Below are 72089 nucleotides of genomic sequence, written 5' to 3'. Positions count from 1 at the left end.
TGTAATAATTGTCTGACATGCTCATGAACATACAAAGGATCGCACCACGTTATTAAGGGAAATATGACCCGGATACAACGAGATGGTTGCGTCATGTTTCCTCATGCCTTTATCTATACCTATATCCAAAACCCATGAGTCTCCTACCCTCAGACCCAGGGTTAGAATACAGCCCTTAGAGAAGGGGGTAACTGGGTGGATTATGGACAATTCTTCGGAATGTCCATCTTCCTAGAGGTAGGTAGGGCAACACGTTCCTTAGCGCTTAGGCCAAGTTCAAGGGATGAGGATCAAGATCATACTACCTGTGGGACAATGGGACACGAGGAAATAGTCCCAAAAGGGGGAGTTTGTGAGAGAAACCTTAGTGTTTGAATACCATCTTGCTCTCCACTCCATTTTCTAACTTACTTGACACGTATTCAGATATTATGTTTAGAGATGAGCAAGCATCAAAATGCTCGGGTGCTTGTTACTCGAATTGAACTTTTCGTAATGCTCGAGCTCGGTTCGAGTAACGAATCCCATTAAAGTCAATGGGAGACTCGAGCATTTTTCAAGGTGACCCATGCTCCGCATTGGGGAGGTTGTGTAAATCACCTGAAAACATCAGAACATGATGGAAACACCACAAAAACGGATAAGGAACAGCAGGGGCAGCATGCATGGATGCATCTGAGGCTCCAATGTCGCACTATTAGGCCAAATTGTGGGCAAGAGCCTGATGGTCACCCCCTAACAATTTAGTTGAGACAGACTATAATCAGCAAAGCACACGTACTGGCACATCTTAGCTAAGCACCACAATAGATGCAACGAAGGCCAATCACCACCTGTGGGTGACACCACTGCCTCTTTTCCTGTGTTACCTGATGGCATTGCAGTGAAATCCCCCAGACGACCCTGCGTCCACAGTGTACTGAAAATTTTTCCCAGCGCAGCGTTCAGCGGTCCCCATCCCAGACGGGGTAAGGTGCACCCCTTCGCCTACTTCGCCAAGAGGAGCTCTGCGATACCATAGGCTGGTACTTCCAGCTCCTGGCGTCCAATAGACATATGATGCCCCCGCGTGGAGCGGCACATGAAAGAGGGAGTACTGGCAGAGAGCTGGCGGTCTTTGTCCTATTTTCTCAAAGCGCTGATAAGGAGTGGGGACGCGCACACTAAAGTCAACGCACCGCAGAGACCCCTCTGCGGCCTCCCTTTGGGGCAGAGCCATGGAGTCCCCACAGTAGCTGGCGGGCGGCCGTATGACCCGGGCACCCCCTCTGAGCCGCCGGGCACAAAACGACACCTCTTCCAGTTGTGGAAGCGTGCAAATAGAAAAAAATAAATAAAAATCTCTCCCCAAAGGGCTTGTTAACCAGTGCCCCAGGGAAAGACAGCATGAACTGTAAAGAAATTAGTGGCCAAAGATGGACACTGCGCTGGGATACGTTTCCGTACGCCGTGTGACCCTTTTAAAATTGTGCTTCATAGCTGACAAATTGCAGACAAATTAATGTATGATTTTAGGTGCCATCCCATGCCACCCCCGTCGCAGCATTTCATTAGCCACACACGCCAGCATAGGGGGGACTCAGAGGCCAGTACTTCTACATTTTTTATGAAGAAAACAACCTATTTTAAAAAGAATTTTTTTTTTTACCAAGATTGAAGGTGAGAACCTGAAAGATTTGTTGAGCGAGAGTGCAGGGAATTTGTTTACCAGGAGTATAGGTGAACTCTGGAAAGATTAGTTTACCAAGAGTATAGGCGAACCCCTGAAACATTTGTGTACCAAGAGTATAGGCGAACCCCTGAAACATTTGTGTACCAAGAGTATAGGCAAACCCCTGAAACATTTATTTACCAAAAGTATAGGCGAACCCCTGAAACATTTGTGTACCAAGAGTACAGGTGAACCCCTGAAAAATTTGTTTGCCAAGACTATAGGCGAACCCCAGAAACAATTGCTTTACAAAAAGTATGGGCGAACCCCTGAAACATTTGTGTACCAAGAGTATAGGCAAACCCCTGAAACAATAACATTACCAAGAGTATAGGCGAACACCTGAAACATTTTTGTACCAAGAGTATAGGCGAACCCCAGAAACATTTGTGTACCAAGAGTATAGGTGAACGACTGAAACATTTGTGTATCAAGAATATAGGCGAACCCCTGAAACATTTGTGTACCAAGAGTGTAGGCGAACCCCCTGAAACAATAGCTTTAGCAAGGGTATAGGTGAACCCTAGAAACATTTTTGTACCAAGAGTATAGGCGAACCCCTGAAATAATAGCTTTACCAAGAGTATAGGCGAACCCCTGAAACATTTGTGTACCAAGACTATAGGTGAACCCCAGAAACATTTGTGTACCAAGAGTATAGACAAACCCCAGAAACATTTGTGTACCAAGAGTATAGGCGAACCCCTGAAACATTTGCGTACCTAGAGTTTAGACCAACCCCTGAAACATTTGTGTAGCGAGAGTATACGTGAACCTGTGAAACATTTGTGTACTAAGAGTATAGGCGAACCCCTGAAACATTTGTGTACCAAGAGTATAGGCGAACCCCTGAAACATTTGTGTACCAAGAGTGTAGGCAAACCCCTGAAACAATAGCTTTAGCAAGGGTATAGATGAACCCCTGAAACATTTGTGTACCAAGAGTATAGGTAAACCACTGATAGATTTGTGTACCAAGAGCATAGGCGAACCCCTGAAACATTTGTGTACGAAGAGTATAGGCGAACCCCTGAAACAATTGCTTTACCAAGAGTACAGGCGACCCCCTGCAACATTTGTGTACCAAGAGTATAGGTGTACCCCAGAAAGGTTTGTTTGCTGAGAATGCAGGTGAACCCCAGAAAAATTGTTTAAATATAGAGCTCGTACTTGCTTAATTTGCTAACAGAGCCTGGAGGCAGCCCTCCAAAAAAAAATTAGTTTTTACAGAGGCTCTTGGCCCTCTGAAGAATTGGCTGTTCAGCGTGCTGGCATGCTGGTTTTGGAGGAGGAAGATCAGAGAAGGTTAGACCAAGCTACTTCTAACCTTTTTTGGAGTGATATAGGGTGCATGGTTCTCCAGTTCCAGCTTAAAGATACTTTATGTTACGCTGCTTTCCACCGGTGGAGAAGAGATGTCAGGGGAAATCCAGACTTTGTTCATCTTAATGAGTGTAAGCCTGCCGGTGCTGTTGGTTGACAGGCGAGTACGCTTATCCGTGATAATCCACCCAGCGGCACTAAACACCCTCTGTGATAAAACACTAGCCGCAGGACAGGCCAGCACCTCCAAAGTGCACAGCGCAAGTTCATGCCACATGTCCAGCTTTGACACCCAATAGTTGAATGGAGCAGAGGGATCACGGAGAACGTTGGTACAGTCGGCTATGTACTCCCTTACCATCTTTTTACTGTGTTCCCTCCTACTCAGCCTAGACTGGGGAGTGGTGACACAGTCTGGCTGGGGTGCCATAAAACTGGCAAAGGCTTTGGAGAGTGTTCCCCTGCCTGCTCTGGATATGCTGCCTGTTCCCAGTGTCTCCCCTGCTAGTTGGCCCACTGAACTATGTCCTCTACCACTAGCATTGTCAGATGGGAAGTATAGTATCAGCTTTTCCACCACGGCCTTGTGGTATTGCATCACTCTCGTACTCCTTTCCTCTTCAGGAATGAGAGTGGAAAGGTTCTCCTTATACTGTGGGTCGAGAAGGGTGAATACCCAGTAATCCGTGTTGGCCAGAATGCGTCTAATGCGAGGGTCACGGGAAAGGCAGCTTAACATGAAATCAGCCATGTGTGCCAGAGTCCCAGTATGCAACACAGCTTTCCTCACTAGAAGGATGACTGTCAGTCTCTTCCTCCTCCTCTTCAGCCCATACACTCTGAACAGATGTGAAGTAAGTAGCATGAGTACCCTTTGCAGTGTGGGCAGCAGTCTCTTCCCCCTGCTCCTCCAATACGTGCTGAGAAACAGATGTTAGGGTGGTCTGGCTATAAAGCGACGTATTGTCACCCCCCCATCTCCTGTTCTATCCGCAAAGCGTTGGCCTTAATGCTTAGCTGTGAACCTCTCACTAGGCAAAGCAGCAGAATGGATACGCTGATAATGGCTGCATCGCCACCCACCATTTGTGTTGACTCCTCAAAGTTTCCTAAGACCTGACAGATGTCAGACATCCATGCCCACTCCTCTGTGAAGAACTGCGAAAGCTGGTTACCACTACGATGGGCATGTTGCAGCTGGTATTCTACAATGGCTCTATGCTGCTCGTAAGCCCTGGCCAACATGTGCAACGTTGAATTCCAGTGCATGAGCACATCGCACAACAGTCGGTGCACTGGTAGCTGGAAGCGATATTGCAGTGTCCTGAGGGTGGCAGCATCTGTGGTGGACTTTCTGAAATGTGCACACATGCGATGCACCTTGCTGAGCAGGTCAGACAAATTGGAGTAGTGTTTAACAAAGCACTAAACTACCACCAGATTGAACATGTGGGCCAGGCATGGCACGTGTGTTAGTCTGCCATGCTGCAGAGCCACCACCAGGTTACGCCCATTGTCACACACGACCATGCCTGGTTGGAGGTTGATTGGTGAAAGCCACAGATCAGTCTGCTTCGTCAAACCCTGTAACAGCTCTTGAGCGGTGTGTGTCTTGACACATAAGCTCAGGAGTTTCAGCACTGCCTGCTGACGCTTCCCAACTGAAGCCGACCTGCTAACATATGGTAATTGAGAGGTAGTGGAGATGGCATAATAAGTCATAGAAACCATGACTGAGGTGGGACCCACAATCCTTGTTGTAGGTAGTACGTAAGCAGATCCAGGGTTAGACTTGGTTCCAGCCTCCACCGAGTTCACCCAATGTGCCGTCAGGGAGAAGTAGTGTCCCTGCCCGCCAGGAATTGTTCAAGTGTTGGTGGTTAACAGGACCTTCCCAGCAACAGCGTTGGTGAGGGCACGGTTGACATTCTGTGACACGGGCTGGTGTAAAGCAAACATAGTAACATAGTTTGTAAGGCCGAATGAAGACAATGTCCATCTAGTCCAGCTTGTTTATCCTCCTGTGTTGTTGATCCAGAGGAAGGCAAAAAATCCCCAAGAGCAGAAGCCAATTAGCCCTTTTGGGGGAAAATTCCTTTCTGACTCCCTAATGGCAATCATACTAATCCCTGGATCAACCCCTAATATTTCCCACCTGCTGTGTACCCAGATTAGCAATTAACCTAAGACTTACAGTATATCCTGTAATATCCTTCTGCTCCAGAAAGACATCAAGTCCCCTTTTAAACTCCGCTATGGATTTTGCCATCACCACATCCTCAGACGGAGAGTTCCACAGTCTAACTGCTCTTACAGTAAAGAACCCCTTTCTGTGTTGGTGAGGAAACCTGCTTTCCTCTAGACGTAGCGGATGCCCTCTCGTTACCGTCGCTGTCCTGGGTATAAGCAGATCATGGGAGAGATCCTTGTATTATCCCCCCATCTATTTATACAGTTATTTGATCACCCCTTAGCCGTCTTTTTTTTTCTAGAGTAAATAGTCCCAATTTGGATAGCCTCTCTGGGTATTCTAGTGCCGTCATTCCATGTACTAGCTTTGTCGCTCTTCTTTGAACCCCCTCCAGCACTGTAACATCTTTCCTGAGCACCGGTGACCAGAACTGTGCACAGTATTCCATGTGAGGCCTAACAAGTGCCTTATATAGTGGGAGGATAATGTTCTCGTCCCTCACCCCTATACCTCTTTTAATACACCCCAAGACTTTATTAGCCTTTGCAGCAGCTGATTGGCATTGGTTACTCCAGTTTAGTCTACAATCCACTAGTACCCTGAGGTCTTTTTCCATATCACTTTTCCCTAGTGGTACCCCATTTAGTGTATATTGGTGACATCCGTTTCTCCTGCCCATGTGCATAACCTTACATTTTTCAACATTGTACTTCATTTGCCATTTTTCTGCCCAAGCCCCCAGCTTATCTAGGTCCGTTTGAAGCCATACATTGTACTCTGTTGCATTGATTATATTGTATAATTTTGTGTCATCTGCAAATATTGATATCTTGCTGTGCAGCCCCTCTATCAGGTCGTTGATAAATATATTGAACAGAATGGGGCCTAATACTGAACCCTGTGGCACCCCGCTAGTGACTGTGGTCCAATCAGAGTACGAACCATTTATTACCACCCTCTGCTTTCTATCATTGAGCCAATTCTTTACCCAGATACACACGTTTTCGCCCAGTCCGAGCTGTCTCATTTTGTATATTAGCCTATTATGTGGCACGGTGTCAAAGGCTTTAGAGAAGTCCAGATATACGAGATCAATAGACTCTCCCAGCTCCAGCCTAGAGCTTACTTCATCATATAAGCTGATCAGATTGGTCTGACATGATCGACCCTTCATGAACCCTTGCTGGTGAGGAGTTATCCTGTTGTTCTCCTTGACGTACTCTTCGATGGCGTCTCTCAGAAACCCCTCGATTATTTTTCCCGTTACTGAAGTGAGACTTACCAGCCTGTAGTTACCAGCAGGGACAGCGGAGCGCAAAAAAAGTGACGACTATGCACCGAGTAGCGAGGGACAACCACCACCATGAGGTTGCGGAAAGCCTCAGTTTCTACCAGCCTATTTGGCAGCATTTCCAGTCTCAGCAGTTCAGAGATATGCACATCTAGCGATTGTGCATGCGGGTAGGTGGCTGCATATTGCCACTTGCATCCTGATGGTTGTGTTATGGACAGCTGAACGCTGCACTGGCACAAGAGGCAGTTGAATGGCCTTCGTTCCACCTCATTGTTTGCTTAGTCATCATATGCCTGTGCAGGCTAGTAGTGGTGGCTCCCCTGCTGATCTTGGTAAGACACAGGTTGCACACCACTGTTCATCGGTTGTCCACGCTCTCATTAAAAAACCTCTAGACCTTCGAACACCTAGCCCTCTGCACGCAGGCTTGCCACGAGGAGGTGCTGTGGGGAACAGGGGGGATTATTTGCTCTGGCCCTGCTCCCTCTGGCCATCCCATTGCCTCTTCCAACCTGTTCTGGTGCTGCACTTGCCTCCCCAACTGAAGCTCTGTCTTCCGTAGGCTTCACAACCCAGGTTCGGTCAGTCACCTCATCATCGACAAATAGCTCTTGAGACACTACTTGGAAGTCCCCACCCATAGTCTGTGAAAGGTCCAAATTTTGGGCATCGGTCACGACAAACTTCTCAGGTGGCTGATGTCCCTGCCCTGAGTCAGAAAAAACGGTTCCTGAGTACAGTTCCTGGGAGTATGCCTGTTCTGAATCTCTCCTTTTCCTGGAATGACCAGGCTCGGAGGAAGGAGGAGCAGCCTGAGGATTCAGAGGTGCAGTCCCCTGGCTAGCATGATTGGACTGCATGGAAGACTGGGTGTTGGATCAATTACTGGACGTGTTATCCGGTATCCACGTCATCACCTGATCGCACTGTTGTGCTTTTAATAATGGTCTACCACACGGACCTGCAAAATGTGAGATGAAGCTAGGGAGCATAGATACGTGGCGCTCTACTAAACCCTCAGCAGCAGGCACTGTTTCACACCTGCCCACAACCACGACCTCTGCCCACATCCTCATTCGGACGCAAACGTCCTGGACCCTTACCCTAGTCTTCCTCATGTTGTAGAATGCACTTGGTCAAAATGCTAAGCAAACTATGAGGTATTTTGTGTAAGCTTATAACCCAAAATAGACACTAAACGGCATATAGCGTTTTTAGATAGTGTGGATTGACAGGACCCACACATGGGTATATAGCCTATGCTTTGAGCTCCAAAATATACACAGTAAACAGTGTATACTGTTGTTAGCGTGGATTGACAGGACACACACACACGGGTATATAGCGTATGCTTTGAGCCCCCCCAAAAATAAAAAAAAAATGATAGGAGTTTTGTTACTTCCTATCTACTCTCTGTATACCACTAGCAGCATACTGCATAAAACCAGTAACAGTATACAGCCGGGATGCTTGAGAATACTTTGTGCGCACTAGTGCTCCCAGCCAGCCAAACGGCTGATGCACACAATGAGAGGAGTTGTAGTTCTAGAAAGGACTGTTGAGTTCTTGGAACAAGGATCTCTGCCTAAACGCAACCTCTACCCTACACTATCACTTTCCCTGAATAGCAGCAGCTCTATTCCTCAGCTCATGCAGCATGCGTGTGACGTGAGCCTCAGGTGACCTGAGTTTTAATGCTCGTAGGTCACCTGATCAAGCCAGCCAATCACTGCTATAGACATGCATAGGGTTGGTACGTCACAGCAGGAGGTGCCAAAGCCTTCCCTGCATGTTTATTGGCAAAAAAATGGCGCTAAGGGTGAAGTCACACGAACGTATATCGGCTCGGCGTAAAAACCGAGCCGATATACGTTGTCCTCGTGTGCAAGGGGGGGGGGGGGGGATGGAAGAGCCAGGAGCAGGAACTGAGCTCCCGCCCCCCTCTCCGCCCCTCTGCACTATTTGCAATGGGGAGAGGTGGGACGGGGGCGGGGCTAATTCTCGGAACTTAGCCACGCCTCTTCCCATTGCAAATAGTGCAGAGGGGCGGAGAGGGGGATGGGATCTCAGTTCCTTCTCCTGCCTCTTCCATCCTCCCTCCCTCCCCCCCCCCCCCCCCCCCCTGCACACGAGGACAACGTATATCGGCTCGGCGTAAAAACCGAGCCGATATACGTTCGTGTGACTTCACCCTAAACATGTGGGGAGGAGAAGATGACATTTTCTTGAGCACAGCGTGGTGCTCGCTAGAGTAACGAGCACCTTCAAGTATGTTACTGCTCGAACGAGCATGCTCGCTTATCTCTAATTATGTTCTAAGATTATGTTCTAAGATTAAAAGGCCTAAAGAAGAAAGCTGTGACTGACCTTCGCTCACACAAGTGTATATTTGGGGGAAGACAGCTGACTAAAGATGGACTGTGTTTTAGAAATGTACTCTGCTTAGCAAATAGTCACACAGATGATACGAGTTCTTCATTTGATCTTCTATACATATATTTAACTATGTAAGCCTTAAAGGGGTTGTCCCGCGGCAACAAGTGGATCTATACACTTCTGTATGGCCATATTAATGCACTTTGTAATGTACATTGTGCATTAATTATGAGCCATACAGAAGTTATAAGAAGTTTTTCACTTACCTGCTCCGTTGCTAGCGTCCTCGTTTCCATGGAGCCGACTAATTTTCGGCGTCTAATGGCCAAATTAGCCGCGCTTGCGCAGTCCGGGTCTTCTTCTTTTCTCAATGGGGCCGCTCGTGCAGGATGCCGGCTCCGTGTAGCTCTGCCCCGTCACGTGCCGATTCCAGCCAATCAGGAGGCTGGAATCGGCAATGGACCGCACAGAAGCCCTGCGGTCCACCGAGGGAGAAGAACCCGGCGGCCATCTTCAACCGGTAAGTAAGAAGTCACCGGAGCGCGGGGATTCAGGTAAGCGCTGTGCGGTTTTTTTTTTTAGTCCCTGCATCGGGGTTGTCTCGCGCCGAACGGGGGGGGGGTTGGGGTTGAAAAAAAAAAAAACGTTTCGGCACGGGACAACCCCTTTAAGTAAACTCAGGAATGCTTATAGATTACCGATCGCAAAAACAGTTAGTCAACAGCGAGTGACTATAAAAGATTTCTGCCCAGAGACCGCCACCACTGTACATGGTAAGTATTAGTAACCAATAATAGAGAATGGTAACAGGTTCTGCATATGTACAAGTCAGGTGTTCTTTAGCCTCATTTTCAATGTATTGCTCTAAAAGATCTATAAATACTTTAGCTTGTTAACAAATGAAGAAAATCATTCGCGATTTAAACAAATGTTGTGCGACCTTGGAGTTTTCAAGCAGCTTGTACTTAACCCTGATCTTGAATACAAGAATATACCTGTAGCGCCCCATTGCAATCACGTAAACTTGATTCTGATAAGATATCCATGTAATAATCTTGGTTCTAGTACTGTATCTAATCTTAGTTATGTTATGCATGTTCCCGCTGGAGCCAAGCCTCAGCCAGAAGCATCCAGCTTAATTCCTTCTTTCAATGCAAACCCTCAGTGATTTAACCCCTTAACGACCGGGCCATAGTGTTTTTACGCCGCTATCTCCCCCCATACAGCGCGGGCGTCAGCTGTTTATTACAGCTGACACCCGCGGGCAATAGCCGCGCTCGGCCGTTCGCGGTTATTAACCCTTTAAATGCCGCTGTCAATTCTGACAGCGGCATTTAAATCCCCCAAACGCTGTTTGGGGGTCCCACACGGCCCCCCCGCGGTGAGATCGGGGGATCCGTGCAAGTGTCATGGCAGCCGGGGGCCTAATGAATGGCCCCAGGGCTGCCTTAGCAGACTGCCTATCAAGCCATCCACACAGGGTGGCTTCATAGACTGCCTGTAAAAAAGCAGTATGACGTAATGCTATAGCATTACGTCATACTGCAGGAGCGCTCAAAGCATCGCATGTTAAAGTCCCCCAGGGGGACTTCAAAGTAAAGTAAAAAAAAAAAGATCAATAAAGTTTTTTAAATTGTAAAAAAAAAAAAAAAATAAAGTTATACAAGTTTAAATCACCCCCCTTTTGCCATATCTATTATTAAAAAATCTAAATCATAGAATAAAAATATGTATTTTATATCTCCGCGTCCGTAAAAGTCCGATCTATCAAAGTTGTTCATTATTTTTTCTGCACGGTGAACGTCATCCGAAAAAAAAAATAAAGAACGCCAGAAATGCATTTTTTTAGTTACCCTGTCTCCCAGAAAAAACGCTATAAAAAGCGATCAAAAAGTCTTATGCATTCCAAATTGATACTATCGGAAACTACAGGACATCCCGCAAAAAATGAGCCCTTGCTCAACTACGTCGACGGAAAAATAAAAAAGTTATCGCGCGCACAAAATGACCGGAGAAAATAATTGAAAATAATTTAATATCTTAAAAAAAAAATACAAGTACTACAGCAAAAACAATACTATATAAGTTTGGTATCGTAGTAATCGTACTGACCCATAGAATAAAAATATCAGGTCGTGTTTGTTGCAGTTTGTGCGTCGTAGAAACAGGACGCACCGAAAGATGGTGGAATGTCGTTTTTTTTCCCATTTCTCTCCGCTAAGAATTTTTAAAAAGTTTTTCAGTACATTATATGGTACAATAAATAGTGCCATTGAAAAATACAACTCGTCCCGCAAAAAACAAGCCCTCATACAGCGACGTCGATGGATAAATAAAGGAGCTACGATTTTTTAAAAGGGAGTAGGAAAAAACAAAAATGGAAAAAAGCAAAAAAGCCTGGTCACTAAGGGGTTAAGATAATGAAAGATTCTTGAGTGAAGTCCTGTTATCAACCCCCATCCATAGTTTTTGGTGGAAAAGCCAGTAATCCTACAGACAAGGCTGCCATGTAGAACACCGCCTCCTGCTATCAGACCTCTCCATACTGAGGGGGTCTCTGGGCCTGGCAGAAGGCTGGTACTTGTAGTGCACACGGTCTCATGTGATATATCCAATCATTTCAGACAGACAGAAGGAGACATCTGGTGGCGGATACGGTGTTTATTCACTATATATAACACTTCCAGAACAATGCAATCTATTCGACCCCAGCACTGCGGCCCCGAAGCCCTTTCGATTTAGGGTGGGCTGTTCTTACATAGAGATCAATATATGTGATGCTCTGCAGAGGGAGGATTTACTATGATAAGCATTTTCCTGGCATGTGAGGCTCTGAGGAAGGTCTGGCGGCTGAAGAAGATGCTGTCATATAGATGTGGCGGTATATTGATAATAGTCAGGCAGCAGGCGCATCAGTCATGTGACATCAGTTGTGTCTTGCGTTCCTCTCCAGATTTCTCCTTTTCGTTTTAATGAGATTATTCTGGCAAAAGAAAAAAGGTAAATCTGATTATAGATGGAAACTGCAAAGATGGAGGAAGAAGTGAAAGAGGAAGAGATTGAAGAGGAAGAGAGAAGAAAGATGAGAGTAGGCGAAGGGGAGAGAGAAGTTAGGAAGGGAAGATGTGAAAAAGAGGAAGAGTGGAAAGCGAGAGGGAAAGAGGAGTTGGAAAGTGAAGACAGGAATCGGAGGAGTGAAAAAGGAGTAGGAAGAGTGTGTTGGGATGATGGGGGAAAAGGGAAGAAAGTGTAAGAGGCGGAAAGGGAAAGAAAAGAAATGAGAGGAGGAAGATTAATGGAAGAAGAGGAAGGGAAAGAATAAAAGCAAAAGAGGAGAGGGGGGCAGAATAAGAGAAAAGGGGTGGGGAGGGGTGGAGGAAGGAAAGGAAAAGAAAGAGGGTGAAAAACAGCCCTGGGAAAAAAGGGGAAATAACATGAAGAGAAGGCAAAGCAGAAAGAAGATGAGGAGGAGGAGGGAAAGGTGAAAAAGGAATAGGAGGGAGAAGAGAAAGGAGAGAGGCACATATAGAACTATCCCTGGCCCCCAGTATATCATCATATTGTATATCCCTCAGCCCCCTATATCTCTGAACGGTCTGCAGTGGGCGTGGAGGCTGGGCCAGGTTACAGCCCCACTATGATGCAGTCATGGGATGAGGCTGGCAGACCCTGATCTGTCCCAGGAGGCATATATCTATATTACTCCCCAAATCCAAACCATTCGCAACCTGATTGGTTGTTTGGATTTACTCATTCCCGGTGATTGGTTATTTTGGCTGGCTGATTCACGGTGATTGGTTGTTTAGGTTGGCTCGTGTAGAAGTGGGGAGGAAAAGGCTAATATGCTCCCAGGAGACTTCACTCACCAGATACAGGGAGGCACCCAGCAACATGGCTTTCACCGTCACCTCCAGGTCCAATGGGAAGGTGACCAGAAGCTGATCGTTCTCCGTCTTGATCATTCCCACAACATGCTGCTCATCCCGAGACTTCACCTGAGGCAGAAAGGTAGAGATGAGATGTCTCACCTGAACCAGGTTACCTGAAAAGGGGAGGGCAGGCTCATAGCTCTCTTCTGCATCACTCTGTGGGGAGGGGCGAGGTATAGAGAGCTCATAGCTCTCTGAAGAAAGAGGGTCAGGCTTGTAAGAGGCTCCCTATGGAGTTAAACAGCTTGCCATGGCAATGGACCAGAATTGAGGTGAATCAAGCATGCCCAGAGAGATTGGATATAATTGGCTACTCCCGAGACTAAGAGGGAGCATTATTGCTGCAACACAGGAAGTGGTGGGGCATTACAGCCGTGGACAGAGATCATACGGAGTAAGAGCCACCGATATACATACATCAAAAGGTTAGTCATCCATTGTAAGATCCATTGGACGTGTAGAGCTTTGTAAGTGAGGTCGCTCCTCAGTGAAAAACGTATGTGTGCACACTAGAGTTGAGCGAACGTACTCTTCCGAGCTTGATGCTCGCTCCGAGTATTAGCATACTCGATAGTACTCGCTACTCGAACGAGCATCACGCCGTGTTCGAAGTCACCCCAGTTTTTTGCCCCTCCCCGCTGTGATGTGCCAGTTTTGGCTCCTCCTCGCCGCATATAGATATGAGACGTTGTTAGTGGAACGGAACCGTTAAAATTACGCGACTTTCAAATGGTTACTAACTGTATATAATCACATTTCTTCATCAATAACTGTTGTAAACATTTATTTTTCTTTCAGTCTGGCATCCGCCTCGTATCTCCCACAACAGCATCATAACTCCCTTCTATTTCACCCTTCAGGGGGCGCGGAAAACAGCGGATGGCCTTAGACTTACCTCAAAGGTTGAGTTCCCAAAAACACTGGTCTGGAAGCTGGGCCCCAGGATGAGCAGAGTCAGCTCCCTGGAGGAATCCATGACTGACAGGTGGGTGACGAGATTGTTCCAGTGCAACCTGACAAATCCAATGGGAGAGCCCGGGGGACAGAGCACCGCTGTCTGAAAGAGGAAGACCATCGCATCAGGGTTACATATACCTGGAATATGCATCTCAGTAAATAATATATTACCACACAGGTTACTCAGGGAAAATCCTGCCGGAATCGTCAAAGGTGAATGAAAGCGGAAGAATTGGGCAGTGGGGCAAATCCAAAGATTGGAAAAAAGCCTGGACTTTGGGCGTCAGCTCAGGGTAAAGGAGAAAAAATAAAACAACTAGTTGTGTTAGTGAGACAAGGGAGAAGACTCAAGTTTTGCTGCCTTGGCATAAACATCCTCCCATGTACTGCTCCCGTGTACCCTTCTTGTGCACTGCTCGGTGTTCACCTCCAGTGCGGCGCTCCCGTGTTCCCCTCCCGTGTGGCGCTCTCTTGTACGCCTCCCGTGCGGCGCTCCCATGTACCCCTCCTGGTAAGTCTCTGGACATTGTTACTTTCTGTACATGTTAAAGTTTCTGCTTCCCAGGACTTGGATGTTATATTTCTGTTCTTCCATGTTACAGGGGTCCGGAAAGTCCTCCTACCCCCTCACTGTCTTACATGTTGTGTCCTTGCGCCCCCCTCATTCTGCACTCAGCACCCCATAATGCCAAACTGACAACAGAACCCGAGAAATCTTTGCACATGCTTTAAAAATGAAAACCTCCCGTTCTGCAGTTTCATAAGTATTCACACCCCTGTACTCCGTATAAGTCGGAGCCCCTTTGGCAGTGATTCTGGCTTCCAGTGTTCTTGGGGATGATGCCACAAGGTTTGCACCCCTGGATTTGGGGATGTTATGCCCTCTGTCAGGTTGGATGGATGCCAGCTATGGATAGCCATTGTCAGATCTTCACAGATATGTGCCATTAGGTTCAGGGCTCTGGTCGGGCCACTCAAGGACATTCACAAAGTAGTCCCCAATCCTGGGTTGTCATTGTCTTGCTTCTCTCAGTCTGAGGGTCTAGGAAGAGTCCTGGTTCTTCCATGTAAGTAGTATGGGGGCAGCTGGGTTCCTGGTCACCTATCTTACAAGACCCTTCTCTCCCTTAGTTTGGGAGTCAGCGGCTCTAGGAAGAGACCTGCTTGTTTTTCCAAGAAATGTAAAAAGTGATATTAAGTTGCTGTACATGTGTGGGGGGGATGGGTAAAGTACAGTAGCCATTGAAGTGTGGATTGAGCTCATTGAAAGAACAACTGACTATTCTCAAAGTGACAAAGCGAGGGTGGACACCCACTGGCGTGTTTTTTTCCACTGCAGTGCGAGAGTAAGTGAAAAGTCTTGCAGCACAGTGCGAGAAAAACGCTGGTAAGTAGCTGGAACATCCCCAGTCTTCTCAATGGGGCCAGCGGCAGCAGCGCTAGCCCCATTGAAAAGATATGGAGAATGGCGCGGACTTCTGCTACAGCTGTGGCAGAAGTGCAGAATGATATCCCATTTCTTTCAATGGGATCGGCGCTGCTGCCGGTCCCATTTAAAGCAGTGGTTTGTACCAAACCCTGCAGTAGGATTGAAATGTAGGCCCTTCCCTGAAAATCATCAATAAGTGGTAAAAAAAAATTTTTTTAATTACTCACCTCTCCACCGTATCCACCGGCTGGCTCCCCGACACTGCTGTGCAGCACTTTCAGCAGGCGGGGGATTTAAAAATCCCTGCCTCCTGAAAGGGCTGTGCTGATTTGGCTGAGGGCTCAGCCAATAGCAGCTAGTGATTAGCTATTGGCTGAGCGCTCAGCCAATTACAGGTAGTGTTTAGCTATTCATTCATGAATAGCACTGTCTTAGCTATTCATGAATGAATAGCTAAGCACTATCTGTAATTGGCTGAGCACTCAGCCAATAGCTAAGCACTAGCTGCTATTGGCTGAGCGCTCAGCCAATCAGTACAGCCCTTTCTGTAGGCGGGGATTTTTAAATCCCTGGCTGCTGAAAGTGGCCAGCTGGAGGACGCGTCTGAGCGGCGGAGAGGTGAGTAAAGATTGTTTTCTTTTTTTAACCAGTAAATGATGATTTTCAGGGAAGGGCTTATATTTCAAGCCCTTCCCCGATAATCATACTGCAGGGTTTGCTACAAACCACAGCTTTCAATGGGACCGGCAGCAGCGCCGATCCCATGGAAAGCAATGGGATATCATTCTGCACTTCTGCCACAGCTGTGACAGCTATGACAACTGTGGCAGAGGATTCCTTCATCCCTGCGGGGATGAAGGAAACTCCTGCCACAGCTGTGGCAGAAGTCTGCGGCTTTCTCCATATCTTTTCAATGGGGCTAGTGCTGCTGCCGCTGGCCCCATTGAAAAGACTGGCGATGTTCCAGCGATTTACCAGCGTTTTTCTCACACTGCGCTGCGAGACTTTTCACTTACTCTCGCAGCGCAGTGGAGAAAAACACTCCAGTGGGTGTCCACCCTTAAAGAGATAATCTGAAAGGATGGAGAATTCCATGGACTAGTTTTCCTGCGGTTTACTACGGATGTTAGACGATCTACATATTGGATACACGAGAGAGACTCAGGGGGGGCGTGGGGGGGGAGGTGCAACACTTTTTTGTTTGCTTTTTATTTATGTTTTTGATAGGAAAAGTGATGAAAATTCCAATTAAAAATATTTTATATTAAAAAAGAGCAAATATGCAAAGATTTCTTGGGTTCGGTTGTCATTATGGAGTACTGAGTGCAGAATGATGGGGACACAAGGTAACGTGTAGGAAAGTGAGGGTGTGAGGACTTTCCAGACCCCTGTGTCATGTAAGCCTCCATAGCACTGCTCCTTAGGGGGCACTACTACATGCCAGGACCACCACTGCTTGCCCTGTAGGCTCAGGGTTAATGCAGACCTTGCAGGTTCAGTGCTGCGGTGTGTTATGTTCTAGGTTTAGTAAGCATGGAAGACACAGCTCTATAGGATGGTTTTGGCTATGGCTGAAGGCTCACCTCCCGGCTACAGGTGCAGCTGCAGTTCTCCAGCAGATGTAGGACCTCATTGTCGCTGTTGTCCTTAATTGTGACATCATAGATAGGTCCACAGCACACAACGCTCTGATCTGCCTTGAATAGTCGCTGACCAACGTGATTCAACACTTCAAAGGAGAAGCTCCAGCCCTGGGAAACCGAGACTAGTGGGAAGATACAAGAAACAGAACATTAATAGAACAAAGAGGACTTCACACGAGGCAGGGAGGAGCGTATTCAGGGCAGCACCCAATGCTGGAGGCACTGATTCGGCCTCCATTGTAGGGTCCTACAGACAGGGAGGACCAGGACCTCTTCTAGAGCTGAGCGGCCTGGTCTAACACTGCTCTACTCGCAGATGCTCAGGAGGATGGAAGGGGAAACCATGAGGAGCACTAACCCACTAGACTTCAGGACTTACCACCTAACCACCACATACCTAGCATTAGAGTACTGAACTACTGCACAACAAGAGCTAAGGGTCTAAACCACTGAGCCTACGACTAAGCCACCAACCACTGCTCACCAGGAACTAAATCATTAAACCACTGGACACCAAGAACAAAGATGTAACTATACAATAGAGAGGGGGCCATTAAACCAATGGATACCAGGGCCTGGATCACTATACAGCATAGACAAGAACACTAGATCACTGGACAGTAAGAACTAAACAACGAATTTACAACAGTGTAAGAGATCCACCATGATGTTCAGATGTTGTCATAGAGACTAATAGGAGGAGAGGCGCCAACATGTCCTCCCTTCTTAAATCTTATCGTTAAAAAAAAAAAGTAAAAATAGGATCAATAAAATTGTATTTATTGCTAAAAAGAAGTAATAAATCGCTAATCACTGACAGTAGGGTTATTTTTTAACTTTGTAGTTTTCACTGAGAAGAGCCCACTAAGTAATTTTTAACATAAAATATACCGGCGTATAAGGCGACGAGGCGTATAAGACGACCCCCCAACTTTCACCTTATACACCGGTAATACAGTGGAGAAAAAAAAAATCATTACTCACCTCCCCCAGCGTTCTGCGGCGCAGCTGCAGGCTGTCGCTCCCTCCTGGTCCCCGGCAGAGCATTGCTTTCTGAATGTGGGGCTTGAAATCCCCGCCTCCAGAAAGCTAATACACACGCCGTCAGCCAGTTACAGCCATTCAATGACATCATTGAATGGCTGTGATTGGCTAAAACACACGTGGCTTCAGCCAATCACACTATTCAATGACATCATTGAATGGGTGTGATTGCTAACACACGTGCGCCTTCAGCCAATCACAGCCATTCAATGATGTCATTGAATGGCTGTAACTGGCTGACGGCGTGTGTATTAGCTTTCTGGAGGCGGGGATTTCAAGCCCCGCATTCAGAAAGCAATGCTCTGCCGGGGACCAGGAGGGAGCGACAGCCTGCCGGAGCGCGACAGAACGCCGGGGGAGGCGAGTAATGATTTTTTTTTTTGACACTTTTTTTTTTGTATTACCGGCGTATAAGACGACCCCCGACTTCAGAGCAGATTTTTCGGGGTTCAAAAGTCGTCTTATACGCCGGTATATACGGTAACTTTTACTAATACTGTTAAAATTGAGCCCACTGACAAACATATAAAACAATACAACATGTATGATCAAGTAATAAAAGTTTAAATCGCCTCCTTTTGCCATATCTATAATAAAAAAAATCTAAATCATAAAAGATACATACATATTTGGTATCGCCGCATCCGTAAAAGTCCGATCTATCAAAGTAGCGCATTATTTAAAAAATAAAGAACGCCAGTAATGCACTTTTTCAGTCACCCTGTCTCCCAGAAAAAATGGCCATATGTATTCCGAATTAGTACTAACAAACTACAGGACATCCCACATAAAAAATAAGCCCTTGCTCTACTACGTCGACGGAAAAATAAAAAGGTTATTGCGCGCAGAAGATGCAGCAGAAGATATTTTTTAAAAATTAAAAGTCTTTGAAAAAAATACAAGTACTACAGCAAAAAAAAAACTATACAAGTTTGTTAAAACGCACTGAAAGATGGTGGAATGTCATTTTTTCTCCACTTAGAATTCTGTAAAAGTTTTTCAGTACATTATAGGGTACATTAAATAGTACCGCAAAAAACAGGCCCTCATGCAGCGACGTTGGTGAATAAAGGAGTTATGATTTTTAAACGGGAAGGGGAGGAAAAAACAAAAACGGGGGAAAAAAAAAAAAGAAAAGAGCCATGTCATTAAGGGGTTAAGTAATGTACTAACTTCCTTCTCTGGGTCATTATGATGCAGTGATACCACATGGGTCATTTTGTTTTTAACTTTTTACAAAGTAAAAGGGACAAAGGTGTTTATTTTTTTTTTATAATGTAACTTTTTTGTTTAACTTTTTAAATTTTTTTTGTCCCTTTAGGGGACTTCCATATAGACCCATCAGGACCCCTCGATCACATTGCGGTGACAGGTGTCAGCCGTTTCATGCTGCGGTCACATAGACCGAGGCATGTAAAGGGTTAAACAGCAGAGATTGGAGGTTTTTTCCATTCTCTGCTGTGTAAGAACTGGTGCCCGGCTATCCTTTAACAGCCAAGCACCAGCTCTCTCTGCCATGGGGACCCTCGGTGGGCTTCTGACAAGCCGATGGTCTCCGTGGCAAAATGTAAACAAAGCAGTGCAGGAGTTTAAAAAAAGGAGCGGGAAGTTGCCGGCAGATGGGTAATATCTTCCTGCTTCTTTTTTTAAAGTCCTGCACTGTTCTGTATGGGACTGTGCAGGCAGAGCACACTGCCAAAGCTTATGGAATTGTGCTCGGCAGGTCCCAAAAGAAATCTTCTGGGCTATATCACTATGGGCAGTGGAGCTTGTCCCGGAAAATTTGCGGGCGTGCCATTCAAGGGGTTAAGGGAGCATGGAAGGCTCCTTAATTCGGAACTCAGAAACATTCTAATAGAGGAATAAGAAACAACGTTAGGCCTGTTTAGGTTTTAGTCTGGTGAGAGGCTGTGTTTCCATAGTTCTTACTTCTCTTAGAGGATATTGTTCATAGCGAATATAATTGCCATTACTTCTATGTATCAAAGTGTTGCAGTTATGGTTTACAAAGTATTACTATAAATAGTCGATAGCACATGGTGTAGATAATCCAAACAAAAATGCAGCTTCTAACGCATTACTATTCACCTTTAATTCAGGGTTCTTAGCGAAATCCTGTAAGATTTGGTTACTTTGTCTGCTGCACTGATCCTGGGCCTTCCTCCCTTGCTCCACCCTACCTCAACCCGCGACATCACAGCAGAAGCCGGGAAACCAAACCAATAAACTACATCCCTAAACCACTGCAAACCAGGGACCTGTCTGCTGAACTAATGGACTCCTACAGTACTGCACTAAACCACTGGGTACTGGAAATCAGGTATTACTAAAAAACAGGAGGGAATAAAACAAACTATTGGACTGGAGCATTGAACCACCAGACAGCAGGACTGTTGGCCCATAGACAGCTGCCACAAAGGGAGCTCAGGAACGGCAATCTTATTCTTGAGAAATAGATTATTCTTACATTTCTCTTTCACGGTTAACTGGTTAACCTGAAAAACAAAAACCATAATTAATGATGACTTAGAAGAAAATGATATATGAATGGGTGAGCGACTCAAAAGGACAGGCGGAGAGGACAAAAAGGCAACAGGCAGAGAGGACAGGCAAGGGAGGCAGAGAAATTCAGTTTTTTTACTACAAAAACTTGAGGGACATTGATGGACTACTCATAGCCTCCAATATTCTACATCTGTAAATTCAGGGCTATTGTGAACAGTTGGATGTTAAGAACATACAAAACACTGGACAAGTGACATCTTGGGACATGTAACAGATGATAGACATTACTGAGTAGGTGAAGGTTGGAGGTCAGTCGTTGAGTAACGCGTCTTGAACATAAAAGTGTCACTTTCCATTGAGAAGGTGTCTTACCTGCAGGAGATGCTCCAAGCCAGGAGGGACACCTTTCAGTAATGCGCTGTCTATTTGACAATCGGGTGGAGCAGATGGAGCACTTGTATCCGGAGGGGCGTACGGTGCAATAAGATTGTAACTTGGAGGCTCATCTTCAGGGGCTTTGCTCTGCGATGAAGTGGTATCTGAAAGAAGACGAGAGACTAAATGAGTAGTATTGTAAACCAGAGCAGTCATGGTACAGTAAATCGAGAGGACAGGAGAAGACTCGGAAGTCATGATCATACACCCGGTTACTACAGTGTATGGATATGCGCCATTCCGAGTATGTGAATGTCCCATTAGGTCACCTCATACTGTGCCATCAGTGCTATACAGGTGGTGCTCACACATAATGTATCTATGAGACATTCTATGTCACCACACCGGTCAACATTGTCCCTTCCGGAGAAACAGTTTCTGGTCTCTCCTCACATGGAAGAGCCTTCTACTGTTTTGGTCAGTTTAGGTGAAGAAAAAAGTCTTAGTTTCTTTATGCCTGCCTTATGAGAAGAACATCTCCCGGTTCCTCTATCACGTGGACATCTCCCGCTTCCTCTATCACGTGGACATCTCCGATTTACTCTCTTTCATGGAAACCTTTGTGTTACTTTATCAGATGGGCATTCCTCTATAAGATGTATATTTTTCAGCTCCTAATTGCTCTGCTTTGGGTTATTCAAAAAATCCAGACTCTTGGAATCCAGATTGTAGCTGGCAGGTGAGAAGACATCAATTACTGGACAGTCAGTATGATCTCCTGGATGTATTGTAGACCCTACAGAATGGACTTCAGAAAAAACAGGCAGCTGGTCTTATATTTGTTGCTATGGACCTGACCCACCCCCAAACCTGACATACTAAAAGCATCCCCAAGTATACCTGTAGGCTACAGGGGGTCCAGAACTAAAAAATATACACTCATGGGATCCCCATATTAACAACTGGGCACCAGAATGAGGACCACAGCAGAGGAACATGTATAGTCATATGAAGCAGTTGTACATATAAGTACACAATGTTGGCATCTAGTAGGACACAAAGGGGATGAAATTGGAGATTATTCTTATTTTTCCATCTGGTGTTGGCCGTCTTTACCCTCAATGACTGCAGTAATCCTCCATGGCCGCTTGCCACCAGATCCCAATAGATGTGTAGAGGAAGCTTCAGATAGTGATTCGGGGGATGATGGGTTTGTTGAGTGCACAGATACGGTGTTCTAGTTTCTCCCGCTCGATGGGATTGAGGTCCAGACTTTGGGCGGCCATTGAAGTCTGTGGACGTTCGGCTCCCCACACCGCGTGCCGTATGACGTGGTGCTCCATCACGTTGGTGGAGACACGGAGCTGTACCAAAGCATCACCACAGGGGAGGTGATGCCACATTGTCCGGAATGTCTCTGAGCCCACTGGTGGTGAGGATGGACTTCACTATAACCAATGGCCCTCGTCCTTCTCTGCAAACCCCCCCCCCCCCCCCCCGGCTTTCCACACACCATATCAGAACCTCCTCCAAACTTCACTGTTGACACGATGCAGTCACGTAGAAACCGCTCTCCAGGCAACCGACACACCCAAGTGCCGCCATCCAATCGGAAGATGCTGGCCTGTGATTCATCCACAACACTTGCTTCTACTCAATTACAATCCGTCGTTCCAAGCACCATCTCAGGCGCCGCTGTGCATTCCCTGCTGTAATGTTGTGTGCCGCCGCTCGTACACATGCTGGGGCAGCCGATGTATGTAATGTCCTCACAGCTCGTACAAGGCTTCGTTGTCCACATTCTGTCAGTTTACGAGGTCTACCTGAGTATGGCGTCACCGCACACACCAGATGGCTTCCATCTGCCAAGTAACATGGCCAACTGTGGAGGTCCAGAAGCTGCGATGTCTGTACTAATTGATTGGTGACATCCCCCCACCAGACCCCGTTTTAGCTCTACACATGGTGACATCCCCCCACCAGACCCCGTTGTCAGTCCTACACCTGGTGACATCTGATGGTTTATGTACTGGGATCTTCTGCGGGATCCTCTCCTTTATACTTGATACTCACACATCACCTAGCAGTGCCGGACTACAGAAAGGACGGGGGGCGGGGGGGACGGGGGGGGGGGGGGAGGAGGGACTATACTTCTGTCTACATGGTGGAGAGACAATATGGAGTGTGCAAGAGGGCAGAAAATTACCTGTGTATGACATCTGGACGCACGAAGAACCAAATCCTGATGAATCTAAGAGACATGAAACATGAAAGCTGCGATGTGATTGGTTGCTATTTCTTATACTGCTGAGATAACATGAAAGCTGCGCTGTGATTGGTTGCTACTTATACTAATGAGGCTACATGAAAGCTGCGCTTTGATTGGTTGCCATTTCTTATACTGCTAAGTTAACACGAAAACTGCGCTGTGATTGGTTGTTATAGATTATACTGCTGACGAAACATGAAAGCTGCGCTGTGATTGGTTGTTATCTATATATATAAAATTGAATGTATGCGTGTCTGTCTGTCTGTCTGTCTGTCTGTCTGTCTGTCTGTTTGTCCTTTATGCGCTACTACACCATTAATCCGATCGCCATGAAACTTTGGGAAGTTGTTGAGTACACTCCTGGGAAGATTACTGGCATAGTACAACTCTCCTACGATAAATGGCGCGTGTGCGAGCGTCGTCGACAGTTACGCCCCCCCCCCCCACGTAGATCGTTTGATTTCCATCACTGCCACTAATTCTCTCACTTCCCAATGTCGCAGAAACATGAAATTTGGCACGAGTATTGATTATGTCATAAATAGGAAAAGCTAATGGGTCCCAACTCGATTATTCAATTCTAAGCGCCAAAGAATTAGCGTCCAAATTTTACGTACGGAATCTAATTTTCTCGCTTCCCAATGTCATAGAAACTTGAAATTTAGCACGGGCATTGAATATGTCATAAATAGGAAACGATAAGGGGTCCCAACTCGATTATTCAATTCTATGCGCCAAAGAATTAGCGTCCAAATTTTACGTACGGAATGTAATTTTCTCACATATAAACTTGAAATTTGGCACGGGCATTGAATATGTCATGAATAGGAAAAGCTAATGGGTCCCAAATCGATTATTCAATTCTATGCACAAAAGAATCAGCGTCCAAATTTTACGTACGGAATCTAATTCTCTCACTTCCTGATATATATAAATGAATGTCTGTCTGTCTGTCTGTCCTTTATGCGCTACTACACCATTCATCCAATTGCTATGAGACTTTGGGAAGTTGCTGAGTACACTCCTGGGAAGATTACTGGCATAGTACATCTATCCTACGATAGGTGGCGCGCGTGCGAGCATCGTCCACAGTTATGCCCCCCAGACAAAGATCGTTTGATTTCCATCTGAAGCACGAAAGAAAAAAAGGCATTACGAGCAACGGGATGAGTGTTCAACCAGAAAATGATGCATCCGCCGAACGTTTCGCAAGACAATTGCTGGATATTGAGAATGCTGAGGTAACATGAAAGCTGTGCTGTGATTGGTTGCTATATATTATACTGCTGAGGTAAAATGAAAGCTGTGCTGTGATTGGTTGCTATTTCTTATACTGCTGAGGTAACATGAAAGCTGTGCTGTGATTGGTTGCTATTTCTTATACTGCTGAGGTAAAATGAAAGCTGTGCTGTGATTGGTGGCTACTTCTTATACTGCTGAGGTAACATGAAAGCTGTGCTGTGATTGGTGGCTACTTCTTATACTACTGAGGTTGCATGAAAGCTGCGCTGTGATTGGTTGTTATATATTATACCACTGAGGTAACATGAAAGCTGCGCTGTGATTGGTTGCTATTTTTTATATTGCTGAGGCAGAATAAAAGTTGCGCTGTGATTGGTTGTTATTTCTCTTACTGCTGAGGTAACATGAAAGCTGCACTGTGATTGGTTGTTATATATTATACCACTGAGGTAACATGAAAGCTGCGCTGTGATTGGTTGTTATCTAGATATATAAAAACGAATGTATGTCTGTCTGTCTTCGCAGCAACGCGCGACGGGTCAGCTAGTCTATATATATAAAATTGAATGTATGCGTGTCTGTCTGTGTGTCTGTCTGTGTGCGTGTCTGTTTGTCCTTTATGCGCTACTACACCATTCATCCGATCGCCATGAAACTTTGGGAAGTTGTTGAGTACACTCCTGGGAAGATTATAGGCATAGTAAAACTATCCTACGATAAATGGCGCGCGTGCGAGCGTCGTCGACAGTTACGCCCACCCCCACGTAGATCGTTCGATTTCCATCATGGCCACTAATTCTCTCACTTCCCGATATTGTAGAAATATGAAATTTGGCACGGGCATTGATTATGTCATAAATAGGAAAAATTAATGGGTCCCAACTCGATTATTCAATTTTAAGCGCCAAAGAATTAGAGTTCAAATTTTACGTACGGAATTTAATTCTCTCACTTTCCAAAGTCATAGAAACTTGAAATTTGGCACGAGCATTGATTATGTCATAAATAGGAAAATTTAATGGGTCCCAACTCGATTATTCAATTCTAAGCGCAAAATAATTAGCGTCCAAATTTTACGTACGGAATCTAATTCTCTCACCTCCCAATGTCATAGAAACGTGAAATTTGGCACGAGCATTGATTATGTTAAAAATAGGAAAAGTTAATGGGTCCCAACTCGATTATTCAATTCAAAGCGCCAAAAAATTAGCGTCCAAATTTTACGTACAGAATCTAATATTCTCGCTCCCCAATGTCATAGAAACTTGAAATTTGGCACGAGCATTGATTATGTCATAAATAGGAAAAGTTAACAGGTCCCAACTCGATTATTCAATTCTAAGCGCAAAATAATTAGCGTCCAAATTTTACGTACGGAATCGAATTCTCCCGCTTCCTGATGTCATCTATATATATATATAAAAAGGAATGTCTGTCTGTCTGTTTGTCCTTTATGCGCTACTATACCATTCATCTAATCACCATGAAACTTTGGGAAGTTGTCGAGTACACTCCTGGGAAGTTTACTGGCATAGTACAACTATCCTATGATAGGTGGCGCGCGTGCGAGCGTCGTCGACAGTTATGCCCCCCAGACAAAGATCGTTTGATTTCCATCTCAAGCACAAAAGCAAAAGGCATAACGAGCAACGGGATGAGTGTTCAACTACAAAATGATGCACCGCCGAACGTTTCGCAAGACAATTGCTGGATATTGAGAATGCTGAGGTAAAATGAAAGCTGTGCTGTGATTGGTTGCTATATATTACACCGCTGAGGTAACATAAAAGCTGTGCTGTGATTGGTTGCTATTTCTTATACTGCTGAGGTAACATAAAAGCTGTGCTGTGATTGGTTGCTATTAGAGATGAGCAAACGTACTCGTCCGAGCTTGATGCTCGTTCGAGTATTAGCGTGTTCGAGATGCTCGTTACTAGAGGCGAGCACCATGCGATGTTCGAGTTACTTTCACTTTCATCTCTGAGACGTTAGCGCGCTTTTCTGGCCAATAGAAAGACAGGGAAGGCATTACAACTTCCCCCTGCGACGTTCAAGCCCTATACCACCCCCCGCCAGTGGCTGGCGAGATCAGGTGTCACCCGAGTATATAAATCGGCCCCTCCCGCGGCTCGCCACAGATGCATTCTGACATAGTTCAGGGAAAGTGCTGTCTTGCTGGAGTTGCTATAGGGAGAGTGTTAGGAGTTATTTTAGGCTTCAAGAACCCCAACGGTCCTTCTTAGGGCCACATCTGACCGTGTGCAGTACTGTTGAGGCTGCTTTTTGCAGTGTTGCACTTTTTTTTTTTTGTATATCGGCCGTGCAGAGCATTGCGTCCAGAGCATTGCGTCCTGCAGTAATTTTACATAGTCCAGGGCCAGTAGTGGTGAGGCAGGGACAGAAGACATATACAGTCTATATAGGCAGTGGTCTTTTCCAAAAAAATTTTGGAAAAAAATTCTATTTAGGCTGTCTGTGACCGTCCTCAGTGTACTGCGTCTCTGCTGGGGGTAGTTGTCCTAATTCATACGCAGCCAGCTAAGTGTTACAGCAGGCTTGCGCAAAATTCTTTCCTGGCTCTGCTGTGCGTTCGTAAGCGAAGTCAGCCTCCAACCACAGGCCAATAAGCGGCACATTTAATTACAGCGTTCTGTTTTTGCACTACTGGTAATACACCATGCTGAGGGGTAGGGGTAGGCCTAGAGGACGTGGTCGAGGACGCGGAGGCCCAAGTCAGGGTGTGGGCACAGGCCGAGCTCCTGATCCAGGTGTATCGCAGCCGACTGCTGCGGGATTAGGAGAGAGGCACGTTTCTGGCGTCCCCACATTCATCTCACAATTAATGGGTCCACGCGGTAGACCTTTAATAGAAAATGAGCAGTGTGAGCAGGTCCTGTCGTGGATGGCAGAAAGTGCATCCAGCAATCTATCGACCACACAGAGTTCTGCGCCGTCCACTGCTGCAACTCTGAATCCTCTGGCTGCTGCTCCTCCTTCCTTCCAGCCTCCTCACTCCATTACAATGACACATTCTGAGGAGCAGGCAGACTCCCAGGAACTGTTCTCGGGCCCCTGCCCAGAATGGGCAGCAATGGTTCCGAATCCTCTCCCACTGGAGGAGTTTGTCGTGACCGATGCCCAACCTTTGGAAAGTTCCCGGGGGATGAGGCTGGGGACTTCCGGCAAGTGTCTCAAGAGCTTTCAGTGGGTGAGGAGGACGATGACGATGAGACACGGTTGTCTATCACTCAGGTAGTGGTAATTGGAGTAAGTCCAAGGGAGGAGCGCACAGAGGATTCGGAGGAAGAGCAGCAGGACGATGAGGTGACTGACCCCACCTGGTTTGCTACGCCTACTGAGGACCGGTCTTCAGAGGGGGAAGCAAGGGCAGCAGCAGGGCAGGTTGGAAGAGGCAGTGCGGTGGCCAGGGGTAGAGGCAGGGCCAGACCAAATAATCCACCAACTGTTTCCCAAAGCGCCCCCTCGCGCCATGCCACCCTGCAGAGGCCGAGGTGCTCAAAGGTTTGGCAGTTTTTCACTGAGAGTGCAGACGACCGACGAACAGTGGTGTGCAACCTGTGTCGTGCCAAGATCAGCCGGGGAGCCACCACCACCAGCCTCACCACCACCAGCATGCGCAGACATATGATAGCCAAGCACCCCACAAGGTGGGACGAAGGCCGTTTACCGCCTCCGGTTTGCACCGCTGCCTCTCCCCCTGTGCCCCAACCTGCCACTGAGATCCAACCCCCCTCTCAGGACACAGGCACTACCGGCCTGCACCCACACCCTCACCTCCGCTGTCCTCGGCCCCATCCACCAATGTCTCTCAGCGCACCGTCCAGCCGTCGCTAGCGCAAGTGTTGGAGCGCACCCGCACGCTCAAGCGTTAAACGTGTACATAGCCAAATTTATCAGCCTGGAGATGCTGCCGTATAGGGTTGTGGAAACGGAGGCTTTCAAAGGTATGATGGCGGCGGCGGCCCTGCGCTACTCAGTTCCCAGTCGCCACTACTTTTCCCGATGTGCCGTCCCAGCCCTGCACGACCACGTCTCCCGCAACATTGTACGCGCCCTCACCAACGCGGTTACTGCCAAGGTCCACTTAACAACGGACACGTGGACAAGCACAGGCGGGCAGGGCCATTATATCTCCCTGACGGCACATTGGGTGAATTTAGTGGAGGCTGGGACAGAGTCAGAGCCTGGGACCGCTCACGTCCTACCCACCCCCAGAATTGCGGGCCCCAGCTCGGTGGTGGTATCAGCGGCAGTGTATGCTTCCTCCACTAAACCACCCTCCTCCTCCTCCTCCGCAACCTCTGTCTCGCAATCAAGATGTGTCAGCAGCAGCAGTCGGTGTCGCGCGGCGTGGCAGCACAGCGGTGGGCAAGCGTCAGCAGGCCGTGCTGAAACTACTCAGCTTAGGAGATAAGAGGCACACGGCCCACGAACTGCTGCAGGGTCTGACAGAGCAGACCGACCGCTGGCTTGCGCCGCTGAGCCTCCAACCGGGCATGGTCGTGTGTGACAACGGCCGTAACCTGGTGGCGGCTCTGCAGCTCGGCAGCCTCACGCACGTGCCATGCCTGGCCCATGTGTTTAATTTGGTGGTTCAGCGCTTTCTGAAAAGCTACCCACGCTTGTCAGACCTGCTCGGAAAGGTGCGCCGGCTCTGCGCACATTTTCGCAAGTCCCACACGGACGCTGCCACCCTGCAACATCGAATCACAGTGGTATGAGAATCTATATGTAATTTCTTTAGAAACCCTTCACAGATATAGATAAAATTAGTAATGTTTATTAATTCATTTTAAAAGACATGGGTTTACCCTGACATGAACACACATAAATCAAAACGAAACAAAAAAGGAAAAAACCAAAGGAAACCCTGGTTTAGATTTGTAAGAAGGGAGTTCAGTACTCTATATAGAGGTGAGTATATTTATCCCTTAAGGTATATGTAGGGATAGTCCAAGGGGAATGGTACACAAACAATTTTGTTGAGTGATAGATAATATCAGATACGTTGAGTCTAGATACGCAGTTCGTACTGGAATCTTTCTCAAACAAAGTGTATGTATGCCTTTGGACGTTTGAAGACAGACCATCGGTCTGGTCATATAGGCATATACTGAATCTCCAAAAATACCACAATAATTTATAGAGTTATTGTTTCGGGGTCTGGTTTTATAGTGCATGTAGATATTTAACCATAACCCCCAGAAACAAGCTCTTTGTACCTTGGTAGTGTTATAACCACCAGAAAATACCAAAAAATGGCCCTAGCGTGCGGTTAGTAGGGATCCACAAGTTTACCGCTTGCCATACTGCCATGAAATGATATTTAAGAGATTTTAATTCATGCTCATAAATGGGCTCAGATGGACTCGACGCGTTTCCCTATCCGAATTTTTGGATAGTTCCTCAGGAGCAAAGGTACGTATACCGTCAATGCAACTTTAGTCCTCTTACTGTGGACCAATCAACACCAGGGTTGGTAAAAGAAAGATTAACTTAATAGACAAACTGGTTTTATGGTGGATTTACAATTTTACCACCTGTTTCTAGAAAATACCGTAAGATACGGTTATAGAAAAACTCTCATTACTCTCAAATGGACGCACATGGCATATCCGCAAAAGACTGTCAAATAGACTGGTATCCAGATGTCATATAGGATCAGTCATTGGGTGAGATAAACCCAAACCAGATAACCTTCAGTATATGTCAGTTGCTCAATAGGAGGTTAATACCGTCTGAGCAGACAATGACATAAAGCTGGTTATTCAGGGGTTAATTAAAGCTCAGCGCTCAATCCTTTGCATTAGACCTGTGAGAGGTTGCATAAGCAAACCCCCACAGGTGAATGATTAGCATTCAGTCCCACGGTGATATGGCTGTGTATCTGTCACTCAAACAGCCAGAGTAAATACTCCTTCTATCACTCTATGGTCGCTCACAGAAATTAGAGAAAAGGAAAAGATATTCCCAATTGGCTGTTGCCAGGATTAGAACTCAATGGAGCAAAATTGCAAGGAGAGCCTAAGCAAAGAAGACAACAACACCCCTAAAAGATTGCCCCATCTACAGTCAGATGGGGTCCGGGTGTGTGGTCAGAGTAAAGAGAGTAAGGGATCGCCTGCGGCTCTGATGGTGAGCGGCCGGCTATGTCACCATCAGAGCCGCAGGCGATCCCTTACTCTCTTTACTCTGACCACACACCCGGACCCCATCTGACTGTAGATGGGGCAATCTTTTTAGGGGTGGTGTTGTCTTCTTTGCTTAGGCTCTCCTTGCAATTTTGCTCCATTGAGTTCTAATCCTGGCAACAGCCAATTGGGAATATCTTTTCCTTTTCTCTAATTTCTGTGAGCGACCATAGAGTGATAGAAGGAGTATTTACTCTGGCTGTTTGAGTGACAGATACACAGCCATATCACCGTGGGACTGAATGCTAATCATTCACCTGTGGGGGTTTTGCTTATGCAACCTCTCACAGGTCTAATGCAAAGGATTGAGCGCTGAGCTTTAATTAACCCCTGAATAACCAGCTTTATGTCATTGTCTGCTCAGACGGTATTAACCTCCTATTGAGCAACTGACATATACTGAAGGTTATCTGGTTTGGGTTTATCTCACCCAATGACTGATCCTATATGACATCTGGATACCAGTCTATTTGACAGTCTTTTGCGGATATGCCATGTGCGTCCATTTGAGAGTAATGAGAGTTTTTCTATAACCGTATCTTACGGTATTTTCTAGAAACAGGTGGTAAAATTGTAAATCCGCCATAAAACCAGTTTGTCTATTAAGTTAATCTTTCTTTTACCAACCCTGGTGTTGATTGGTCCACAGTAAGAGGACTAAAGTTGCATTGACGGTATACGTACCTTTGCTCCTGAGGAACTATCCAAAAATTCGGATAGGGAAACGCGTCGAGTCCATCTGAGCCCATTTATGAGCATGAATTAAAATCTCTTAAATATCATTTCATGGCAGTATGGCAAGCGGTAAACTTGTGGATCCCTACTAACCGCACGCTAGGGCCATTTTTTGGTATTTTCTGGTGGTTATAACACTACCAAGGTACAAAGAGCTTGTTTCTGGGGGTTATGGTTAAATATCTACATGCACTATAAAACCAGACCCCGAAACAATAACTCTATAAATTATTGTGGTATTTTTGGAGATTCAGTATATGCCTATATGACCAGACCGATGGTCTGTCTTCAAACGTCCAAAGGCATACATACACTTTGTTTGAGAAAGATTCCAGTATGAACTGCGTATCTAGACTCAACGTATCTGATATTATCTATCACTCAACAAAATTGTTTGTGTACCATTCCCCTTGGACTATCCCTACATATACCTTAAGGGATAAATATACTCACCTCTATATAGAGTACTGAACTCCCTTCTTACAAATCTAAACCAGGGTTTCCTTTGGTTTTTTCCTTTTTTGTTTCGTTTTGATTTATGTGTGTTCATGTCAGGGTAAACCCATGTCTTTTAAAATGAATTAATAAACATTACTAATTTTATCTATATCTGTGAAGGGCACCCTGCAACATCGGTTTCATCTGCCAGTGCACCGACTGCTGTGCGACGTGCCCACACGGTGGAACTCTACGCTCCACATGTTGGCCAGGCTCTATGAGCAGCGTAGAGCTATAGTGGAATACCAACTCCAACATGGGTTGCGCAGTGGGAGTCAGCCCCCTCAATTCTTTACAGAAGAGTGGGCCTGGTTGGCAGACATCTGCCAGGTCCTTGGAAACTTTGAGGAGTCTACCCAGATGCTGAGCGGCGATGCTGCAATCATTAGCGTCACCATTCCTCTGCTATGCCTCTTGAGAAGTTCCCTGCAAAGCATAAAGGTAGACGCTTTGCGCTCGGAAACAGAGGTGGGGGAAGACAGTATGTCGCTGGATAGTCAGAGCACCCTCCTGTCTATATCTCAGCGCGTTGAGGAGGAGGAGGAGGAGCATGAGGAGGAGGGGGAAGAGACAGCTTGGCCCACTGCTGAGGGTACCCATGCTGCTTGCCTGTCATCCTTTCAGCGTGTATGGCCTGAGGAGGAGGAGGATCCTGAAAGTGATCTTCCTAGTGAGGACAGCCATGTGTTGCGTACAGGTACCCTGGCACACATGGCTGACTTCATGTTAGGATGCCTTTCTCGTGACCGTCGCGTTACACGCATTCTGGCCACTACGGATTACTGGGTGTACACACTGCTCGACCCACGGTATAAGGAGAACCTTTCCACTCTCGAACCCGAAGAGGAAAGGGGTTCGAGAGTGATGCTATACCACAGGACCCTGGATTGGTTGCTATTTCTTATACTGCTGAGGTAACAAAAGCTGTGCTGTGATTGGTTGCTATTTCTTATACTGATGAGGTAAAATGAAAGCTGCGCTGTGATTGGTTATTTCTTATATGGCTGAGGTATAATAAAAGCTGAGCTGTGATTGGTTGCTATTTTTTATACTGCTGAGGTAACATGAAAGCTGCACTGTGATTGGTTGCTATTTCTTATACTGATGAGGTAAAATGAAAGCTGCGCTGTGATTGGTTGCTACGTGGAATAATTTTTATTTATTGTAAACATCCAATTGCCACTCTCACTCAATACATTAACACGCGTTTTTTTCATTGTTTAATCGATTTGAATTCTTATAATCTTTCGAATACTGCATTTTTTCATTTATTTATTCTTTTTTTCCAGCAAATTTGTGATCATCGTCGACAGTTATGCCCCCAAACGAAAATCGATTGGTCAATCTACAACTCAAGCACGAAAGAAAAAGGCATTACGAGCTTCAGAAACAGACAAACAACGGTAAGCAAGATTAGAAGCTGTTCGAATACAAACTGCTCAACCCGTTCTTCTCAAACGAACAAGCAACGAGAATCCAGATTTAAAACCGATCGATTACGCACTGTTCAAGCCCGCTCGAATGAAACAGGAGAGCAACGAGAATCCAGATTGGAAACCGATCGATCAAGCACTGTTCAAGCCCGCTCGAATGAACCAGGAGAGCAACGAGAATCCAGATTGGAAACCGATCGATTATGCACTGTTCAAGCCCGCTCGAATGAAACAGGAGAGCAACAAGAATCCAGATTGGAAACCGATCGATCAAGCACTGCTCAAGCCCGCTCGAATGACACAGTTGACCAACGGACAGCAAGACTGGGAACCAATCGAGAACGCAATGTTCGATCCAGACAGACACTGCATGCTGATTTGAATCTTGCTGCATTCCATTACAATGCTGATTATGATTACAGTCATCATCTAAGTTTTGAGCGCCCCTTTAATTCGAACTTCTCATTCCCGCCTCCAAGACTTCTCCAGAGCAGCACCGGTCCTCTGGAACGCACTACCAAAGGCTACCCGAGCAATCCAGGACTCGCAGAACTTCAGGCGTGCTCTAAAAACGCACCTCTTCAGGGAGGCATACCGCATTCCCTAAACAAACCTCTCTGTACTCCGCCTGATAACATGCTCCCTGACCTACTGACTGCAATCCCTGCTAGCCATCATAAACCGCTCCTGCAGTCACACCGTTTCTGCCGTCACACGGCTAAATGTCTGACCATTGTCTATGTGTATAGCATCGCTCACTCTCCACCTCGCCATACCGTGCACATCTCCAGCCCCTTTACCCTCTGTATCACCCCATTACTTGTAGTATGTAAGCTCGTTGGAGCAGGACCCTCACCCCTATTGTTTCCATCAACTGATTACTATATGTAACCGTGGTTCTATAATGTTTGTATTTTGTCTTTCTGTATTCCCCCCTGTCTATGTAAGCGCTGCGGAATATGTTGGCGCTATACAAATAAAGATTATTATTATTATTATTATTATTATGTTATTGGAAAAATGGACAACTTATGCAAATTTTGCCGTGCATTGAAATTCAAAAATGAAACTCCAGGAATGTGCTGCGCAGGTGGAAAAGTGAAATTGCCTGAATTGCATTTACCACCCGAACCATTATCAGCGTTGCTATCCGGTGACACAAGCCAGTCTAAACATTTCTTGGCAAACATATGCAAGTACAATTCATGTTTCCAGATGACATTGTTTGGTGCAACAGAAATCATACGAGATAATTACATGCCAACGTTCAAAGTCCAAGGCCAAATTTATCATCTCGCTGGATCACTTCTACCACTGCTGCATTCAGATCACAAATTTCTCCAAATTTATTTCATGGGAACCACCGATGAGCAAGTTGATCAACGTTGTCGAGTCAATACCAGCACTAATCGAGAAATTGTTGCTGCATTACAAAATTTATTTGAGCAACACAACCAATTAGTTCAACTGTTCAGGACGGCCCTCGAGCGAATGCCAGCTGATGATTATTGTTGTCATTAGAGCTGAAAAAAAAACACCAGTCGGCCAACACGAAAGACAATACAACGCACCAACAATTAATGAAGTGGCGGTCGTCATAGTTGGCGAAGAATTTAACTCGCGTGATATAGTTCTTCATCGCAAAGATGGTCATCTTCACCGAAACTCATCGCTCATACGATGCATTGCAATATCCAATTTTATTCTGGCAAGGAGAAGATGGATATCATTTCAACATCAAAATGAGAAATCCACAAACACATGAGGAGACCAATAAGAAAGTCAGTGCCATTACTATTCATATCGATTGATGATTCGTGAGAACCCAGACAATCACATTTTGAAATGTCGGCATTTGTTCCATCAATACATTGTCGATATGTATGCAAAAATCGAGACCGAACGACTTCTCTTCATTCGATTGAATCAAACCAAACTGCATTCAGAAGAATACATTCATTTACGTGATGCAATTGCTACTGATGGCAATCCCAATGAACTGGGAAAAATGGTCATCCTGCCGGCTACATTCACAGGAAGCCCACGGCACATGCATGAATACACACAATATGCAATGACTTATGTTCGTGCATATGGCCGTCCAGATTTTTTCATAACATTCACGTGCAATCCAACGTGGGATGAAATTAAAGAACTTCTGTTGCCTGGACAATTGCCTTCGGATCGCCATGACATCATTGTACGTGTGTTCAAACAAAAATTGAAATCCATGATGGATTTCATTGTAAAACATCATGTTTTTGGGGAGACACGCTGTTTGTTGTATTCCATTGAATGGCAGAAAAGAGGATTACCGCATGCACACATTTTGATTTGGTTGATCAACAAAATTACACCAGACAAAATTGATGAAGTCATCTCAGCAGAAATCCCAGATTTCAACACTGATCCAGGCTTATTCGAAGTCGTTACTAAAAACATGCTTCATGGTCCATGTGGCGCAATCAACAACTATTCTCCATGCATGAAGGATGGAAAATGCACGAAACGCTATCCAAGAGACTTACATGCCGAAACCATCACTGGAAATGATGGATATCCACAATATCGTCGACGATCAACTGAAGATGGTGGCAAATTAGTCGCTTTAAAAGTGCGCAACAATGACATTGACGTCGATAATCGTTGGGTTGTGCCATATTCACCATTACTCTCAAAGACGTTCAAAGCACACATCAATGTCGAGTATTCAGTGAAATCGATCAAATACATTTGCAAATATGTCAATAAAGGAAGTGATAGGGCAGTTTTTGGAGTGGAAAATGCATCTGCACCAATCGATGAAATCGAACGATATCAATTGGGGCGCTACATTAGTAGCAATGAAGCTGTTTGGCGTATTTTCTCATTTCCAATTCATGAACGTCATCCAACAGTTGTTCGTTTGGCAGTACATCCTGAAAATGGACAGAGCGTATGTTTTACAACAGAAAATGTACATGCAAGAGCATCTTCGCCACCGCAAACAACGTTAACTGCCTTCTTCTCATTGAGCATGCATGATTTGTTCGCAGGAACGCTACTTTACTCAGAAGTGCCAAAATACTACACATGGAATGCATCAGCAAAAAACTTTCAACGTCGTAAACAGGGCAAACCAGTTGAAGGACATCCCAATATATATTCGTCCGACACGTTAGGCCGCCTGTATACAGTTCATCCAAACAATCAAGAATGTTTTTACTTGCGCTTACTGTTAGTTAACATGCGTGGACCGAAATCCTTCCAAGAACTGAGAACAGTAAATGGTGAAGTATGTGCGACCTATCGAGAAGCTTGCCAACAATTAAAGCTTATTGACAACGATGCCCATTGGGACACAGCACTCGATGCATCGAATACTGCTCAACCACAGCAAATACGCACGTTATTTGCGATAATATTGACAACGTGTTTCCCAACCAATCCGAAAGATCTTTGGGAAAAATACAAAAATTACATGAGTGAAGACATCCTACATCGTTTGCGAGCAACGAATCCGGAGATGCAATTCACAACAAACGTGTATAATGAGGCGTTAGTGTCGATCGAGGATATATGTTTGGCAATCGCTAACAAAGGATTGGTGCGGTTGGGAATGTGTGCCCCGAATCGAGCTGCAAATGACGCTTATGATCGTGATTTGCAACGTGAAACACACTTCGATGTCGATGATTTGGGTACATTTGTTGAAAAGAATCTTCCAAAATTGGTTCCAGAACAAACGCATTGTATATGCCACAATCATAAAAGCAATTACAAATCAAAGCAGAGGATTGTACTTCATAGATGCGCCCGGAGGTACTGGCAAAACTTTTCTCATTTCAATCATCTTGGCAACCATACGATCACGGAATAAAATTGCACCGGCAATTGCATCATCTGGAATTGCAGCAACACTTTTGGATGGTGGTCGAACAGCACATTCAGCACTGAAATTGCCCTTGAATTTGAAAGCCACTGAGACGCCAACATGCAATATCACCAAAAATTCCGGAATGGGCAAAGTTCTTCAAACTTGTGAACTTATCATATGGGACGAATGCACAATGGCTCACAAAAAAAGCATTGGAAGCGCTTGATGGCACAGTGCAAGATTTGAGGGGAAATGCACAGCCCTTCGGTGGAAAACCCATTTTATTGTCTGGTGATTTTCGACAAACTCTGCCAGTTATACCACGTTCAACACCCGCTGATGAACTTAATGCATGTCTCAAATCATCAGTTCTATGGCGACATGTTAAGAAATTGACTTTGAAAACCACTATGCGTGTTCAACTACAAAATGATGCATCCGCCGAACGCTTCGCAAAACAATTGCTGGATATTGGAAATGGGAAGATGGCAATCGACAGATTTACACAATGTATCTAGAGATGAGTGAGCCTACCGGGTGCCGTGGATTAGTGGGGGGTTGCAGCGGGGAGTTGGGGGGGGGGGGAAGAGAGGGCTCCCCCCTGTTCCCTGCTGCTACCCCCCACTCCGCCACACTTCCCCCCGCCCCCCGGCGCCCCCCAAATCTTTTCACCCGAGTACAGAAGTACTCGAAAATCGCAGTGCTCGATCGAGTAATTACTCGAAACGAGTATACTCGCTCATCTCTAAATGTATCACATTGCCAACAAACTTTGGAAAGATGACATCAACCAAAGACGAATTGATCCAAAAGGTGTTCCCAAATATCACGTGGAATTACAACAATCATCAGTGGCTCAGCGCACGGGCTATAATAGCAGCTACCAACAACGATGTCAATGCCATCAATTTCAGCATTCAAAACGGAATACCAGGCGAAGCGACAACGTATAAGTCCATCGATGCTGTGATGAATCAAGATGAAGCTGTGAATTACCCAACGGAATTCTTGAATTCACTCGATTTCCCAGGTATGCCACCGCACGTTTTAACATTGAAAATTGGCGTGCCTATCATTCTTCTCCGAAACATCCATCCACCAGACTTTGCAACGGTACAAGACTTGGGTGAAAAAGATGATGAACAATGTCATCGGAGATATAATTCTGAATGGGAAATTCAAGGGGGAAGATGTCCTGTTACCACGGATTCCAATTATCCCAACAGATATGCCATTGGAATTCAAACGTTTACAGTTTCCGGTGCGACTCGCTTTTGCAATGACCATCAACAGAGCACAAGGACAATCGCTGTAGGTGTGTGGGCTAGATTTGGAGAATCCGTGCTTCTCACATGGACAACTGTATGTGGCCAGCTCACGCCTCGGAAAACCTTCGGATTTATTCGTGTACACACCAGACGGAAAAACAAAAAATATCATATATCCACAAGCACTCGAATAAATACATAGAATTAAAACGACACTTTGAAACTAGAGATGAGCGAACCTACTCGTTTCGAGTAATTACTCGATCGAGCACCGCGATTTTCGAGTACTTCCGTACTCGGGTGAAAAGATTCGGGGGGCGCCAGGGGGCGGTGTGGCGGCGGGGGGGGGGGGGGGGGGGGGGGGGGTAGCAGCGGGGAACAGGAGGGAGCCCTCTCTCTCTCCCTCTCCCCCCACTCACCCACGGCGCCCCCCGAATCTTTTCGCCCGAGTACGGATGTACTCGAAAATCGCGGCGCTCGGGCGAAAAAGGGGCGTGGCCGAGTAGGCTCGCTCATCTCTATTTGAAACGTTTTCCATATGAAAATGAGTAAGTTTAAATAAAAATGACACAATGTAAATTCAATGTTATCAGAACGAGTTTCCTTGATTTTCCTTTCTTCTGATGTCGCAGCAACGCGAGACGGGTAAGCTAGTCTATATATATAAATGAATGTCTGTCTGTCTGTCTGTCCTTTATGCGCTACTACACCATTCATCCGATCGCCATGAAACTTTGGGAAGTTGCTGAGTACACTCCTGGGAAGATTACTGGCATAGTACAACTATCCTACGATAAATGGCGCACGTGCGAGCGTCGACAGTTACGCCCCCCCCCCCCACGTACATCGTTCGAATTTCCATCATTGCCACTAATTCTCTCACTTCCCGATATCATAAAAACTTGAAATTTGGCACGAGCATTGAATATGTCATAAATAGGAAAAGCTAATGGGTCCCAACTCCATTATTCAATTCTATGTGCAAAAGAATTAGCGTCCAAATTTTACGTACGGAATCCAATTCTCTCACTTCCTGATGTCATCTATATATATATAAATGAATGTCTGTCTGTCTGTCCTTTATGCATTACTACACCATTCATCCGATCGCCATGAAACTTTGGGAAGTTGTCGAGTACACTCCTGGGAAGATTATAGGCATAGTACAACTATCCTACGATAAATGGCGCGCGTGCGAGCATCGTCGACAGTTATGCCCCCCAGACAAAGATCGTTTGATTTCCATCTCAAGCACGAAAGCAAAAGGCATTACGAGTAACGGGATGCGTGTTCAACTACAAAATGATGCATCCGCCGAACGTATCACAAGGCAATTGCTGGATATTGAGAATGCTGAGGTAAAATGAAAGCTGTGCTGTGATTGGTTGCTATTTGTTATACTGCTGAGGTACCATGAAAGCTGTGCTGTGATTGGTTGCTACATCTTATACTACTGAGGTTACATGAAAGCTGTGCTGTGATTGGTTGCTATATATTATACTGCTGAGGTTACATGAAAGCTGCGCTGTGATTGGTTGTTATATATTATACCACAGAGGTAACATGAAAGCTGCGCTGTGATTGGTTGCTATATATTATACTGCCGAGGTAAAATGAAAGCTGCGCTGTGATTGGTTGCTATTTTTTATATTGCTGAGGCAGAATAAAAGTTGCTGTGTGATTGGTTATTTCTCTTTCTGCCGAGGTAACATGAAAGCTGCGCTGTGATTGGTTGTTATATATTATACCGCTGAGGTAACATGTAAGCTGCGCTGTGATTGGTTGCTATCTAGATATATAAAAATGAATGTATGTCCGTCTGTCTTCGCAGCAACGCGCGACGGGTAAGCTAGTCTATCTATAAAAACGAATGTCTGTCTGTCTTCGCAGCAACACACGACGGGTAAGCTGGTAATGATATAATAATCTATAGGACGAAAGCCCTGACTGACTCCCCACTAATTCTCCAGCTTCCCAATGTCGTAGAAACATGAAATTTGACACAAGCATAGATTATGTCCAAAATAGGAAAAGTTAATGGGTCCCAACTTATTCAATTCTATGCGCAAAAGAATTAGTGTCCAAATTTTACATATGAAATTAATTCTCTCACTTCCTGATGTCATTTTATTTAAAGGAAACGTTGCATGGTTACCTCCACGTGGTGTTTCCTGGGTAACGCAGAGAACTATGCAAAATGATGAACATATGTTTTTCCTCAGTATCTCTAAAGTAACCACGACTTCAGAAGATTTTCCGTGTGAACACCAGATAAACACCAGTACCAAATTAACTCGGGCGAAGCCGGGTATATCAGCTAGTCCATATATATAAAAATATATGTCTGTCTGTCTGTCTGTCCTTTATGCGCTACTACATCATTCATCCAATCACCATGAAACTTCGGGAAGTTGTTGAACACACTCCTGGGAAGAATACTGGCATAGTACAACTATCGTACGATAGGTGGCGCACTTGCGAGCATCGTTGACAGTTATGCTCCCCCCCCCAGACAAAGATCGTTCGATTTCCATCTCAAGCAAAAGGCATTACGAGCAACGGGATGAGTGTTCAACTACAAGATGATTTCTCTCCTCGCTCCCCGCCCTTCTCTATTGCAATAACACAGCAGCCGTTCAGTACTGATGGCGGCTCGTTACACTGAGCGGTCAGCTCATCATGTATGCAGCGACACCACATAAAGTGTGTGCGGGGAGGAGTGACGGCCATCATGTGTGCAGCAGCACCGCAGCCAGTATGTGTGGGGAGGAGTGACGGCCATCATGTATGCAGCAGCACCGCAGTCAGTTCTGCAGGGAGGAGTGACGGCCGTCATGTATGCAGCAGCACCGCAGCCAGTATGTGTGGGGAGGAGTGACGGCCATCATGTATGCAGCAGCACCGCAGCCAGTGTGTGCAGGGAGGAGTGACGGCCATCATGTATGCAGCAGCACCGCAGCCAGTACATGCAGGGAGGAGTGACGGCCATCATGTATGCAGCAGCACCGCAGCCAGTATGTGTGGGGAGGAGTGACGGTGATCATGTATGCAGCGGCACCGCAGCCAGTGTGTGGGGAGGAGTGACGGCCATCATGTATGCAGCGGCACCGCAGCCAGTGTGTGGGGAGGAGTGACGGCCATCATGTATGCAGCGGCACCACAGCCAGTACTGCAGGGAGGAGTGACGGCCATCATGTATGCAGCGGCACCGTAGCCAGTGTGTGCAGGGAGGAGTGACGGCCATCATGTGTGCAGCAGCACCGCAGCCAGTGTGTGCGGGGAGGAGTGATGGCCGTCATGTATGCAGCAGCACCGCAGCCAGTATGTTCAGGGAGGAGTGACGGCCATCATGTATGCAGCAGCACTGCAGCCAGTGTGTGCAGGGAGGAGTGACGCCATCATGTGTGCAGCAGCACCGCAGCCAGTGTGTGCAGGGAGGAGTGACGGCCATCATGTATGCAGCGGCACCGCAGCCAGTGTGTGCGGGGAGGAGTGACGGCCGTCATGTATGCAGCAGCACCGCAGCCAGTGTGTGCGGGGAGGAGTGACGGCCGTCATGTATGCAGCAGCACCGCAGCCAGTGTGTGTGGGGAGGAGTGACGGCCATCATGTATGCAGCAGCACCGCAGCCAGTGTGTGCGGGGAGGAGTGACGGCCATCATGTATGCAGCGGCACCGCAGCCAGTATGTGCAGGGAGGAGTGACGGCCATCATGTATGCAGCAGCACCGCAGCCAGTATGTGCGGGGAGGAGTGACAGCCATCATGTATGCAGCAGCACCGCAGCCAGTGTGTGCAGGGAGGAGTGACGGCCGTCATGTATGCAGCAGCACCGCAGCCAGTATGTTCAGGGAGGAGTGACGGCCATCATGTATGCAGCAGCACTGCAGCCAGTGTGTGCAGGGAGGAGTGACGCCATCATGTGTGCAGCAGCACCGCAGCCAGTGTGTGCAGGGAGGAGTGACGGCCATCATGTATGCAGCGGCACCGCAGCCAGTGTGTGCGGGGAGGAGTGACGGCCGTCATGTATGCAGCAGCACCGCAGCCAGTATGTTCAGGGAGGAGTGACGGCCATCATGTATGCAGCAGCACTGCAGCCAGTGTGTGCAGGGAGGAGTGACGCCATCATGTGTGCAGCAGCACCGCAGCCAGTGTGTGCAGGGAGGAGTGACGGCCATCATGTATGCAGCGGCACCGCAGCCAGTGTGTGCGGGGAGGAGTGACGGCCGTCATGTATGCAGCAGCACCGCAGCCAGTGTGTGTGGGGAGGAGTGACGGCCATCATGTATGCAGCAGCACCGCAGCCAGTGTGTGCGGGGAGGAGTGACGGCCATCATGTATGCAGCGGCACCGCAGCCAGTATGTGCAGGGAGGAGTGACGGCCATCATGTATGCAGCAGCACCGCAGCCAGTATGTGCGGGGAGGAGTGACAGCCATCATGTATGCAGCAGCACCGCAGCCAGTGTGTGCAGGGAGGAGTGACGGCCGTCATGTATGCAGCAGCACCGCAGCGAGTGTGTGTGGGGAAGAGTGACAGCCATCATGTATGCAGCAGCACCGCAGCCAGTGTGTGCGGGGAGGAGTGACGGCCATCATGTATGCAGCAGCACCGCAGCCAGTGTGTGCGGGGGGGAGTGACGGCCATCATGTATGCAGCAGCACCGCAGCGAGTGTGTGCGGGGAGGAGTGACGCCATCATGTATGCAGCGGCACCGCAGCCAGTACTGCAGGGAGGAGTGACGGCCACCATGTATGCAGCAGAACCGCAGCAAGTGTGTGCGGGGAGGAGTGACGGCCAACATGTATGCAGCAGCACCGCAGCCAGTGTGTGCAGGGAGGAGTGACGGCCATCATGTATGCAGCAGCACCGCAGCCAGTGTGTGCAGGGAGGAGTGACGGCCATCATGTATGCAGCAGCACCGCAGCCAGTGTGTGCAGGGAGGAGTGACAGCCATCATGTATGCAGCAGCACCGCAGCCAGTATGTGCGGGGAGGAGTGACGGCCATCATGTATGCAGCAGCACCGCAGCCAGTGTGTGCAGGGAGGAGTGACGGCCACCATGTATGCAGCAGCACCGCAGCCAGTGTGTGCAGGGAGGAGTGACGTCCATCATGTATGCAGCAGCACCGCAGCCAGTGTGTGCAGGGAGGAGTGACGGCCATCATGTATGCAGCAGCATCGCAGCCAGTATGTGCGGGGAGGAGTGACGGCCATCATGTGTGCAACAGCACCGCAGCCAGTGTGTGCAGGGAGGAGTGACGGCCGTCATGTATGCAGCAGCACCGCAGCCAGTGTGTGCGGGGAGGAGTGACGGCCATCATGTGTGCAACAGCACCGCAGCCAGTGTGTGCAGGGAGGAGTGACGGCCGTCATGTATGCAGCAGCACCGCAGCCAGTGTGTGCAGGGAGGAGTGACGGCCATCATGTATGCAGCGGCACCGCAGCCAGTGTGTGCGGGGAGGAGTGACGGCCATCATGTATGCAGCAGCATCGCAGCCAGTATGTGCGAGGAGGAGTGACGGCCACCATGTATGCAGCAGCACCGCAGCCAGTGTGTGCGGGGAGGAGTGACGGCCATCATGTATGCAGCAGCACCGCAGCCAGTATGTGTGGGGAGGAGTGACGGCCATCATGTATGCAGTGGCACCGCAGCCAGTGTGTGCAGGGAGGAGTGACGGCCATCATGTATGCAGCGGCACCGCAGCCAGTGTGTGCGGGGAGGAGTGACGGCCATCATGTATGCAGCAGCACCGAAGCCAGTGTGTGCAGGGAGGAGTGACGGCCATCGTGTGCAGCAGCACCGCAGCCAGTGTGTGCGGGGAGGAGTGACGGCCATCATGTATGCAGCAGCACCGCAGCCAGTGTGTGCGGGGAGGAGTGACGGCCATCATGTATGCAGCAGCACCGCAGCCAGTGTGTGCGGGGAGGAGTGACGGCCATCATGTATGCAGCAGCACCGCAGCCAGTGTGTGGGGAGGAGTGATGGCCGTCATGTATGCAGCAGCACCGCAGCCAGTACTGCAGGGAGGAGTGACGGCCATCATGTATGCAGCGGCACTGCAGCCAGTATGTGCGGGGAGGAGTGACGGCCATCATGTATGCAGCAGCACCGCAGCCAGTATGTGCAGGGAGGAGTGACGGCCATCATATGTGCAGCAGCACCGCAGCCAGTGTGTGCGGGGAGGGGTGACGGCCATCATGTATGCAGCAGCACCGCAGCCAGTGTGTGCGGGGAGGAGTGACGGCCATCATGTATGCAGCGGCACCACAGCCAGTATGTGCAGGGAGTGACGGCCATCATGTGTGCAGCAGCACCGCAGCCAGTGTGTGCGGGGAGGAGTGACGGCCATCATGTATGCAGCGGCACCGCAGCCAGTATGTGCGGGGGGGGAGTGATGGCCATCATGTATGCAGCAGCACCGCAGCCAGTACTGCAGGGAGGAGTGACGGCCATCATGTATGCAGCGGCACTGCAGCCAGTATGTGCGGGGAGGAGTGACGGCCATCATGTATGCAGCAGCACCGCAGCCAGTATGTGCAGGGAGGAGTGACGGCCATCATGTATGCAGCAGCACCGCAGCCAGTGTGTGCGGGGAGGAGTGACGGCCATCATGTATGCAGCGGCACCACAGCCAGTATGTGCAGGGAGTGACGGCCATCATGTGTGCAGCAGCACCGCAGCCAGTGTGTGCGGGGGGGGGGGAGTGATGGCCATCATGTATGCAGCAGCACCGCAGCCAGTATGTGCGGGGGGGGAGTGATGGCCATCATGTATGCAGCAGCACCGCAGCCAGTGTGTGCAGGGAGGAGTGACGGCCATCATGTATGCAGCAGCACCGCAGCCAGTGTGTGCGGGGAGGAGTGACGCCATCATGTGTGCAGCAGCACCGCAGCCAGTATGTGCAGGGAGGAGTGACGGCCATCATATGTGCAGCAGCACCGCAGCCAGTATGTGCAGGGAGGAGTGACGGCCATCATGTATGCAGCGGCACTGCAGCCAGTATGTGCGGGGAGGAGTGACGGCCATCATGTATGCAGCAGCACCGCAGCCAGTATGTGCAGGGAGGAGTGACGGCCATCATATGTGCAGCAGCACCGCAGCCAGTGTGTGCGGGGAGGGGTGACGGCCATCATGTATGCAGCAGCACCGCAGCCAGTGTGTGCGGGGAGGAGTGACAGCCATCATGTATGCAGCAGCACCGCAGCCAGTGTGTGCGGGGAGGAGTGACGGCCATCATGTATGCAGCAGCACCGCAGCCAGTGTGTGCGGGGAGGAGTGACGGCCATCATGTATGCAGCAGCACCGCAGCCAGTGTGTGCGGGGAGGAGTGACGGCCATCATGTATGCAGCAGCACCGCAGCCAGTATGTGCGGGGAGGAGTGACAGCCATCATGTATGCAGCGGCACCGCAGCCAGTGTGTGGGGGGAGGAGTGACGGCCATCATGTATGCAGCAGCACCGCAGCCAGTGTGCGCGGGGAGGAGTGACGGCCGTCATGTATGCAGCAGCACCGCAGCCAGTGTGTGGGGGGAGGAGTGACGGCCATCATGTATGCAGCAGCACCGCAGCCAGTGTGTGCGGGGAGGAGTGACGGCCATCATGTATGCAGCAGCACCGCAGCCAGTGTGTGGGGAGGAGTGATGGCCATCATGTATGCAGCGGCACCGCAGCCAGTATGTGCAGGGAGGAGTGACGGCCATCATGTATGCAGCAGCACCGCAGCCAGTGTGTGCGGGGAGGAGTGACGGCCATCATGTATGCAGTGGCACCGCAGCCAGTGTGTGCGGGGAGGAGTGACGGCCATCATGTATGCAGCAGCATCGCAGCCAGTGTGTGCGGGGAGGAGTGACGGCCATCATGTATGCAGCAGCACCGCAGCCAGTGTGTGCGGGGAGGAGTGACGGCCATCATGTATGCAGCAGCACCGCAGCCAGTGTGTGGGGAGGAGTGATGGCCATCATGTATGCAGCGGCACCGCAGCCAGTATGTGCAGGGAGGAGTGACGGCCATCATGTATGCAGCAGCACCGCAGCCAGTGTGTGCGGGGAGGAGTGACGGCCATCATGTATGCAGTGGCACCGCAGCCAGTGTGTGCGGGGAGGAGTGACGGCCATCATGTATGCAGCAGCACCGCAGCCAGTATGTGCGGGGAGGAGTGACGGCCATCATGTATGCAGCAGCACCGCAGCCAGTGTGTGCGGGGAGGAGTGACGGCCATCATGTATGCAGCAGCACCGCAGCCAGTGTGTGGGGAGGAGTGATGGCCATCATGTATGCAGCGGCACCGCAGCCAGTATGTGCAGGGAGGAGTGACGGCCATCATGTATGCAGCAGCACCGCAGCCAGTGTGTGCGGGGAGGAGTGACGGCCATCATGTATGCAGCGGCACCGCAGCCAGTGTGTGCAGGGAGGAGTGACGGCCATCATGTATGCAGCGGCACCGCAGCCAGTATGTGCGGGGAGGAGTGACGGCCATCATGTATGCAGCAGCATCGCAGCCAGTGTGTGGGGAGGAGTGACGGCCATCATGTATGCAGCAGCACCACAACCAGTGTGTGCGGGGAGGAGTGACGGCCACCATGTATGCAGCGGCACCGCAGCCAGTGTGTGGGGAGGAGTGTCGGCCATCATGTATGCAGCGGCACCACAGCCAGTGTGTGCAGGGAGGAGTGACGGCCGTCATGTATGCAGCAGCACCGCAGCCAGTATGTGCAGGGAGGAGTGACGGCCATCATGTATGCAGCAGCACCGCAGCCAGTGTGTGCGGGGAGGAGTGACGGCCATCATGTATGCAGTGGCACCGCAGCCAGTGTGTGCGGGGAGGAGTGACGGCCATCATGTATGCAGCAGCATCGCAGCCAGTGTGTGGGGAGGAGTGACGGCCATCATGTATGCAGCAGCACCGCAGCCAGTGTGTGCAGGGAGGAGTGACGGCCATCATGTATGCAGTGGCACTGCAGCCAGTATGTGCGGGGAGGAGTGACGGCCATCATGTATGCAGCAGCACCGCAGCCAGTGTGTGCGGGGAGGAGTGACAGCCATCATGTATGCAGCAGCACCGCAGCCAGTGTGTGCGGGGAGGAGTGACGGCCGTCATGTATGCAGCAGCACCGCAGCCAGTGTGTGCAGGGAGGAGTGACGGCCATCATGTATGCAGCAGCACCGCAGCCAGTGTGTGGGGAGGAGTGATGGCCATCATGTATGCAGCGGCACCACAGCCAGTATGTGTGGGGAGGAGTGACGGCCATCATGTATGCAGCGGCACCGCAGCCAGTGTGTGCAGGGAGGAGTGACGGCCATCATGTATGCAGCAGCACCGCAGCCAGTGTGTGCGGGGAGGAGTGACGGCCATCATGTATGCAACAGCACTGCAGCCAGTGTGTGCAGGGAGTGACGGCCATCATGTGTGCAGCAGCACCGCAGCCAGTGTGTGCGGGGAGGAGTGACGGCCATCATGTATGCAGCGGCACCGCAGCCAGTGTGTGGGGAGGAGTGATGGCCATCATGTATGCAGCGGCACCGCAGCCAGTGTGTGCAGGGAGGAGTGACGGCCATCATGTATGCAGCAGCACCGCAGCCAGTGTGTGCAGGGAGGAGTGACGGCCATCATGTATGCAGCGGCACCGCAGTCAGTTCTGCAGGGAGGAGTGACGGCCATCATGTATGCAGCAACACCGCAGCCAGTGTGTGCGGGGAGGAGTGACGGCCATCATGTATGCAGCAGCACCGCAGCCAGTACTGCAGGGAGGAGTGACGGCCATCATGTATGCAGCAGCACCGCAGCCAGTGTGTGCGGGGAGGAGTGACGGCCATCATGTATGCAGCAGCACCGCAGCCAGTGTGTGGGGAGGAGTGATGGCCGTCATGTATGCAGCAGCACCGCAGCCAGTACTGCAGGGAGGAGTGACGGCCATCATGTATGCAGCGGCACTGCAGCCAGTATGTGCGGGGAGGAGTGACGGCCATCATGTATGCAACAGCACTGCAGCCAGTACATGCAGGGAGGAGTGACGGCCATCATGTATGCAGCAGCACCGCAGCCAGTATGTGTGGGGAGGAGTGACGGCCATCATGTATGCAGCAGCACCGCAGCCAGTGTGTGCAGGGAGGAGTGACGGCCATCATGTATGCAACAGCACTGCAGCCAGTACATGCAGGGAGGAGTGACGGCCATCATGTATGCAGTGGCACCGCAGCCAGTGTGTGCGGGGAGGAGTGACGGCCATCATGTATGCAGCAGCACCGCAGCCAGTGTGTGCGGGGAGGAGTGACGGCCATCATGTATGCAGCAGCACCGCAGCCAGTGTGTGCGGGGAGGAGTGACGGCCATCATGTATGCAGCAGCACCGCAGCCAGTGTGTGCGGGGAGGAGTGACGGCCACCATGTATGCAGCGGCACCGCAGCCAGTGTGTGGGGAGGAGTGACGGCCATCATGTATGCAGCGGCACCGCAGCCAGTGTGTGCGGGGAGGAGTGACGGCCGTCATGTATGCAGCGGCACCACAGCCAGTGTGTGCAGGGAGGAGTGACGGCCATCATGTATGCAGCAGCACCGCAGCCAGTGTGTGGGGAGGAGTGACGGCCACCATGTATGCAGCGGCACCGCAGCCAGTGTGTGCGGGGAGGAGTGACGGCCGTCATGTATGCAGCAGCACCGCAGCCAGTATGTGCAGGGAGGAGTGACGGCCATCATGTATGCAGCGGCACCACAGCCAGTATGTGCAGGGAGGAGTGACGGCCATCATGTATGCAGCGGCACCGCAGCCAGTATGTGCAGGGAGGAGTGACGGCCATCATGTATGCAGCGGCACCGCAGCCAGTATGTGCGGGGGGGGAGTGATGGCCATCATGTATGCAGCAGCACCGCAGCCAGTGTGTGCGGGGAGGAGTGACGGCCGTCATGTATGCAGCAGCACTGCAGCCAGTATGTGTGGGGAGGAGTGACGGCCATCATGTATGCAGCAGCACCGCAGCCAGTGTGTGCGGGGAGGAGTGACGGCCATCATGTATGCAGCAGCACCGCAGCCAGTGTGTGCGGGGGGAGTGACGGCCATCATGTATGCAGCAGCACCGCAGCCAGTGTGTGCGGGGAGGAGTGACGGCCATCATGTATGCAGCAGCACCGCAGCCAGTACATGCAGGGAGGAGGGACGGCCATCATGTGTGCAGCGGTACCGCAGCCAGTATGTGTGGGGAGGATTGACGGTAATCATGTATGCAGCGGCACCGCAGCCAGTGTGTGCAGGGAGGAGTGACAGCCATCATGTATGCAGCAGCACCGCAGCCAGTGTGTGCAGGGAGGGATGACGCCATTATGTATGCAGCAGCACCGCAGCCAGTGTGCCAGTGTGTGCGGGGAGGAGTGACGGCCATCATGTATGCAGCAGCACCGCAGCCAGTGTATGCAGGGAGGAGTGACGGCCATCATGTATGCAGCAGCACCGCAGCCAGTGTGTGCAGGGAGGAGTGACAGCCATCATGTATGCAGCAGCACCGCAGCCAGTGTGTGCAGGGAGGAGTGACGGCCATCATGTATGCAGCAGCACCGCAGCCAGTGTGTGCAGGGAGGAGTGACGGCCATCATGTATGCAGCAGCACCGCAGCCAGTGTGTGCAGGGAGGAGTGACGGACATCATGTATGCAGCAGCACCGCAGCCAGTGTGTGCGGGGAGGAGTGACGGCCATCATGTATGCAGCAGCACCGCAGCCAGTGTGTGCAGGGAGGAGTGACGCCATCATGTATGCAGCAGCACCGCAGCCAGTGTGTGCGGGGAGGAGTGACGGCCATCATGTGTGCAACATTCTTTATTCTTCCAGCAGGAACCCAAACAGTCCAACATTTCAAGCAAAAAAAGACGGGATTTAATCTCCAGGGGGCGGCAATACTTCATACATGTGAGGTTTATACCCCGATTACTGACCACTGCCGTGTATATGGCAGGTCACCTACAGGTCCGGCCGGGGGGCTTATAGACCACCCACACTGCACATACTGAGCTGTAAGGAGCAACATTGTATCCATAAACAAGGCGGAGCTAGAAATATCACGGCCGCCTCCCAGAGTAAGGGGGGGGGGGGCAGTCAGGAATGTGGGGAGGCGCTCAGAACTCTTCTTGTAGCTCCAGGGTTTTAACAGCCGCACTGAGCAACACCGCCCGTATGTGCCCCCAGCTCAGCAACACCGCCCGTATGTGCCCCCAGCTCAGCAACAATGCCCGTATATGCCCCCAGCTCAGCAACACCGCCCGTATGTGCCCCCAGCTCAGCAACAATGCCCGTATATGCCCCCAGCTCAGCAACACCGCCCGTATGTGCCCCCAGCTCACCAACACCGCCCGTATGTGCCCCCAGCTCAGCAACACCGCCCGTATGTGCCCCCAGCTCACCAACACCACCCGTATGTGCCCCCAGCTCACCAACACCACCCGTATGTGCCCCCAGCTCACCAACACCACCCGTATGTGCCCCCAGCTCACCAACACCGCCCGTATGTGCCCCCAGCTCAGCCACACCGCCCGTATGTGCCCCCAGCTCACCAACACCGCCCGTATATGCCCCCAGCTCAGCAACACCGCCCGTATGTGCCCCCAGCTCAGCCAAAACACCGCCCGTATGTGCCCCCAGCTCAGCCAAAACACCGCCCGTATGTGCCCCCAGCTCAGCAACAACGCCCGTATGTGCCCCCAGCTCAGCAATAATGCCCGTATATGCCCCCAGCTCAGCCATATTGCCCCCAGCTCAGCCACAACACCCCTATATGCGCCCAGCTCAGCAATAATGCCCCGTATATGCCCCCAGCTCAGCAATAATGCCCCCTCTGGAGCGCTACATAATACACCGGACATTTGGGAGGAGGGGCACAGGTACAGGGGGGGAGGGGCACAGGTCTGGGGAGGGAGGAGCACAGCACTACCGTCGGCCGCAGGAGGGATGCTGGAGGATCTGCTGTGGTGTACCGGGTCTCCCCACGGGGTGTCTCAGCTGTATCCTCGCAGCGGCCCCGGGAAGCCCCTCTTACCTGTTCGCAGGACTTGTTGTGACCGGAGTGCAGCGGGGCGGCCCCTCCCACCGACGGCCCCGCCCACGTCCGGGAGAGGCCCAGCGGCTGTTACATTGTAGCGAACCGCCGCTGACGGGGAGACTTCTGGGAGCTGCCATGGATTCCAAGGAACACAACTGGTTCACTTATTTGTTTTCTAACTTGTGATCACGTGACCGCGGCGGGGGCAGCTAGATACTGCTGGCAAAGGGTTAATACCGGCGACCAGCCCCACCCTCACTACCGGCGACCAGCCCCACTCCTACGACCAACCCCCCGCGCATATATTTATATTCCACAACACTTCTGCTCGATTCAACCCGAACAGCCAATCACTGTGAATCAGCCAACCCGATCAGCCAATCACTGTGAATCAGCCAACCCGAACAGCCAATCACTGTGAATCAGCAAACCCGAACAGCCAATGACTGTGAATCAGCCAACCCGAACAACCAATCACTGTGAATCAGCCAACCCGAACAGCCAATCACTGTAAATCAGCCAACCCGAACAGCCAATCACTGTGAATCAGCCAACCCGAACAGCCAATCACTGTGAATCAGCCAACCCGAACAGCCAATCACTGTGAATCAGCCAACCCAAACAGCCAATCACTGTGAATCAGCCAACCCGAACAGCCAATCACTGTGAATCAGCCAACCCGAACAGCCAATCACTGTGAATCAGCCAACCCGAACAGCCAATCACTGTGAATCAGCCAACCCGAACAGCCAATCAGGTTGTGAATCGAGCAGAAGTGTTCTGGCATATAGATATATGCCCGAACCCCCGCGACAGCGACTAGCCTCAGTGACTGGCACCCCCCCCCCCCCCCCCACAACAGCGACCGACTTCACCCCCAGCGACAGCGACCAGCCCCACCCCCAGCGACCATTCACAACCATCAACCAACCCCATTACTGCGACAAGCCCAAACCCCCTTCAACAGTAACTAGCCCCACAATCACGACCAGCCCCACTGACAGCGACTAGCCCCAGCGACCAACCTCAACCCCCACAACCAGCGCCAGCGACCACTCCCATCCCCCGCAACAGCGACCTGCCCCACTGCCCTGCAACAGCGACCTGCTCCATCCTCACGACCAACAACAGCGACTAGCCCCAACCACCAGCCTCCGCGACAGTGACTAGCCTCACCCTCACGACCAGCCTCACCCACGTGACAGTGACTAGGCCCAGCGACCAACCCCATCCCTGCGACCAGCCCCACCGCCCAGCCCCACCCTCACGACCAGCCCCACCCACGCAACAGCGACTAGCCTCAGCGACCAGCTCCACCCTTCACAAGCACCCCCCAGTGACCTCAACCAGCCCCATCCCCCAGCGACCATGACTAGCTCCACTGCCCAGCAATCAGCCCCACCCCCAGCGACTAGTCGCCGCGACTAGCCCCAGAGACAGCCACTTGCCCCACCCCCCAGCGACCAGCTTCACCCCTACGACAGCGACTAGCCCTGCCCCACAGGGACCAGCAACAGTGACCAACCCCACCACCCAGCGACAGTGACCAGCCCCACCCTCACGACCAGCGACAGCGACTAGCCCCAGCGACCAGCCTCACCCCCTCAGTGACAGTGACCAGCCTCACCCTCACGACCAGCCTCACTCACATGACAGCGACCAACCCAATCCCAGCGACCAGCCCCAGCGACAGTGACCAGCCCCACCCCCAGCCCCACACTCACGACCAGCCCCACCCACAGCGACTAGCCCTATCCCTGTGACAGCGACTAGCCTCAGCGACCAGCCCCACTCACCACTACCAGCCCCACGCTTCAGTGACTAGCCCCATACCCCGTAACAGGGACCGGCCCCACTTTCGAGCGACAGTGACTAGCCCCACGACCAGTGACAGCGACTAGCCTCATCTCCGTGACAGCGACTAGCCCCAACAACCAGCCTCACCCCCCCCCCCCAGCGACAGTGACTAGCCCCACCCTCATGACCAGCCCCACCCACGCAACAGCGACTAGCCCCAGCGACCAGCCTCACCCTCCACAAGCACCCGCCAGTGACCTCGACCAGCCCCACCACCCGTGACCTGCCCCATCCCCCAGCGACCATGCCTAGCTCCACCGCCAGGCAATAAGCCCTACCCCCAATGACTAGTCGCCGCGACTAGCCCCAGAGACAGTGACCAGGCCCACCCCTGTGACAGTGACTTGCTCCACCCCCCAGCTTCACCCCTGCGACAGCGACTAGCCCCACCCCACAGGGTCAGCAACAGTGACAAACCCCTACAACTAGCCCCAACGAACGACCACTTCCATCGCCCGCAACAGCAACCTGCCCCACAACAGCGACCAACCCCACCACCCAGCGACAGTGACCAGCCCCACCCTCACGACCAGCAACAGTGACTAGCCCCAGCGACCAGCCTCACCTCCTCAGTGAGAGTGACTAGCCCCACCCTCACGACCAGCCCCACCCACGCAACAGCGACTAGACCCAGCGACCAGCCCCACCCTCCACAAGCACCTGCCAGTGACCTTGACCAGCCCCACCACCCGTGACCTGCCCCATCCCCCAGTGACCGTGACTAGCTCCACCGCCAGGCAATCAGCCCCACCCCCAACGACTAGTCGCCGCGACTAGCCCCAGAGACAGTGACCAGCGCCACCCCCGTGACAGTGACTTGCTCCACCCCCCAGCTTCACCCCTGCAACAGCGACTAGCCCCACCCCACAGGGTCAGCAACAGTGACAAACCCCTACAACTAGCCCCAACGGTCGACCACTCCCATCCCCCAAAACAGCAACCTGCCCCGCAACAGCGACCAACCCCACCACCCAGCGACAGTGACCAGCCCCACCCTCACGACCAGCGACAGCGACTAGCCCCAGCGACCAGCCTCACCCTCCACAAGCACCTGCCAGTGACCTTGACCAGCCCCACCACCCGTGACCTGCCCCATCCCCCAGCGACCATGACTAGCTCCACCGCCAGGCAATCAGCCCCACCCCCAACGACTAGTCGCCGCGACTAGCCCCAGAGACAGTGACCAGCCCCACCCCTGTGACAGTGACTGGCTCCACCCCCCAGCTTCACCCCTGCGACAGCGACTAGCCCCACCCCACAGGGTCAGCAACAGTGACAAACCCCCACAACTAGCCCTAACGAAGACCACTCCCATCCCCCGCAACAGCAACTTGCCCCGCAACAGCGACCAACCCCACCACCCAGCGACAGTGACCAGCCCCACCCTCGCGACCAGCAACAGTGACTAGCCCCAACAACCAGCCTCACCCCCTCAGCGACAGTGACTAGCCCAACCCTCATGACCAAATGCTTAAATGCATTCAAAAACTGTGGGGCCAAAATACACAGTACACCCCTAGATGTATTCGTTAGGGGTCTAGTTTTCAAAGTGGGGTCATTTGTGGGGTTCTCTATGGTTTTGGCCACTCAAGAGTTCTGCAAAAGTGCTATGGGGCCTAAAAGGGCTTCAAGCAAAATATCTCTTCTGAAAGACACCGACTACTTCTTTTAATTTGGCCCCCGTTGTGCTTCCAGACATAAGAGTAGGGCCACAATGGGTATTTTTCTGAACACAGGACAAACAGGGGGATCCATTTTAGGGTGTCAATCCTCATTTTCATGAGTACTATGGAACAAAATGTGTCTGTAATATGACATATTCGCAAAAATTATGACATTTTATTTTTTCTCCTCTAAATTGAATAAATTCTTGAAAAAGAAAACTGTGGAGTCAAAATCCTCCTGACCCCCTCAGTGAATACATTAAAGGGGTTGTCCCGCGCCGAAACTGTTTTTTTTTTTTTCAACACCCCCCCCCCCCCCTTTCGGCGCGAGACAACCCCGATGCAGGGGTTAAAAAAGAACACCGGAGAGCGCTTACCTGAATCCCCGCGCTCCGGTGACTTCTTACTTACCTGCTGAAGATGGCCGCCGGGATCTTCATCCTCGGTGGACCGCAGGGCTTCTGTGCGGTCCATTGCCGATTCCAGCCTCCTGATTGGCTGGAATCGGCACGTGACGGGGCGGAGCTACAAGGAGCTGGCATCCAGCACGAGCGGCTCCATTGAGGAAAGAAGAAGACCCGGACTGCGCAAGCGCGGCTAATTTGGCGATTAGACGGCGAAAATTAGTCGGCTCCATGGAGACGAGGACGCCAGCAACGGAGCAGGTAAGTGAAAAACTTCTTATAACTTCTGTATGGCTCATAATTAATGCACAATGTACATTACAAAGTGCATTAATATGGCCAAACAGAAGTGTATAGACCCACTTGCTGCCGCGGGACAACCCCTTTAAGTGGTGTTGTTTTTAAAATAGGGTCATTTGTAGGTTCTTCTATCATTCTGACACTCATGAGCCTTTGCAATCTTGGCTTGGTGCAGGAAAACAAAGTGTTACCCAAAATATTGATAATTATTGTTAAATTTGTACGTCTCCTAAATGGTTAAAAAAAACATGAAATGTGCATCCAGAATAAAGTAAACAGTTTGAAATAGATATCTCGTCAAACATTTGCACAGTATGTTTGCACATATTTGAGATATTATAGTTAAAAATGTAAAAAAAATGACAATTTTTTCAAAATTTTCCCAATTTTGGCACTTTTAATAAATAAACACAAATTCTACCGGTCTATTTATACAACCTAAATGTAGTACAACATGTGGCGAAAAATAATGTCAGAATCTCTTGGACGTACAAAGCCTTTACGGAGTTATGCTATGTTAGGGTTCCCACCCACTTCCGTTTTTTTAACGCTGCGATATCGCTGCGTTTTTTCACGCGATTGTCAATGGGACTTTCTAATGTTAAAAACAAAAATCGCAAGTTTGTGCTGCGCTATTTTTGGGCGATGCGTTTTTAATAGGGATGAGCGAGTATACTCGCTAAGGCACTACTCGTTCGAGTAATGTGCCTTAGCCGAGTATCTCCCCACTCGTCCCTAAAGATTCGGGGGCCGCCGCGGAGCGGGGAGCTGCGGGGGGAGAGCGGGGAGGAACGGAGGGGAGATCTTTCCCTCTCTCCCGCCCGCTCTCCCCTGCTCCCCGCCGCAACTCACCTGTCAGCCACAGCGGTTCCCGAATCTTTAGGGACGAGCAGGGAGATACTCGGCTAAGGCACATTACTCGAGCGACGCATGTCAGATTTCCAAAATTTGGCTCCGTCACTAAGGCGCAAGCAGGCTTCCACACTAAGGGGTTAAGGCATCCCTCACACATTAACGCGGCAAAGCGACAGTTTAAATCACCTCATTGATCAGCGACTATCAGAGGCTGTTTGAGAGCCTCGACTGAAAACAATGGGAGCCTCTGACAGCGTTCAGCGCTGTGCTGATTGCGCAGTGCTAAGTGGTGAAAAATCATCTGTTTGAGGGAGGCCTTATGGTCTCTGAATTAGTGTTAGGGGGTCACCAGGCCATAGTGTTATCTCTGCTATGGACTTCTCATACTTTCCAGTCATGCATGAATCCTCTGGAAGAATTTAGGCCTCTGTTGAAAGTGTTAACAGTGCTTACATGGCTTCTATGGCTTTTTGATTTGAAATTGCCTTTAAGTATAATAACTTTCATGTGTTCTCTAAGTCAAGTCATCGTTTCCTTCTAAGGACATTCTCCATGCATTCACATTAGCTATGTAGCATCTCAACCGCCCTCACTTTAAACACTTTTGGCCACAAGTCCACTAGTCCTCTTGTAATGAACAAGCCACTCAGGCCTCCAGCCCACTGGTACACTTCTGATGGACAAGTCCTAGGTCCTGATTAATTTTGGTGGGTCTGATCAGGGGCCAATAGAGGGAACCAATTTTTTTTCTCTTTGGTTATTCCTAGAGTTGTCACCAGCAAACAATACTAATCAGAACGTGTTCAGAATTGGCCAATCAGAAAGCAGTGCACAGTGTGCATTATATAGCTAAAAATGGCAGCTGCAATCTTGGACATTTAAAAACAGGACCTAGAGGCAGCGGATCGGAGGAAGACCTGTACAGAGGAACAGTGGTAGGTAATATACCCCATCCTCTGGTCCTAAGACAGACTTTTGTCACAGGACCAGATGGTCATTTAAGGGGTTAAGGGGACAAGCTATTTAAGAGGTGAAAGCAAAAAGTTGCCTGTTTCTCCATTGGGTACCAATGGAAAATATAACTCATGCAGGAAAAAACAAGCCCTCACACACTGACAGAAAAAATACCATGACTCTAAGAGGATGGTGACACTTTTGTATTCTTAGGCTACCCGTACACAGAAGAGCATGGTATAGGTCTGAGAAACTCGGCCCAATATTGCACTCGTGGACGCACGATTTACCCGCAGAATGCAAGGCCACTTTCAGACAGAAATGCCTCTGTGAAATTCCAGTCCTCTCACTTCAGTTCACACACGATAGAGGATCGGAAGTGTACCCTATTGGTTTCAATGGAAACCTCGCATCTCACTCGCATGTACATTGCAGGGGATTGGAGAGGCATGCATCAAAGGGCCCATTGAAATCAATGCGCAAGGCGTTCCGAGGAACATCTAAAGATAGAGCATGCCAGGAATTTTCCCCCACCACATTGTAATGAGTAAACATCGCTCGTGTACATGACTCCATTCAAAAGAATAGATTGCATATTCACGCAAGATTTGTAAGTCTTGCACGAGATTTTCGACCGTGTGAAACTGGCCTTAAAGTTATATTATTTGTCTAGGCAAAAGTAGTAAAATATAGAAAGACTATGTAAATTTGGTATCTTTGTAATTGTGTCAAACCAAAGTGTAAAGTCAACAAGTTAGATACACTGCTTGGTGAACACTAGAGATGGTGCTCGTTACTCGAGTCGAACTTTCCGCGATGCTCGAGGGTTTGTTTCGAGAAACGAACCCCATTGAAGTCAATGGGCGACTCGAGCATTTTTGTATATCGCCGATGCTCTCTAAGGTTTCCATTGGTGAAAATCTGCAAAACCCAAGAAAGTGATGGAAACGACACAGAAACGGATAGGGCAGGCAAGGGGCAACATGCAACATTTCAGGTTCCCAGGTCCCACTATTAAGCCACAATAGCGGCAAGAGTGGCCCCCTCCCCTAACAATTTTTACTTTGCACAAACCCTCAATAGTAAGCCACACCTTAGCTAAGCACCAAACTACCTCCAACTAAGCACAAGCACTGCCTGCGGGACACACCCCTGCCTCTTCTCTTGGGTTACATGCTGCCCAACCCCCCCCCCCCCCCCCCCCGCACGACCCAGTGTCCACAGCACACACCAAAGTGTCCCTGCGCAGCCTTCAGCTGCCCTCATGCCACACGCTGGCCTCATAGCCACACCACCCTCATGTCTATTTATAAGTGCGTCTGCCATGAGGAGGAACCGGAGGCACACACTGCAGAGTGTTGGCAGGGCCAGGCAGCGACCCTCTTTAAAAGGGGCGGAGCGATAGCCCACAATGCTGTACAGAAGAGAAATTCAATCCTGTGCCACCTCCGTCAGGAGCTGCAAACGTGGGCATAGCAATGGGGAATCCATGTGCCACACAGTATTTATTCTGTCAAGGTGTCACATAGCTCAATCGACACTGCAGGGGAAAGCCAAGTCAGTCAGTGTCTTTGTGCCAGACAGGTCAAACACCGCGATGGGAGCTAAGTTTGCACCAACAGCATAGGCGGGTCCTAGGAAACCCCAAACATGAACAACAAATTGATCTGAGCGGCCAAACATGGCAGACTTGCACCGCGCCCACGACATAGGCCTCGGCCCACAGATTCAGCAATCCTAGGCTGGAAGCGGACTTTCACTGCACCCAGGACATAGGCCTCTGCACAAACCCTCAGCAATCGCGGGCCTACAGCGGACTCCAATGCTAGCGTAGCTGTGCACGTCTCATTAGCGCTGTATTGCTCCTGTAGTTTGTCCCAATGCAGTGCCCCGGATAGTAGAGCAAATGTCAGATTAAATACAGGTGGGCTTCGGCCCACACTGCATGCCCCAGTCAGACTGGGGTTTTTTATAAATAGTCACAGGCAGGTACAACTCCGCAATGGGAATTCTGTGTGCACCCACAGCAGGGGTGGCTCCCTGGAACCCACCGGCGGTACATAAATACATCCCATTGCAGTGCCCTGCACAGCTGAGCTAACGTCAGATTAAATACAGGTGGGCTTCGGCCCACACTGCATGCCCCAGTCAGACTGGGGTTCTTTATAAGTAGACACAGGCAGGTACAACTCCGTGTGGACCGACAGCATGGGTCGGTCCCAGGAAGCCACCGGCGGTACATAAAGTAGTATAGGTAGGCAGAACAGAGTTACATTTCTGTAGCAAAAGTGTCGGCAAACCCCAGACACAGTGGTGCACCATGAGTGCAGGCGAAGCCCATAAAAATTACTTGGATTACACTGTAGGCGAGGGCCCGAAAAATTGGTGTACCGACAGTACAAATGTACCCCACAAAAAGTTGCCCATGCCCAACCCAGAGGGCAGGTGAAACCCATTAATCGCTTAGCGTACTGTGGCTTAATTTTTAACTAGGCCTGGAGGCAGCCCAGTCTAAAAAAACAATAGGTTCAGGTGGAAGTTTTAACGCTTTAATGAGAATTGAAACGTATAAACATTATTTAGAAAAGTTATATGAGCTTTTTGGCCCACAGAAAAATTGGCCATTCGCGGTGATTACGAGAGGTTTCAGGAGGAGGAGGACGAATATCATACACAGATTGACAAAGGTCTTTAGGTAGCGCTGCTGTCCGCTGGTGGAGAAGAGAAGTCTGGGGAATTCCAGGCTTTGTTCATCTTTATGAGTGTAAGCCTGTCGGCACTGTCAGTTGACAGGCGGGTACGCTTGTCCGTGATGATTCCCCCAGCTGCACTAAACACCCTCACTGAAAAGACGCTAGCCGCAGGGCAAGCCAACACCTCCAGGGCATACAGCGCGAGTTCAGGCCACATGTCCAGCTTTGACACCCAGTAGTTGTACGGAGCAGAAGCGTCACGGAGGACGGTGGTATGATCCGCTACGTACTCCCTCACCATCATCTTACAGTGCTCCCTCCGACTCGGCCTGGACTGGGGAGGTGTGACACAGTCTTGCTGGGGAGCCATAAAGCTGGCAAAGGCCTTGGAGAGTGTTTACCATTAGTTTGTCCACCAGGGCCCTGTGGTATTGCATCACTCCCAAACCCCTTTCCTCTTCGGGAATGAGAGTGGAAAGGTTATCCTTATACCGTGGGTCAAGCAGTGTGTACACCCAGTAATCCGTAGTGGCCAGAATGCGTGTAACGCGAGGGTCACGAGAAAGGCATCCTAACATGAAGTCCGCCATGTGTGCCAGGGTACCTGTACGCAACATATGGCTGTCCTCACTAGGAAGATCACTTTGAGGATCCTCCTCATCCTCCTCAGGCCATACACGCTGAATGGATGAGAGGCAAGCAGCATGGGTACCCTCTGCAGTGGGCCCAGCTGTCTCTTCCTCCTCACGCTCCTCCCCCTCCTCCTCCTCAATGCGCTGAGATATAGACATGAGGGTGCTCTGACTGTCCAGCGACATACTGTCTTCCCCCGCCTCCGTTTTCGACCGCAAAGCATCAGCCTTTATGCTTTGCAGGGAACTTCTCAACAGGCATAGCAGGGGAATGGTGACGCTAATGATTGCAGCATCGCCACTCACCATCTGGGTAGACTCCTCAAAGTTTCCAAGGACCTGGCAGATATCTGCCATCCAGGCCCACTCCTCTGTAAAGAATTGAGGAGGCTGACTCCCATTGCGCCGCCCATGTTGGAGTTGGTATTCCACTATAGCTCTACGCTGCTCATACAGCCGGGACAGCATGTGGAGCGTAGAGTTCCACCGTGTGGGCACGTTGCAAAGCAGTCGGTGCACTGGCAGATTAAACCGATGTTGCAGGGTCCGCAGGGTGGCAGCGTCCGTGTTGGACTTGCGGAAATGTGCGCTGACCTGGCGCACCTTGCCGAGGAGGTCTGATTAGTGTGGGTAGCCTTTCAGAAACCGCTGAATCACCAAGTTAAAGACGTGGGCCAGGCATGGCACGTGCGTGAGGCTGCCGAGCTGCCGAGCCGCCACCAGGTTACGGCTGTTGTCACACACGACCATGCCCGGTTGCAGGCTCAGTGGCGAAAGCCAGCGGTCGGTCTGCTCTGTCAGACCGTGCAACAGTTCGTGGGCCGTGTGCCTCTTCTCTCCTAAGCTGAGTAGTTTCAGCACGGCCTGCTGACGCTTGCCCACCGCTATGCTGCCGCGCGACACCGGCTGCTGGCGACGTGCTGCTGCTGACACGTCTTGATTGCGAGGTAGAGGTTGCATTGGAGGAGGAGGAAGGTTTAGTGGAGGTGGCATACACCGCCGCAGAAACCAGCACCGATCTGGGGCACGCAATTCCAGGGGTGGGTAGGACATAAGCAGTCCCAGGCTCTGACTCGGTCCCAGCCTCCACTAAATTCACCCAATGTGCCGTCAGGGAGATATAGTGGCCCTGCCCGCCTGTGTTTGTCCATGTGTTGGTTGTTAAGTGGACCTTGCCAGTAACCGAGTTGGTGAGGGTGCGTACAATGTTGCGGGAGACGTGGTCGTGCAGGGCTGGGATGGCACACCGTGAAAAATAGTGGCGATTGGGGACAGAGTTGCGCGGGGCTGCCGCCGCCGCCATCATGTTTTTGAAAGCCTCAGTTTCCTGGGGCCCAGGGGGAGAGGCAGTGGCGCAAGCTGGGGGCGGTGAACGGCCTTCATCCCACCTTGTGGGGTGCTTGGCCATCATATGCCTGCGCATGGTGGTGGTGGCTCCCCAGCTGATCTTGGCGCGACAAAGGTTGCACACCACTGTTTGCCGGTCTTCCGCGGTCTCAGTGAAAAACTGCCACACCTTAGAGCACCTTGGCCTCTGCACGGTGGCTTGGCGCGAAGGGGTGCTTTGGGAAACAGCTGGTGGATTATTCGCTCTGGCCCTGCCTCTACCCCTGGCCACCCCACTGCCTCTTCCAACCTGTCCTGCGGCTGCAATTGCCTCCCCCTCTGAAGACGTGTCCTCAGTTGGCTTATCACACTAGGTGGGGTCAGTCACCTCATCGTCTAGCGGCCCTTCCTCCGAATCCTCTGTGCGCTCCTCCCTCGGACCTACCGCTCTTACTACTACTTCACTTATAGACAACTGTGTCTCATCGTCATCGTCCTCCTCATCCACTGAAAGCTGTTGAGACAGTTGCCGGAAGTCCCCAGCCTCATCCCCCGGACCCTGGGAACTTTCCAAAGGTTGGACATCGGTCACGACAAACTCCTCCGGTGGGAGAGGAACCATTGTTGCCCAATCTGGGCAGGGGCCCGAGAACAGTTCCTGGGAGTCTGTCTGCTCCTCAGAATGTGTCATTTTCATGGAGTGAGGAGGCTGGGAGGAAGGAGGAGCAGCAGCTAGAGGATTCAGAGTTGCAGCAGTGGACGGCGTAGAAGACAGGGTAGTCGATAGATTGCCAGATGCACTTTCTGCCATCCACGACAGGACCTGCTCACACTGCTCGGTTTTTAATAAAGGTCAGGTAACACCGGCGGTCACATGATCGCCGGGCAGAATCTCCTGCATTACATAGTGCTAATTGAACGCTATGTAATGTGTAAAGGAGAAGGCAGAAAGGGTTAAAACCCCTTTCTGCCTTCTCCTTGGGGTCCTTGTTGAGGATCAGTGCAGGAGTGCATCTGCACCCGATGTGCCTGACGATCGGGTACAGATGCACTCCTGCACTGCAGTGTTGGGCCTGTCCTGTCTGTCCCCTTAATAATTATTTCTCCCACTCCCAGATCCTGTCTAGCCTGCCCTGCACTCCTATTCCCCTTCTTACAGGAGTATACATCCCCCTGGTGCTCAGAGGGCATGTCATGCTGCAGCAGCACTAATCATGTAATGGCTTTCTCATCATCTGCCAACTTTGCAAACTTGTTGTGGTGTTCCAGTTCAGCACTAGCTTCTCTGGATCTCTCCCCTCTACCACTCCTGTCACCCAGCTAGCTGCCTGCTCATCCCGCACTCCTGAACTACCATCCACCCCCATATTTACCATTCCCATGATGCTAATGGATCTCCTTGATGCAATGTGCGCATTTAGATCCAGGATCTGGGCTTTCAAATGCACAGCATGCTCACATCCAGTACAGCAGTATGCACCCAGCTGGTGAAGGACGGTATACATGGCACAAGATGTACACTGGACGGCATTGTCATTCATGGAGCACATTCTTTTTTTTTTTTTTTCAAATCAATTTTTATTCAAAGATTTTTGTGATACAGAAAGAAAAAAGAAGGGGGAACAGGGGAAATCACATACGGCTATGCTCTGTCAAGGCTAGACGGTGCATTCAGTTTTACTGTCTACTGTAAATACAGAGATTGTCGTCGCAGTGTGGCACAACAGGGACAAACAACGGGCTTGGCGCCAGGTCTTACCAGCCCTAAGCAGGCGGGGCACAAAGGGAATCTGTGTCAACGCCCGTAACTTTTCAAGTTAAAACATCATCTCTTCAGGAGAAATAGTGTTAATGGGGGAGAAAAAAAAAAGGGGGGTGGTACATACAGGGGGGGGGGGGGGTAGGGAAGAAACGAGAGGAGCAGTGGAGGAGAGAAGAGAAGAGGGGAGAGTCTCTTCTTACTGCTGCAGGAGTCTCAGGTCACGCCAGGGATACCAAATTTTTATAAATTTATCGTAGCAGTTGTTTTGCCAGCTCCGAGTTCCTCTAGATTGTAGATCATATCTACTTTCTCCTTCCATTGAGATAAGGAAGGGGGTATCTCGATTCACCAGTGCAGGGGGATCAGGGCCTTAGCGGCGTCAGGCAGGCAGGCTATCAGCTTATCTCTTTGCGGGTGAAACCCAGGAGACGTTTTCCATAGAAGCACTATTTCTGGCGTTAGCGTGAAGTCTTGTTTGATTTTCCCCAGCACTTCGCCCACTCCTTTCCAAAAGGGCATCAGTCTCTTGCAGAACCACCAAATGTGGAGGTAGTAAGCCTTCTTCGGTGTTGCATCTCCAGCATTTGTTGTGAGGTGCCAACTTGTATGCATAGAGCCACTGCGGGGTCCTATACCACCTTATCAAGAGTTTGTAGTGGGATTCCTGGGATAGGACGCATGGGGAGAGGCCAAAAGAAGTGATTAGGATTTTTTTAATGTCTCCCTGTGACAAGGATATTCCCAGTTCCTTTTCCCAGGTGGTCATAAAGGTTGGTTTGGATGAGGGGTGGGGTATGATGAATTGTTGACGCAAGTTAGAGATTTTTCTTGTTTGATTCCACCAATGAGCGCTCAAAAGGGGTTCGGGGTCTGGTTGATTTATGGATCCTAAGAAACTCTCTTATAACTCTTTCAACTGTGGCTCGGAGGAGAAAGGAGGGGGTCCAAGCCGGAAGCAGGGAACTTATTATCTCCTGTGCTGGTAGGTGGGCGAAGACCTGCAGGTCTCCAACTGTAATATCTTTAAATTTTCCCCCATACCGAAGTGGAGACTGAGTCTAGTGGCAGATCTATTAGTCTACAGATCAAGCTCAATGGAGCGGATGGAGAGGGTTTGGGAGCTAGATTTTCTTTCAGGCCGTCCCACACCTCGCAGGGGCCTCTCAGAAGGGGGTTAAAGTCCTTCGCTCTGTATCTATTCTTTTCTGGATACCACAGGTCCTCCATAGAACCGCTATAGTCATGGGTTGTGGCCAGTTTAGACAGGAGAGGGTCTCTTTTTGGTTGGACCATGTCCATCCAGTAGCCCAGCTGTGAGGCCCGGAAGTAATCTAATACATTCGGGAGGTCCATGCCTCCTTCAAACCTCCTTTTTGTCATTAGGCTGTAGGCCAGCCTTGGTCTCTTGTACCTCCATACATAGTCTGTGAACGCCGAGCGCAGGGTTTTAAAGAAGCTTGGGGGGAGATAAATTTGTAGCATCCTTATCCTGTAAAGGATTGTTGGTAGGATGTAGGATTTCAGAATATTCCTTCTGCCAAACCAAGATATCAGGGGTATGTCGTAGTTTGCTAACAGTTTTTTAACCTGGTCTAGCAGGGGGATAAAATTGGCTGCGAATATGTCTTTTATCTTCTTGGGTATCTTGATCCCTAAGTATTCCATAGATGTTTCCAACCATTTAAATGGGGAGTTATTATTGCACCCCCTGCACCTTGCCTCAGGAATGGAGATGTTTAATGCTATAGATTTATCAAAATTAATTTTGAAATTAGAGCGTTTACCGAACTCATTCAGCAAGTCTACCAACCTGGGGAGGCCTATTTCGGGGTTTGTAATCTGGAAGACGATGTCGTCCGCGAAGGCCGCGGTGGAGAGGAGATCGTTTCCGATAGACAGTCCCGCTATGTCTGGATCTTGTCTAACTTGTAGCAGAAGGGGCTCCAGGGCCAATATGAATAGGGAAGGGGAGAGGGGGCAGCCCTGCCACGTACCATTTTTAATTTCAAAGGATGGGGATAATTTGTTGTTCCCTTTAAGTCTAGCGTATGGGCAAGCATATAGGGAAAAGATCGCCGTTACGAACTCTGGAGGTATATTATAGTGTAGTAGCACAGACTTCATATAACACCAGTTAACTCGGTCAAACGCTTTTTCGGCGTCCGTTCCAATAAGTGCTAGGGGAATATTATGGAGTTGGGCGTATCGTGAAGCGTGTAATAGTCTACGACTATTGTCCTTGCCCTCCCTCCCTTTGACAAATCCTGCTTGTTATACGTTGATGAGCCTTGAGATGAAATTGCCAAGCCTCTGTGCTAAAAGTTTCGCCCATAGCTTAACGTCGAAGTTGATGAGGGATATAGGCCTGTAGCTACTACAGAGCTCCGGGTCCTTGTTTTCCTAGTGGATTAGCGTTATGTGGTCCTCTTGTGCTTGTCTAGGGAGGGAGGCTCCCGTCAAGAGGTTGTTAAACAATGTGGTTAGTTTGGGGATTAGTATTGATTGGAAGGTTTTATAGTAGGGCAGGGATAGACCGTCTGGTCCAGGGCTTTTGTTGGGAGGGCATGTGGCTATTAAGTTTTTAAACTCTTCTTTAACCTCTTCTTGGGACACAGGTATCAATAGGGAGTCCACTTCCTCGTCGGTAAGCTTTGGTAAAGGTAGTTGTTGTAGTAAGGTGTCTATTATTTTTTTTGAGTTGGGAATGTCTTTGGGGGGGGGGGGGGGGGGTTGGGCGGCTTTGGAGGTTGTATAAGTCCGAATAGTAGAGATGAAACTCTTTTGCAATTTCTGTGGTTGAAGTAACCACTTTCCCTGATTGTTTTTTTTATTTTTGAGATTGTATTTTTTGCTCTAGCTTTTTTAATTAGGGAAGAAGTAAGCTTGCTCCCCTTGTTGCCTTGGGCGTAGACAGTGTGTTTCCAATACAGGTGTTTTTTGTTAAATTTAGAATTGAGGCAAAACTGAAGGTCTTTTCTTAGATCAGATAGTTGTCCTAGTAGGGACTGGGTTTGGGAAAACTTGACTTTTTGTTCCAATTGGGCTATTAGTGTGAGTTTATCGTCTATTTCTTTTTGATTTTTCCTCTTGACCCTGGAGCCCAAAGCTATCAATAAGCTTCTGACATAGGCTTTGTGGGCCTCCCATACCATGGGGGTACTCACTTCACCTTCTGAGTTGATTTGAAAATACTCCTCGATTAGTGTGGATAGGGAGGAAGCATCCTCCCTAGAATCCAATAAGGAGGGGTTTAACCTCCATCTCCACTCCCTAGGCTGCCGTCGCAGAGAGCAAAGATTTACATGGATTGGTGCATGGTCAGAAACTGTTGCTGAATCTATCTTAGCTCCCTTTAGTGAGGTGAGGAGTCCAGGTGATACTAGGAGGTAGTTTAGTCTTTGGTAGGTACGATGTACCTGCGAGAAAAAGGAGTAGTCTCTGTTTGTTGGGTATAGTAAGCGCCAGGCGTCTACCAAACCTAGCTCTTGCATGTGTTTACTTAATTTCCTCAGTTTGGAAGAATTTATGGAGCACATTCTAAATGGGTATAGATAGATTAGACAAAAAAAATCTAAATATATATGCAAAAATTTAAATAGGCAGTAATTAAATAAGTGACTCTTCGAAAATCAATGTCTCCAAAGTCATTGATCCCAAGTCACACTTCTGAAACAATACACTTAGAAGTCGGTACATTTATAAGACAGCCACATATACTCACTCAGCTCACACGCTCACTTTTTTTTTATTGCTATAGCTCTTATATGCTCCTCCTCTGATAAGCTTACTTCACACTGGTGAGCGCGGTATGGAGCCATGAATCCCGCCCCCATATTGCGCTCACCATCCATGTAAAATCCTCAAAGATGCGTGGTGTTCTCATGGCAAAACAGCCTTGCATCACTTCTGTTTCTAATGGGAGGTCTTGCATCACATCGGGTGCCCCTAGGATAGGATGTACTGTTGCCGCCGGCCTCATTGAAAACAATGGACAATGCGAGAGCACACACAAGATAGGACATGTTGCAATTTGTTTCCTGCATCGCATCGCATTGCGGTGCCTTGGACAAAAATATCGCTCATGTGTATGATTCCATTCAAAAGATTGGGGTTTATATTTATGTGAGATTTGTGCACCTCACAACACATAGATTTCGTGCAATTTTAGCACCCATGTGAAGCCAGCCTTAGCAACAGCCTGCTTTTTACAGCCGTGATTTACAGTCCTTGTGAGAGGGAAATATATGTGCATGTAGGTAGAAGATATATATATATATATATATTGCTATATTTCCTTCCTTTTTTATATGTGTGCTAATACTATGCAATACTGTAATGGAAAAACTTAATATGGACTTTAATGATAATTGAGTAGATATTACAAAGAGTTTTGCAAGAACAGAGAGATGTAATCTGAAGCCAACAAGAAGGACAGAATGCCTGACTTCGTAACTCCTTGCAAAAAGACTGGAAACTGGAAGTGTCTCACCTGGATAATGATTAACTTAACTGCCTATATGATTAACCCTGCCTCAGGCGGAACTGCGGACATTACATATATGGATATGTGGTGGATTTGAGCCAATAGGACAATAAGACAGTCACGCATTCCTAGTGACACAGCAAGGGTTATAAAACAGCATATAACCTGCAATAAAGTGCGCAGTTACTCCCCGTGTGAAGAACTCTACCAGACCTCCGTGTGTGGTGTTATTTCTTTACCGCCGGCAACGGGGCATTAGGATGGGCGTGATTGGTGCTGTACGCAGAATTACCCTGACACTTGATTATGTAGTTCTTATTTCAAACTTTAAGCACATGTTTGTGCTCCTAAATGATGGTGCGTGAACCGGATGTGCTCAGTCGCCACATGGTTTCACTTGCCTTCAGTACTGTATGCGGCCGTGTTCCAAGGTGAACGAAACAGCAACTTATGTGAACTGTAGCAGCAATTTTCTTCTAACTTGAGTAGATTAGAACTTAGGTCTTACTGCAGCTGAAATCACTTTTCGTGTATGTAATGGTTCATGTTTCCCTTTTTCCTCTATATTAGGACCGGTTCACATGGCCGAACTTCCGCTGCATATTTGCGCATGTAATACAGAGTGAATAGATCCTGCTTTAATAATTCTAATCGTTATTCATATAGTGCCAACTTATTCCGCAGCGCTTGTGTTTCAATGGGTTCATTCACGTGAGCGCATTTTTTAACGCTATGTGTGATCCCGTTAAAAATATATGCAACATGTTCTATCTCAAGCGCATTTGCATGCCGCAAGAGCCCACTGAAATCAATGTGCTCTTACGGTGCCAAAAAGCTGCTACAAAGTGGGAATTCCAAATTGGAAGAATTTGCAATGTTTATGGTGGGCAAACTGAACCAAATGGAGGAAGCCCAGGTAGGGCACTGCAAAAGGCTGATATTAGAAGCTGTGAACAAAGGTATCGGGGAAGACTAGATGATCCGTACACTGGGGACAGTCGCAGTCAGCCTCCACCACCTACACAAAACTTTCAACAAATGATCTGTTAAAATATGTAGAACTATTTATGATATAATGTTCCACAAAGTACGCCTGTGGCCAGACATCCACCCCTTCGCCACACCATGCCAACCTCTAGCTCAGCTACAAACTACTGAACTCCGTCCAGGGGAGCACTTTGCCGTTCAGAGCCCTATCGTCGTCGGTGTGTACGAGGACAGTTATACCCCAGATTCACTGTTTTCAATGACTATTTGAACGTTTAGCGCCCTGTGCAGCCACACACCTGCAGTATTTCAGTATTTTCGCACAGGGGCCTCCTGCAACAGCTGCCTGTTGACCTATCATTGTGCCGGCATGTTGCACCGTTGTGTAGATAGTTGCAAAATTTGGGGGCAGAATTTTCTGGAACAAAAACAAGATACATTATTAACTTTATTCTCGAGGTCAGTACAGTTATAGCAATACTTATTTATATATTATTAGCTTTGTTTTGCTACTTATCTGCCAAGTTAATTCGCAGTGCGTTCATCAGAAGCATCTTCCTGCACTTGAACTGGACACGTCCTAATGGACCAGTAGCATTATGGTTTTGGTAAGTAGTCGAACTGTAGCAGAAACTGAGTCAAGAACTGTTGTGCTCAAATTACCATTCCAACGTGTGTCTGTATTTTTGCTGAGGCATGCCTGGGAGAGTGTGCTGCTTTTTTTTTGCAATCTTTGTGTGTCCCATAGACGCAGAGAAGGTACAACAGAATTTCAGACCTCACAATGCAACCAGTGGCCAAGAGCATAACTCTTTCCTCTGGTCATTCCACACGGTAGAGGGTTGTTACTGCTATAGGATGGTTGGAAACTAATTGGGGTGTCCTATAACCATTACATAGTACCCCACTCAAGGATGGAGCATTGTGTCACTTCAATGTCAGTTTAAGGGGCTTTTACAGGGAAAAATTGTTGCTGGGATTCCTGTGATCCAGCGAGAATCTGAACAATTATCATTTAGTGTAAATGCATATACTGACTGGATGAAAAAAGAGAGGTCATTTACAGTGGGGAAAAAAGTATTTAGTCAGATACCAATTGTACAAGTTCTCCCACTTAAAAAGATGAGAGGCCTGCAATTGACATCATAGGTAGACCTCAACTATGAGTGACAACATGAGAAAACACATCCAGAAAATCACATTGTCTGATTTTTAACTAATTTATTTGCAAATTATGGTGGAAAATAAGTATTTGGTCAATAACAAAAGTTACATCTCAATTCTTTGTTATATATCTTTTTTTGGCAATGACAGAGGTCAAACGTTTTCTGTAAGTCCTCACAAGGTTGGCACACACTGTTGCTGGTATGTTGGCCCATTCCTCCATGCAGATCTCCTCAAGAGCAGTGATGTTTTGGGGCTGTCGTTGGGCAACATGGACTTTCAACTCCCTTCAAAGGTTTTCTATTGGGGTGAGATCTGGAGACTGGCTAGGCCACTCCATGACCTGGAAGTGCTTCTTACGAAGCCACTCCTTCGTTGCCCTGGTGTTGTGCTTGGGATCATTGTCATGCTGAAAGACCCAGCCACATTTCATCTTCAGTGCCTTTTATGACGAGCCAGATAGGGCGGGGTACGCCATAAGTAAGTTATTGAATCTGCGACAGGAAAGACGCTCCATGGAAGAGTTCTGTTCTCAGTTTCGTCAGTTTTGTGTGGAGTCAAGATGGAATGACCGTGCTCTGAAATATTTATTTCTAACGGGGTTGTCTGAGTCCATAAAAGATCTGTTGTTGTTGCACCCAGAACCTGAGACGTTAGAGCAGGCTATGACTATCGCAGTAAAGGCCAACCATCATCTTAGGACCTGATGCAAGGCTCTGACCGAACGGCCTGTGAACCGGTCTGAGAATCCGTCCATGACCTCAGCTACCAACGAAGTCAAGGCGATTAAAGTAGGCTCTATGTGCCCAAAGCAAAGCAAGAAATTCCAACTCAGGAACTGATTATGCCTTTATTGTGGAGGTTCAGGTCATTGGGTCGCCAATAGAGATGAGCGAGTATACTCGCTAAAGGCAATTGCTCGAGCGAGCATTGCCTTTAGCGAGTATCTCCCCGCTCGAGACGGAAGGTTCGGGTGTCGGCAGCGGGCAGGGAGCTGCGGGGGAGAGTGGGGCGGAACGGATATCTCTCCCTCTCTCCCCCCTGCTCCCTCCTGCTGACTGCCGCTACTCACCGCTCCCTTGCGCCGGCATCCGAACCTTCCGTCTCGAGCGGGGAGATACTCGCTAAAGGCAATGCTCGCTCGAGCAATTGCCTTTAGCGAGTGTACTCGCTCATCTCTAGTCGCCCACTGTCTCAAGAAACAGTTGCCGGAAAACTTCCCCTCCTTGGCGAGTGCATAGGGGCTCAGGTACTTCCTGAATGTTCTAAATTGCTTTTGCTTTTTTCTATTTCGCACAATGCTCATCATCTCAATGGTCGGGCCTTCATTGACTCAGGGGCTGCCGCAAACTTCATTAATTTTGAATTTGTCAAGTCTATGTCTGCATGTCTATTACCGTTGAAACCTCCGATCCGGGTCTCGGGTATTAATTCCACTTCGTTGTCACTGGGGTTAAACAGTATGAGAACTCCTGAACTAGTCTTTCCTGTAGGGGCAGTACATTCTGAGGTGTGTTCTTTTCTGGTAATAGAAAACCTTTCTGTTGATTTAGTCCTTGGGTTACCCTGGCTCCGGCTTCACAATCCCCAGATCGACTGGTCCACCTCTGAACTAGTGCAATGGGGGCAGGGTTGCAGTGAGCATTTGGTCTCAGTCCAGGTGCATTTTACTGAGTGTGAGGTCAAGGAGTTACC

At 49.2% G+C, this 72089-nt stretch overlaps 1 protein-coding gene and 1 pseudogene across 3 annotated transcripts; one reads left to right on the top strand and one right to left on the bottom strand.

Moving 5' to 3' along the window:
* Window positions 1-11541: 11541 nt before the first annotated feature.
* On the bottom strand, window positions 11542-52522 carry LOC136613054 (phospholipid scramblase 3-like). 3 transcript variants are annotated; one of them, XM_066593877.1, is made up of 8 exons: window positions 52490-52522; window positions 22984-23028; window positions 20775-20941; window positions 20365-20392; window positions 16794-16975; window positions 13720-13881; window positions 12762-12890; window positions 11542-11878 (listed from the first exon to the last, which is right to left on the bottom strand). In XM_066593877.1, the coding sequence occupies exons 2-8, from the start codon at window positions 22994-22996 to the stop codon at window positions 11822-11824; spliced, it is 738 nt and encodes a 245-aa protein (XP_066449974.1). In that variant the 5' UTR covers window positions 22997-23028; window positions 52490-52522; the 3' UTR covers window positions 11542-11821. The 3 variants fall into 3 exon arrangements, with proteins under 3 accessions (XP_066449974.1, XP_066449975.1, XP_066449973.1); XM_066593878.1 differs by lacking the exon at window positions 52490-52522 and adding an exon at window positions 51311-51469; XM_066593876.1 differs by lacking the exon at window positions 52490-52522 and adding an exon at window positions 51206-51284.
* On the top strand, window positions 35046-37540 carry LOC136610381 (uncharacterized; annotated as a pseudogene).
* Window positions 52523-72089: the final 19567 nt, after the last annotated feature.

This window comes from Eleutherodactylus coqui, chromosome 2 (genome assembly GCF_035609145.1).
Source record: "Eleutherodactylus coqui strain aEleCoq1 chromosome 2, aEleCoq1.hap1, whole genome shotgun sequence".
Classification (NCBI taxonomy): Eukaryota; Metazoa; Chordata; class Amphibia; order Anura; family Eleutherodactylidae; genus Eleutherodactylus; species Eleutherodactylus coqui.
The sequence above is the reverse complement of the archived record's forward strand: the minus strand, read 5'-3'. Positions and strand labels throughout refer to the sequence as shown.

Bases quoted from the DNA above. Each gene is read 5' to 3' on its own strand.
- LOC136613054 (XM_066593877.1), bottom strand. The intron at 20,393-20,774 runs GTAAGACACCTT...TTTGTTTTTCAG, and splicing joins GCTTGGAGCATCTCCTGCAG to GTTAACCAGTTAACCGTGAA. The intron at 13,882-16,793 runs GTGAGCCTTCAG...TTCCTCTTTCAG, and splicing joins GCTGCACCTGTAGCCGGGAG to ACAGCGGTGCTCTGTCCCCC.